The 65,000-nt window shown below is 44.9% G+C and overlaps 3 protein-coding genes across 6 annotated transcripts in view; 2 read left to right on the forward strand and 1 right to left on the reverse strand.

Moving 5' to 3' along the window:
- Window positions 1–6,359: 6,359 nt before the first annotated feature.
- LOC121561454 (endothelin receptor type B) lies at window positions 6,360–42,806 on the forward strand. 3 transcript variants are annotated; one of them, XM_045218419.1, is made up of 9 exons: window positions 6,360–6,606; window positions 15,313–15,892; window positions 26,399–26,511; window positions 26,769–26,973; window positions 32,541–32,690; window positions 37,109–37,242; window positions 37,455–37,563; window positions 37,936–38,095; window positions 41,885–42,806. In XM_045218419.1, exons 2-8 carry the CDS (start codon window positions 15,458–15,460, stop codon window positions 38,071–38,073), a joined length of 1,284 nt encoding a protein of 427 aa, XP_045074354.1. In that variant the 5' UTR covers window positions 6,360–6,606; window positions 15,313–15,457; the 3' UTR covers window positions 38,074–38,095; window positions 41,885–42,806. The 3 variants fall into 3 exon arrangements, with proteins under 3 accessions (XP_045074354.1, XP_045074355.1, XP_045074356.1); XM_045218420.1 differs by having other exon boundaries at window positions 41,972–42,806; XM_045218421.1 differs by lacking the exon at window positions 41,885–42,806 and adding an exon at window positions 39,896–39,934.
- An 8,393-nt stretch (window positions 42,807–51,199) lies between these two features.
- polr1d (RNA polymerase I and III subunit D) lies at window positions 51,200–56,269 on the reverse strand. Its single transcript, XM_041874002.1, has 5 exons — window positions 56,184–56,269; window positions 55,130–55,227; window positions 54,099–54,175; window positions 53,157–53,239; window positions 51,200–51,420 (listed from the first exon to the last, which is right to left on the reverse strand). Exons 1-5 carry the CDS (start codon window positions 56,223–56,225, stop codon window positions 51,373–51,375), a joined length of 348 nt encoding a protein of 115 aa, XP_041729936.1. The 5' UTR covers window positions 56,226–56,269; the 3' UTR covers window positions 51,200–51,372.
- A 115-nt stretch (window positions 56,270–56,384) lies between these two features.
- The window catches only part of sybl1 (synaptobrevin-like 1), an 18,255-nt gene continuing 9,639 nt past the window's right edge, over window positions 56,385–65,000 (forward strand). The window contains exons 1-4 of one of the 2 annotated variants that reach the window (XM_041874005.2): window positions 56,385–56,530; window positions 57,048–57,236; window positions 57,559–57,586; window positions 60,025–60,162. In XM_041874005.2, coding sequence (XP_041729939.1) covers window positions 57,091–57,236; window positions 57,559–57,586; window positions 60,025–60,162 — 312 coding nt within the window. In that variant the 5' untranslated portion in view covers window positions 56,385–56,530; window positions 57,048–57,090. Of the gene's footprint in view, window positions 56,531–57,047; window positions 57,237–57,528; window positions 57,587–60,024; window positions 60,163–65,000 lie in introns of both variants that reach the window. The other variant, XM_041874004.2, reaches the window with a different exon arrangement.

Genomic DNA, 65,000 nt, shown 5'->3' on the forward strand with positions numbered 1-65,000 from the left:
GGAACTCCACCCTCTATGGCCAATCTTCCCACGCAGCTGAAACAAATGAGGAGCTGATGAGCTGAAGGTTTGGGAAGGGAAGAGACACACTGAGGGAGTGTGTGGCGGGTGAAGAGACACAGTCTCCAACCTGGGCTCTCTGGAGGACAAGAGTGCTGCATGTCCACTTCCATGAGGAATATAAGGATTTGGAGATACTTACCTTTGGGAAATACTCACCTTTGGATATATGCACCTGTGGAAATACGTGAGAGACATTTGGAAGGACTTTTTGCTGGGTTGGCCACTAGCTGCAACGTGGACTACAGTAAGGCTGGGGAAAAGTTATCTGAGCGAGTGAGAATTATGATTTTGGATGTGGAAGAGACATCCCTGAACTGTTAACCCTTAAAGAGCCACAAGAGAACAGAATTTTGTTATATTTTCGTTAATTTCCCAAGACCTATAATAAAATCCTTGTTTTGTTTGAACCTTGTCTCCTTGCACTACTTGAGCAATCCCGCTGAAAGCTGTGTAGCCTCTCGTGACGTCACACCGGTTACACAACCCTGCACCTTAGAGGCTGCTGCCCTATATACACTAACAGCCAAAAGTTTGGACACACCATTCAAGGGTTTTCTTTATTTTTGCATTGTAGAATAACAGTGAAGACATCAAAACTATGAAATAACACGTGGAATCATGTATTAACCAAAAAAGTGTTAAACAAATCTAAATATATTTTATATTTGAGATTCTTCAAATAGCCACCCTTTACCTTGATGACAACTTTGCACACTATTGGCATTCTCTCAACCAGCTTCTTGAGGTAGTCACCTGGAATGCATTTAAATTTATACAGAATATAGCCCTATTTGGTAAAAGACCAAATCCATTTTATGGCAAGAACAGCTGAAATCAGCAAAGAGAAACAACAGTCCATCATTACTTTAAGACACTTTAACAAAAATCCAGAAAATCACATTGTATGATTTGCATGACATAAGTATATGATACATCAGAAAAGCATTTTTTTTTTTTTTTTTGAAAAGCAGAACTTAATATTTGGTACAGAAACCTTGGTTTGCAATTACAGAGATCATACGTTTCCTGTAGGTCTTGACCAGGTTTTCACACACTGCAGCAGGGATTTTGGCCCAGTCCTCCATACAGACCTTCTCCAGATCCTTCAGGTTTCGGGGCTGTCGCTGGGCAATACGGACTTTCAGCTCCCTCCAAAGATTTTCTATTGGGTTCAGGTCTGGAGACTGGCTAGGCCACTGGCTAGGCCACTCCAGGACCTTATAAATAAATAAATTGGTCATTTAGCAGACGCTCTTATCCAGAGCGACTTACAGGAGCAATTAGGGTTAAGTGCCTTGCTCAAGGGCACATCGACAGGTTTTTCACCTAGTCGGCTCGGGGATTAGAACCAGCGACCTTTCGGTTACTGGCACAACGCTCTTAACCACTAAGCTACCTGCCGCCCCATGCTTCTTACGGAGCCACTCCTTAGTTGCCCTGGCTGTGAGTTTTGGGTCGTTGTTATGCTGGAAGACCCAGCCACGACCCATCTTCAATGCTCTTACTGAGGGAAGGAGGTTGTTGGCCAAGATCTCGCGATACATGGCCCCATCCATCCTCCCCTCAATACGGTGCAGTCGTCCTGTCCCCTTTGCAGAAAAGCATCCCCAAAGAATGATGTTTCCACCTCCATGCTTCACGGTTGGGATGGTGTTCTTGGGGTTGTACTCATCCTTCTTCTTCCTCCAAACACGGCGAGTGGAGTTTAGACCAAAAAGCTCTATTTTTGACTCATCAGACCACATGACCTTCTCCCATTCCTCCTCTGGATCATCCAGATGGTCATTGGCAAACTTCAGACGGGCCTGGACTTGCGCTGGCTTGAGCAGGGGGTCAATGATCTCAAGGCAGCTGGGACCATAGTCACCAAGAAAACAATTGGTAACACACTACGCCGTGAAGGACTGAAATCCTGCTGCGCCCGCAAGGTCCCCCTGCTCAAGAAAGCACATATACAGGCCCATCTGAAGTTTGCCAATGAACATCTGAATGATTCAGAGGAGAACTGGGTGAAAGTGTTGTGGTCAGATGAGACCAAAATCGAGCTCTTTGGAATCAACTCAACTCGCCGTGTTTGGAGGAGGAGGAATGTTGCCTATGACCCCAAGAACACCATCCCCACCGTCAAACATGGAGGTGGAAACATTATGCTTTGGGGGTGTTTTTCTGCTAAGGGGACAGGACAACTTCACTGCATCAATGGGACGATGGACGGGGCCATGTACCGTCAAATCTTGGATGAGAACCTCCTTCCCTCAGCCAGGGCATTGAAAATGGGTCGTGGATGGGTATTCCAGCATGACAATGACCCAAAACACACGGCCAAGGCAACAAAGGAGTGGCTCAAGAAGAAGCACATTAAGGTCCTGGAGTGGCCTAGCCAGTCTCCAGACCTTCATCCCATAGAAAATCTGTGGAGGGAGCTGAAGGTTCGAGTTGCCAAACGTCAGCCTCGAAACCTTAATGACTTGGAGAAGATCTGCAAAGAGGAGTGGGACAAAATCCCTCCTGAGATGTGTGCAAACCTGGTGGCCAACTACAAGAAACGTCTGACCTCTGTGATTGCCAACAAGGATTTGGCCACCAAGTACTAAGTCATGTTTTGCAGAGGGGTCAAATACTTATTTCCCTCATTAAAATGCAAATCAATTTATAACATTTTCGACATGCGTTTTTCTGGATTTTTGTTGTTGTTATTCTGTCTCTCGCTGTTCAAATAAACCTACCATTAAAATTATAGACTGATCATTTCTTTGTCAGTGGGCAAACATACAAAATCAGCAGGGGATCAAATACTTTTTTCCCTCACTGTAAAGAACTCTCTGGTAAGAAGAAAGGCAGTGGTGTATGTTTCATGATTAACTACTCATGGTGTGATTGTGATAACGTACATAAACTCAAGTCTTTTTGTTCACCCAACCTAGAATACCTCACAATCAAATGTCGACTGTATTACCTCTCAAGTGAATTCTCTTCGGATATAGTCACAGCCATGTATATTCCCCTTCAAGACGAAACCACGACAGCACCAAAAGGAACTACACTGGACTTTGTGCAAACTGGAAACCACATATCCTGAGGCCGCATTTATTGTAGCTGGGGATTTTAACAAAGCAAATTTGAGGAAAACGCTACCGAAGTTCTGTCAACACGCTAGACCACTGTTACTTCCCCTTCAGGGATGCCTACAAGGCATTCCCCCGCCCTTCGGCAAATCAGATCACGACTTTATTTTGCTCCTCCTTTCCTATAGGCAGAAACTCAAACAGGAAGTACCCGTGCTAAGGCCTATTCAACGCTGGTCTGACCAATCGGAATCCATGCTTCAAGATTGTTTTGATCACGCGGACTGGGATATGTTCCGGGTAGCCGTGTCCTCAGAGCATGCGCAGACCAGCTGGCTGGAATGTTTACGGACATATTCAATCTCTCCCTATCCCAGTCTGCTGTCCCCACTTGCTTCAAGATGTCCACCATTGTTCCTCTTATCCAGAGCGACTTACAGTTAGTGAGTGCATACATTATTTTTTTATATTTAAATTTTTTTCATACTGGCCCCACGTGGGAATCGAACCCACAACCCTGGCGTTGCAAACGCCATGCTCTACCAACATCCCTGCCGGCCATTCCCTCCCCTACCCTGGACGACGCTGGGCCAATTATGCACCGCCCCATGGGTCTCCCAGTCGCGGCCGGCTACGAAAGAGCCTGGATTCAAACCAGGATCTCTAGTGGCACAGCTAGCACTGCGATGCAGTGCCTTAGACCACTGTGCCACTCGGGAGGCGTACAGAGCCCATTATCAGCAACCATCAGTCCTGTGTTCCAATGGCATGTTGTGTTTGCTAATCCAAGTTTATAATTTTAAAAGGCTAATTGATAATTAGAAAACCCTTTTGCAATTATGGTAGCACAGCTGAAAACTGTTGTGCTTATTAAAGAACAATAAAACTGGCCTTCTTGAGACTTGTTGAGTATCTGGAGCATCAGCAATTGTGGGTTCGATTACAGGCTCAAAATGGCCAGAAACAAAGAACTTTCTTCTGAAACTCGTCAGTCTATTCTTGTTCTGAGAAATGAAGGCTATTCCATGCAAGAAATTGCCAAGAAACTGAAGATCTCGTACAACGCTGTATACTACTCCCTTCACAGAACAGCGCAAACTGGCTCTAACCAGAATAGAAAGAGGAGTGGGAGGCCCCCGGTGCACAACTGTGCAAGAGGACAAATACATTAGAGTGTCTAGTTTGAGAAACAGATGCCTCACAGGTCCTCAACTGGCAGCTTCATTAAATAGTACCTGCAAAACACCAGTATCAACGACAACAGTGAAGAGGCGACTCCGGGATGCTCCGAGTTGCAAAGAAAAAGCCATATCTCAGACTGCCCATCTTAGTCTTTTCTTTTTATTGGCCAGTCTGAGATATGGCTTTTTCTTTGCAACTCTGCCTAGAAGGTCAGCATCCCAGAGTCGCCTCTTCACTGTTGACGTTGAGACTGGTGTTTTGCGGGTACTATTTATTGTAGGACAAACCGGATCCCTCTGAGCTCCAATGCGGCAATTGGTTGCTTGCCGAGGATTATAGGCTTGAGGTGGCTTCCTTGATCACGCAGGTCACCAGCCTACGTAAGAAACTGGGGAAAACGCAGAGTGGAATGTTTACATTTTCTACGCCGGTGGCTGGATGGCGTTCGCGCTTGTTGGATGCATCTCCGCCTTGTCGTTTGTCGTTATCCGACTGGCCGGTGTTGCCCGGAGCTCCTCCATCTAATAGCGCCATCGAAGGAGCACAGCATGAGGAGAAAGGCAATCAACAATGGTCGCATGTCACGAGCCGTGGAAGCTGTGAATCATGAATAATGACGAATGAGAAAGTTACAGAGGCGTAAATATCATACCCCCTCAGAAATGCTAACCTCCCCTGTTATTGTAATGGTGAGAGGTTAGCACATTTTGGGGGTATGATATTTGTGCGTCTGTAATTTTCTCACTCATTTTGTCTAGTAGCCTAGTCTAGGATGCATCATGGAATATTGTCACTCTACACTTGAGACAGACCAAATGGAACAAAAGTAAACCTTGAATTTGGAGGTTTAAAATATCCCTCTGGTGGCCAAGTTAACATATTTTAAGAAATGCCATTGGCCAAGTTAACCTATTTTAAGAAATGCCATTGGCCAAGTTAACCTATTTTAAGAAATGCCATTGGCCAAGTTAACCTATTTTAAGAAATGCCATTGGCCAAGTTAACCTATTCTAAGAAATGCCATTGGCCAAGTTAACCTATTCTAAGAAATGCCATTGGCCAAGTTAACCTATTCTAAGAAATGCCATTGGCCAAGTTAACCTATTCTAAGAAATGCCATTGGCCAAGTTAACCTATTCTAAGAAATGCCATTGGCCAAGTTAACCTATTCTAAGAAATGCCATTGGTTGGTGGATATAAAGTCTAAGATCTTTGATAGGCTGATGCAGAATTTGATACAGGAAATAAACATAAGCGTTTTATCACGTGCAACTATGTCAATGATTTTAATTGGCTGATGCGCATTTTGAGACAGAGAAAAAGTTTAAACTTAAACTTAAACTTTTTCTAATGTTCGCAAGAATGAATTCTATAGGTTTCGAAATAAACAAAATATAAATTCTTCAGTAGTCCTCTCCAGTGATGCTGTGGGTCTGTATGGTCAACCAGGGCCTATAGGGACAAGGGTGCGGTTTGGGATGTTACGTTACTACTACTACTGGTCGTGGTGCTGAGTCTGAGACAAAGGCTGTTGTCCATCCATCAGAGAGATTTAATTATGAAGACAGATGGCTGGGACCCTGTGGAGAAGCTAACATGTATTTTGTGTACAGTAGGGATAGGGGTAGGGTTGGTTAGGGTTCTACACAGCAGCATTTCTCCATGACTTCCTTGACAACAGGGTCGCTATTTAGAGGAGGTGCTGCAGTCATAATTGCCCAAATAAACGGCCATTAGGGCTGGTTGGTCTCCATGTACATAGACCAACCAGAGGCAATAGCCTGTTTGCCTCTGCCCCTCTCTCCTGATTTTGTTTTAATTCATTTATACTGCATTGTTTAGGCTATTTCACTACCATAAGAAAATAAAGTTGTTCTGAGTAAAATGAAAGTTGGAAGCAGAGATCTGGCGGATCTGTCCTAGCCTCTGATTGGTTGTCCAGGAGCGTCCCCAGTCCGGGAACCCGTCTATAAAACCATGCTCTGTCCCCCCTGTGCGCCAGAGCACATCAGACCGTGGCGAAATAGAAAGAGAGAGAGAGACAGAGAAAGAGAGAGAGAGAGAGAGAGAGAGAGAGAGAGAGAGAGAGAGAGAGAGAGAGAGAGAGAGCACGAGGTCAGTTAATTGAAACCGCTAAACCCAAACCGCTACAGTTTTGGTGATTTGACTGAAGACTGACAGATCTAGCAGACAGATTGAATGGTTATTCTATTCTATCCCGACTGGACTATTGTGTTTTATTGGAACGATAATACTAAAATACTCCACCACAACTCGGTATCATCCCAGCGGCAAGGTGAGATTCTAACGGGACTCTGCATCTTTATAGTGAACCCATCAACTTCTGGAATCAGAGTGATGTGATATGATTAGATTATTTAATTAGATTTAATTAGAAGGGAGCTTCTAGAGGATGGACAGATGACGCACGGCTTTTCTGTTGCGCGCTCTGGAATAAAGGAACATCAGGAATCACATGACATTTATCAACGCAGTCACTCCTTATGAAAAACACATTGTACTTTTCGTTGATTTGATAAATAGGTCAATGCCATTATTGATAAAGAATGGAACAAGTATTTGTTTATCCATCTCTTTTACAGATAAAAACATCTAAAAGTTAGAGAATAACAGAATAGGCAACAGTTATTGATGCACTTTGCAATGTGATCAAATGTTTTTATATGTGGCCTGATTTGTAAAGAAGATTTCCAAAAAGTTAGCTTGGAATTGGAAACACCATAGGACATTTGGACACTTACAGTAAAGTATTTACAGGGCGGGGGGTGGAATTCAAATATAATTGAGTTTTTCCACTTCCAGGAGAAAGGCAATTTATGTTAATGTTGACTGACTGGTCCGATAGAAGTCTTATAACAATGGTTTTGAAGCGTTTCTAACTGCACATGCATCCATGTATGCAAGATAAACCAAATGGAAATGTTTAAAACGTTTTCAAGAACTTTGCCATAATTTTAGCTCATATGGAGCCAAAAAAGCACCATGCAGAAAAATCTGATTAGCACCACTTACTGTCTTTCACACACACTAGTTAATTGCCTAATGCCTGCACCAGAGATTACACACACAGACACATGCCCACAGACACATGCCCACAGACACATGCCCACAGACACATGCCATCTTTTTAAATAGTTAACTGGGATACCTCATGTGGTTAAATTGTGGTCATGTTGAGGGAGTCTGGGTTAAGGTAGGGTTAGGGTTAGTTAGGGTTATGGGTTAGTTATGGTTATGGGTTTGGGTTAGCAAGGGTATTGGTTAATGGTTAGAGTCAGTACAGGTCTTGGGTATGGGTTAGGGTTAGTTAAGGTAATGGTTAGAGTTAGTAATGGTATTGGTGATGCATGAGAGGTAGTTAGGGTCTTGGTTAATGGTTAGAGTTAGTTAGGGTTATGGGATAAAGGTAGTTAGGGTCTTGGTTATGAGTTAGAGGTAGTATGGTATTGGTTATAAATTACAGGTAGTTATGGTCTTGGTTATCGGGTACAGTTAGTAAGGGTCTTGATTAAGGGTTAGATTAAGTTATGGTCTTGGTTATGGGTTAGACTTAGTTAGTGTTATGGGTTAAAGGTAGTTAGGGTCTAGGTTATGGATAAGAGGTAGTTCGGGTATTTTTTATGGTTTAGAGGTAGTTAGGGGTATGGGTTAGATGTAGTTATCGTATTGGTTATGGGTCAGAGTTAGTTAGGCTCTTGGTTATCGGTTACAGTCAGTTAGGGTCTTGGTTATGGGTTAGAGTTAGTTAGGGTCGAGGTTTCAGGTTAGGGTTAGTTATGGTCATGGTTAGAGTTAGTTAGGGTCGAGGTTTCAGGTTAGGGTTAGTTATGGTCATGGTTAGAGTTAGTTAGGGTCTTGGTTATGGGTTACAGTTAGTTAGGGTCGAGGTTTCAGGTTAGGGTTAGTTATGGTCATGGTTAGAGTTAGTTAGGGTCTTGGTTATGGGTTACAGTTAGTTAGGATCGAGGTTTCAGGTTAGGGTTAGTTATGGTCATGGTTAGAGTTAGTTAGGGTCTTGGTTATGGGTTACAGTTAGTTAGGGTTGAGGTTTCAGGTTAGGGTTAGTTATGGTCATGGTTAGAGTTAGTTAGGGTCTTGGTTATGGGTTACAGTTAGTTAGGATCAAGGTTTCAGGTTAGGGTTAGTTATGGTCATGGTTAGAGTTAGTTAGGGTCTTGGTTATGGGTTACAGTTAGTTAGGGTCGAGGTTTCAGGTTAGGGTTAGTTATGGTCATGATTAGAGTTAGTTAGGGTCTTGGTTATGGGTTACAGTTAGTTAGGGTCGAGGTTTCAGGTTAGGGTTAGTTATGGTCATGGTTAGACTTAGTTAGGGTCTTGGTTATGGGTTACAGTTAGTTAGGGTCGAGGTTTCAGGTTAGGGTTAGTTATGGTCATGGTTAGAGTTAGTTAGGGTCTTGGTTATGGGTTACAGTTAGTTAGGATCAAGGTTTCAGGTTAGGGTTAGTTATGGTCATGATTAGAGTTAGTTAGGGTCTTGGTTATGGGTTACAGTTAGTTAGGGTCGAGGTTTCAGGTTAGGGTTAGTTATGGTCATGGTTAGAGTTAGTTAGGGTCTTGGTTATGGGTTACAGTTAGTTAGGGTCAAGGTTTCAGGTTAGGGTTAGCTATGGTCATGGTTGGAGTTAGTTAGGGTCTTGGTTATGGGTTAGAGGTAGATATGGTCTTGGTTATTGGATTAGAGGTAGTTAGGGTCTTGGTTATTAGGGTGGGTTGGTGTGTTGGTGTCCATGTGCATGTGAGTGCATGCATAGAGGGAATACATTACCTAATACTAGGTGGACACAATGGGTTGCTCTTGATTAACACTGCTCTGTCCGACAGAAACTTTGCTAAGATGGAGTCTACTGTTGATGCAACACTAAGGCTACATACCTTGTAAACAGATGAAGATGAACAACAGTGTTTCTCCCAACTGCATCCCCAACACACTCAGCAGAACACTAGACATCAGAACAGGCATTGTGGGTTTTATAGTTTAAAATAGCCTAAGGTCTGTGGGTTAGTGTTAGGGGGCTGTAGGGAGGGTTGGGTTAGGTTAGGGGCTGTAGGGAGGGTTGGGTTAGTGTTAGGGGCTGTAGAGAGGGTTAGGTTAGTGTTAGGGGCTGTAGAGAGGGTTAGGTTAGTGTTAGGGGCTGTAGGGAGGGTTGGGTTAGTGTTAGGGGCTGTAGAGAGGGTTGGGTTAGTGTTAGGGGCTGTAGAGAGGGTTAGGTTAGGGGCTGTAGAGAGGGTTGGGTTAGTGTTAGGGGCTGTAGAGAGGGTTAGGTTAGTGTTAGGGGCTGTAGAGAGGGTTGGGTTAGGGGCTGTAGGGAGGGTTGGGTTAGTGTTAGGGGCTGTAGGGAGGGTTAGGTTAGTGTTAGGGGCTGTAGAGAGGGTTAGGTTAGTGTTAGGGGCTGTAGAGAGGGTTGGGTTAGTGTTAGGGGCTGTAGAGAGGGTTAGAGTTAGTGTTAGGGGCTGTAGAGAGGGTTGGGTTAGTGTTAGGGGCTGTAGGGAGGGTTAGGTTAGTGTTAGGGGCTGTAGAGAGGGTTGGGTTAGTGTTAGGGGCTGTAGAGAGGGTTAGGTTAGTGTTAGGGGCTGTAGAGAGGGTTGGGTTAGTGTTAGGGGCTGTAGGGAGGGTTAGGTTAGTGTTAGGGGCTGTAGGGAGGGTTGGGTTAGGGGCTGTAGGGAGGGTTAGGTTAGTGTTAGGGGCTGTAGAGAGGGTTGGGTTAGTGTTAGGGGCTGTAGAGAGGGTTGGGTTAGGGGCTGTAGGGAGGGTTGGGTTAGTGTTAGGGGCTGTAGAGAGGGTTAGGTTAGTGTTAGGGGCTGTAGGGAGGGTTGGGTTAGTGTTAGGGGCTGTAGAGAGGGTTGGGTTAGTGTTAGGGGCTGTAGAGAGGGTTAGGTTAGTGTTAGGGGCTGTAGGGAGGGTTGGGTTAGTGTTAGGGGCTGTAGAGAGGGTTGGGTTAGTGTTAGGGGCTGTAGAGAGGGTTGGGTTAGTGTTAGGGGCTGTAGGGAGGGTTGGGTTAGTGTTAGGGGCTGTAGGGAGGGTTAGGTTAGTGTTAGGGGCTGTAGGGAGGGTTGGGTTAGTGTTAGGGGCTGTAGAGAGGGTTGGGTTAGTGTTAGGGGCTGTAGGGAGGGTTGGGTTAGTGTTAGGGGCTGTAGGGAGGGTTAGGTTAGTGTTAGGGGCTGTAGAGAGGGTTAGGTTAGGGGCTGTAGAGAGGGTTGGGTTAGTGTTAGGGGCTGTAGGGAGGGTTGGGTTAGTGTTAGGGGCTGTAGAGAGGGTTGGGTTAGTGTTAGGGGCTGTAGAGAGGGTTGGGTTAGTGTTAGGGGCTGTAGAGAGGGTTAGTGTTAGGGGCTGTAGAGAGGGTTGGGTTAGTGTTAGGGGCTGTAGAGAGGGTTGGGTTAGTGTTAGGGGCTGTAGGGAGGGTTGGGTTAGTGTCAGGGGCTGTAGAGAGGGTTGGGTTAGGGTTAGGGGCTGTAGAGAGGGTTAGGTTAGTGTTAGGGGCTGTAGGGAGGGTTGGGTTAGTGTTAGGGGCTGTAGAGAGGGTTGGGTTAGTGTTAGGGGCTGTAGAGAGGGTTAGGTTAGTGTTAGGGGCTGTAGAGAGGGTTAGGTTAGTGTTAGGGGCTGTAGAGAGGGTTAGGTTAGTGTTAGGGGCTGTAGAGAGGGTTGGGTTAGGGGCTGTAGGGAGGGTTGGGTTAGTGTTAGGGGCTGTAGAGAGGGTTAGGTTAGTGTTAGGGGCTGTAGAGAGGGTTGGGTTAGGGGCTGTAGGGAGGGTTAGGTTAGTGTTAGGGGCTGTAGGGAGGGTTGGGTTAGTGTTAGGGGCTGTAGAGAGGGTTGGGTTAGTGTTAGGGGCTGTAGAGAGGGTTGGGTTAGTGTTAGGGGCTGTAGGGGGGGTTGGGTTAGTGTTAGGGGCTGTAGAGAGGGTTGGGTTAGGTTAGGGGCTGTAGGGAGGGTTGGGTTAGTGTTAGGGGCTGTAGAGAGGGTTGGGTTAGTGTTAGGGGCTGTAGAGAGGGTTGGGTTAGTGTTAGGGGCTGTAGAGAGGGTTGGGTTAGTGTTAGGGGCTGTAGAGAGGGTTGGGTTAGTGTTAGGGGCTGTAGGGAGGGTTGGGTTAGTGTTAGGGGCTGTAGAGAGGGTTGGGTTAGTGTTAGGGGCTGTAGGGAGGGTTGGGTTAGTGTTAGGGGCTGTAGAGAGGGTTAGGTTAGGGGCTGTAGGGAGGGTTAGGTTAGTGTTAGGGGCTGTAGGGAGGGTTAGGTTAGTGTTAGGGGCTGTAGGGAGGGTTGGGTTAGTGTTAGGGGCTGTAGGGAGGGTTGGGTTAGTGTTAGGGGCTGTAGGGAGGGTTAGGTTAGTGTTAGGGGCTGTAGGGAGGGTTAGGTTTGTGTTAGGGGCTGTAGAGAGGGTTGGGTTAGTGTTAGGGGCTGTAGAGAGGGTTAGGTTAGTGTTAGGGGCTGTAGGGAGGGTTGGGTTAGTGTTAGGGGCTGTAGAGAGGGTTAGGTTAGGGGCTGTAGAGAGGGTTAGGTTAGTGTTAGGGGCTGTAGGGAGGGTTAGGTTAGGGGCTGTAGGGAGGGTTAGGTTAGTGTTAGGGGCTGTAGAGAGGGTTAGGTTAGTGTTAGGGGCTGTAGAGAGGGTTGGGTTAGGGGCTGTAGAGAGGGTTGGGTTAGTGTTAGGGGCTGTAGGGAGGGTTGGGTTAGTGTTAGGGGCTGTAGGGGAGGGTTGGGTTAGGGGCTGTAGGGAGGGTTGGGTTAGTGTTAGGGGCTGTAGAGAGGGTTGGGTTAGGGGCTGTAGAGAGGGTTAGGTTAGTGTTAGGGGCTGTAGAGAGGGTTGGGTTAGGGGCTGTAGAGAGGGTTGGGTTAGTGTTAGGGGCTGTAGGGAGGGTTGGGTTAGGGGCTGTAGGGAGGGTTGGGTTAGTGTTAGGGGCTGTAGAGAGGGGTTAGGTTAGGGGGCTGTAGGGAGGGTTAGGTTAGTGTTAGGGGGCTGTAGGGAGGGTTGGGTTAGTGTTAGGGGCTGTAGAGAGGTTGGGTTAGTGTTAGGGGCTGTAGGGAGGGTTGGGTTAGTGTTAGGGGCTGTAGGGAGGGTTGGGTTAGTGTTAGGGGCTGTAGGGAGGGTTGGGTTAGTGTTAGGGGCTGTAGGGAGGGTTGGGTTAGTGTTAGGGGCTGTAGGGAGGGTTGGGTTAGTGTTAGGGGGCTGTAGGGAGGGTTGGGTTAGTGTTAGGGGCTGTAGGGAGGGTTGGGTTAGTGTTAGGGGCTGTAGGGAGGGTTGGTTAGTGTTAGGGGGCTGTAGAGAGGGTTGGGTTAGTGTTAGGGGGCTGTAGAGAGGGTTGGGTTAGTGTTAGGGGCTGTAGGGAGGGTTGGGTTAGTGTTAGGGGCTGTAGAGAGGGTTGGGTTAGTGTTAGGGGCTGTAGGGAGGGTTGGGTTGGTGTTAGGGGCTGTAGAGAGGGTTGGGTTAGTGTTGGGGGGCTGTAGGAGGTTAGGTTAGTGTTAGGGGCTGTAGGGAGGGTTGGGTTAGTGTTAGGGGCAAGGGGGTTAAGGTTAGTGTTAGGGGGGCTGGGGGGGGGTTGGGTTAGTGTTAGGGGCTGTAAGAGGGTTTGGGTTAGTGTTAGGGGCTGTAGGGTGGGTGCTTGTTAGGGGCTAGGGGGTGTAGGGCTGTAGGGAGGTTAGTTAGTGTTAGGGGGCGGGGGGAGGGTTGGGTTAGTGTTAGGGGCTGGGGAGTTGGGTTAGTGTTAGGGGGCTGTAGAGAGGTTGGAGTTAGTGTTAGGGGCTGTAGAGAGGTTAGGTTAGGGGCTGTAGGGAGGGTTAGGTTAGTGTTAAGGGGCTGTAGGGAGGGTTGGGTTGTGTTAGGGGCTGTAGATAGGGTTGGGTTAGTGTTAGGGGCTGTAGAGGGTTGGGTTAGTGTTAGGGGCTGTAGAGAGGGTGGGTTAGTGTTAGGGGCTGTAGGGAGGGTTAGGTTAGTGTTAGGGGCTGTAGGGAGGGTTGGGTTAGTGTTAGGGGCTGTAGGGAGGGTTGGGTTAGTGTTAGGGGCTGTAGGGAGGGTTGGGTTAGTGTTAGGGGCTGTAGAGAGGGTTAGGTTAGGGGCTGTAGGGAGGGTTGGGTTAGTGTTAGGGGCTGTAGAGAGGGTTAGGTTAGGCGCTGTAGAGAGGGTTAGGTTAGTGTTAGGGGCTGTAGAGAGGGTTAGGTTAGGGGCTGTAGAGAGGGTTAGGTTAGTGTTAGGGGCTGTAGAGAGGGTTGGGTTAGTGTTAGGGGCTGTAGAGAGGGTTGGGTTAGGGGCTGTAGGGAGGGTTGGGTTAGGGGCTGTAGAGAGGGTTAGGTTAGTGTTAGGGGCTGTAGGGAGGGTTAGGTTAGTGTTAGGGGCTGTAGGGAGGGTTGGGTTAGTGTCAGGGGCTGTAGAGAGGGTTGGGTTAGTGTTAGGGGCTGTAGAGAGGGTTAGGTTAGTGTTAGGGGCTGTAGAGAGGGTTAGGTTAGGGGCTGTAGGGAGGGTTAGGTTAGTGTTAGGGGCTGTAGAGAGGGTTGGGTTAGTGTTAGGGGCTGTAGGGAGGGTTAGGTTAGTGTTAGGGGCTGTAGAGAGGGTTGGGTTAGTGTTAGGGGCTGTAGGGAGGGTTAGGTTAGTGTTAGGGGCTGTAGAGAGGGTTGGGTTAGTGTTAGGGGCTGTAGGGAGGGTTGGGTTAGTGTCAGGGGCTGTAGAGAGGGTTGGGTTAGTGTTAGGGGCTGTAGAGAGGGTTGGGTTAGTGTTAGGGGCTGTAGGGAGGGTTGGGTTAGTGTTAGGGGCTGTAGAGAGGGTTGGGTTAGGGGCTGTAGGGAGGGTTGGGTTAGTGTTAGGGGGCTGTAGAGAGGGTTAGGTTAGTGTTAGGGGCTGTAGGGAGGGTTGGGTTAGTGTTAGGGGCTGTAGAGAGGGTTAGGTTAGTGTTAGGGGCTGTAGGGAGGGTTGGGTTAGTGTCAGGGGCTGTAGAGAGGGTTGGGTTAGTGTTAGGGGCTGTAGAGAGGGTTGGGTTAGTGTTAGGGGCTGTAGAGAGGGTTGGGTTAGTGTTAGGGGCTGTAGAGAGGGTTGGGTTAGTGTTAGGGGCTGTAGGGAGGGTTAGGTTAGTGTTAGGGGCTGTAGGGAGGGTTGGGTTAGGGGCTGTAGAGAGGGTTGGGTTAGGGGCTGTAGAGAGGGTTAGGTTAGGCGCTGTAGAGAGGGTTGGGTTAGTGTTAGGGGCTGTAGAGAGGGTTAGGTTAGTGTTAGGGGCTGTAGGGAGGGTTAGGTTAGTGTTAGGGGCTGTAGAGAGGGTTAGGTTAGTGTTAGGGGCTGTAGAGAGGGTTGGGTTAGGGGCTTTAGAGAGGGTTAGGTTAGTGTTAGGGGCTGTAGGGAGGGTTAGGTTAGTGTTAGGGGCTGTAGAGAGGGTTAGGTTAGGGGCTGTAGGGAGGGTTGGGTTAGGGGCTGTAGAGAGGGTTAGGTTAGGGGGTAGAGGAGGGATAAGAGGGTTGTGTCTGTCCCTCCAGATGTTCTATCAATCATCTCTTTCATCCTGACCATCCTCAACCCCCCGCCTCAACCCCCCGCCTCAACCAAGATGCCCTCGGCATTAAGGGACACATGACTGGCGAACCCTGGGAAACAAAGTCCCTCTGTCTCCTGATACACACACACACACACACATCTCTCTCTCTCACACACACAGGCAGGCATGCCCATACACACACACATCTCTCTCTCACACACACATCTCTCTCTCTCACACACAGGCAGGCAGGCAGGCAGGCAGGCAGGCAGGCAGGCCCAAACACACACCAGAAGTCACACGTGCAACCGCGCACACACACAGACACCCTAAAACGGATGTTCTCAAAGACCAGAACAATAACCACTCAAGAACCTCTCAAGCTCACACACACACACACACACACACACACACACACACACACACACACACACACACACACACACACACACACACACACACACACACACCAGTAGAGACACAGTGTGTAACGTTTGTGTCTCTGTTTTTCCTTCCAGGTTGCTGAGAGGAGAGAACACTGTGATCCAGGATCTGAGTGTGTCTGTTTGTCTGTCTGCCTGAGCGCATGTCCCTGAGTGTGTGTGTGTCTGGCTAAGTGTGCGTCGTGTGTGTCGTTGTCGGTGCGTCTGTGTGTCAGTGAGGATGTGGTCCGCAGGACTACTTCTGTGTGTTCTGGCTGTAGCAGCAACGTCCTCCTCCAAGTTCACTCGTGACACGTCATCTCAGACCCAGAGGGACATTACGGAGGAGACGAACCCCCCCAACCTTCTCCTGGACACCCTGAACCCCAACACCTCCCTCCCTGTCCCACCTCTCCCCCCCGCCTTCCGCCCACGCCCACCAGACCCCTACCCCCCCATGTGTATCAAGCCCACAGAGATTAAACATGCCTTTAAGTATGTGAACACGGTGGTGAGCTGTGTGATCTTGGTGGTGGGGATGATCGGTAACTCCACCTTATTAAGGATCATCTATAAGAACAAGTGTATGAGAAACGGACCCAACGTTCTGATTGGCTCTCTGGCATTGGGGGATCTTCTCTACATACTCATCGCTATCCCCATCAACGTCTTCAAGGTAGGGAGGGGTCACACTAACCCTAATCCTAAACCTAACCCTAACCCTAACCCTAACCCCATCAACGTCTTCAAGGTAGGGAGGGGTCACACTAACCCTAACCCTAACCCTAACCCTAACCCTAACCCTAACCCCATCAACGTCTTCAAGGTAGGGAGGGGTCACACTAACCCTAACCCTAACCCTAACCCTAACCCTAACCCTAACACTAACCCTAACCCCATCAAAAAATAGAGCAAACACATTCATCCCATGGCACACACGTCACACCGTTATAGTAGTCAACCGCTAGAGTAGTCAACCGTTATAGTAGTCAACTGTTATAGTAGTCAACCGTTATAGTAGTCAACTGTTATAGTAGTCAACAGTTTTAGTAGTCAACAGTTACAGTAGTCAACAGTTATAGTAGTCAACAGTTATAGAAGTCAACAGTTATAGTAGTCAACAGTTATAGTAGTCAACAGTTACAGTAGTCAACAGTTATAGTAGTCAACAGTTATAGAAGTCAACAGTTATAGTAGTCAACAGTTATAGAAGTCAACAGTTAAAGCCAGCAACAGTTACAGTATTCAACCGTTATAGTAGTCAACAATTACAGTAGTCAACAGCTATGGTAGTCAACCATTATAGAAGTCAACCGTTATAGTTGTCAACCGTTGTAGTAGTCAACTGTTATAGGCGTCAACCATTATAGCCGTCAACAGTTATAGCCGTCAGCAGTTATAGCCGTCAGAATTTAAAGTAATCAACCGTTATGACCATCAACAGTTAAAGCTGTCAACAGGTTTAGCCGTCAACAGGTATAGCCGTCAACAGTTTAGCCATCAACAGTTATAACCATCAACGGTTACAGCCATCAACCGTTACAGCCATCAACAGTTATAGCCGTAAACACTTATAGCCAGCAACAGTTACAGGATTGAACAGTTATAGTAGTCAACAGTTAAATTAGTCAACCGTTATAGTAGTCAGCAGTTATAGCTGTCAACTGTTATAGCGTCAACAGTCATAGCCAGCAACAGTTACAGTATTCAACAGTTACAGTAGTCAACAGTTACAGTAGTCAACAGTTTTAGCCGTCAACCGTTATAGTAGTCAACAGTTATAGTAGTCAACAGTTATAGTAGTCAACCGTTATAGTAGTCAACAGTTATAGTAGTCAACAGTTATAGTAGTCAACAGTTATAGTAGTCAACAGCTACAGTAGTCAACCGTTACAGTAGTCAACAGTTATAGCCGTCAACAGTTATTTCCATCAATAGTTATGGCCGTCAGCATTTATAGCCAGCAACAGTTACAGTATTTAACTGTTTTAGTAGTCAACTGTTTTAGTAGTCAACCGTTATAGTAGTCAACCGTTATAGTAGTCAACAGTTATAGTAGTCAACAGTTATAGTAGTCAACCGTTATAGTAGTCAACCATTATAGTAGTCAACAGTTATAGTAGTCAAGAAGTTATAGTAGTCAACAGTTATAGTAGTCAACAGTTATAGTAGTCAACCGTTACAGTAGACAACAGTTATAGTAGTCAACAGTTATAGTAGTCAACAGTTACCGTTACAGTAGTCAACAGTTATAGTAGTCAACAGTTATAGTAGTCAACAGTTATAGTAGTCAACAGTTACCGTTACAGTAGTCAACAGTTATAGTTCTCAACAGTTATAGTAGTCAACAGTTATAGTAGTCAACAGTTATAGTAGTCAACCATTACAGTAGTCAACAGTTATAGTAGTCAACAGTTATAGTAGTCAACAGTTATAGTAGTCAACAGTTACCGTTACAGTAGTCAACAGTTATAGCCGTCAACAGTTATTTCCAGCAACAGTTACAGTATTCAACAGTTACATTATTCAACAGTTACCGTAGTCAATGGCTATAGTAGTTAACAGTTATAGCATCAACAATTATAGCTAGCAACAGTTATAATAGTCAACAGTTTAAATAGTCACCCGTTATAGCCGTCAACAGTTATAGCTATCAACAGTTACAGTAGTCAACAGTTATCGTAGTCAACAGTTACAGCCAGGAACAGTAACAGTATTCAACAGTTACAGTAGTCAACACCTATAGTAGTCAACTGCTATAGTAGGCAACAGTTATAGCATCAACAGTTGTAGCCAGCAACAGATGCAGTATTCAACAGTTACAGTAGTCAACAGTTATAGTAGTCAACAGCTATAGTAGTCAACAGCTATAGTAGTTAACCATTATAGTTCTCAACAGTTATAGTAGTCAACAGTTATAGTAGTCAACAACAGTTATAGTAGTCAACAGTTACAGTAGTCAACAACAGTTATAGTCGTCAACATCTATGGTAGTCAACCATTATACAAGTCAACCGTTATAGTTGTCAACCGTTATAGGTGTCAACCGTTATAGCCGTCAGCAGTTGTAGCTGACAGAAGTTAAAGTAATCAACAGTTCTGACCATCAACAGTTAATGCTGTCAACCGGTTTTAGCCGTCAACCGTTACAGCCATCAACCGTTACAGCCGTCAACAGTTATGTCTTTCAACACTTATAGCCAGCAACAGTTACAGTATTCAATAGTTATATAATATATAATATAATATGCCATTTAGCAGACGCTTTTATCCAAAGCGACTTACAGTCATGCATGCATACATTTTTGTGTATGGGTGGTCCCGGGGATCGAACCCACTACCCTGGCGTTACAAGCGCCACGCTCTACCAGCTGAGCTACAGAGTAGTATGGTAGTCAACAGTTAAAGGAGTAAACCGTTACAGTAGTCAGTAAACCGTTACAGTAGTCAACAGTTGTAGCCGTCAACAGTTTTAACCGTCATACACTATAGGCAGGAACAGTTACAGTATTGAACAGTTCTAGTTGTCAACCGTTATAGGCTTCAACAGTTACAGTAGTCAACAATTATAGTAGTCAACAGTTGCAGTTGTCAAAAGCTATAGTAGTCAATAGTTATAGCTGTCAACAGTTATAGCCATCAACAGAAAATACATTCCACAGTTATAGCAGTCAACAGTTTTAGCCAGCAACAGTTATAGCCATCAACAGTTATAGCCGTCAACCGTTATATCCGTCAACAGTGATAGCCAGCAACAGTTGTAGCCAGCAACATTTACAATATTCAACAGTTACATTATTCAACAGTTACAGTAGTCAACCGTTATAGTAGTCAACCCGTTTCAGCTGTCAACAGTGATAGCCAGCAACAGTAATAACAATCCACAGTTATAGCAGTCAACAGTTTTAGCCAGCAACAGTTATAGCCATCAACAGTTATAGCCGTCAACCGTTATATCCATCAACAGTGATAGCCAGCAACAGTTGTAGCCAGCAACAGTTACAATATTCAACAGTTACATTATTCAACAGTTACAGTTGTCAACAGTTATAGTAGTCAACAGTTATAGCCAAAAACAGTTTTAGCCAGCAACAGTTATAGCTATCAACAATTACAGTAGTCAACAGTTATCGTAGTCAACCGTTACAGTAGTCAACCGTTACAGTAGTCAACCGTTATAGTAGTCAGCAGTTATAGCCGTCAACAGTTATAGCGGTCAACAATTATAGTAGTCAACAGTTGCAGTATTCAACCGTTATATTAGTAAACAGTTATAGTAGTCAATAGTTATAGTAGTCAATAGTTATAGCAGTCAACAGTTATAGCCTTCAACAGTTATAGCCAGCAACAGTTATAGCTATCAACAAATACAGTAGTCAACAGTTATCGTAGTCAACCGTTACAGTAGTCAACCGTTACAGTAGTCAACCGTTATAGTAGTCAGCAGTTATAGCCGTCAACAGTTATAGCGGTCAACAATTATAGTAGTCAACAGTTGCAGTATTCAACCGTTATATTAGTAAACAGTTATAGTAGTCAATAGTTATAGCAGTCAACAGTTATAGTAGTCAATAGTTATAGCAGTCAACAGTTATAGCCTTCAACAGTTATAGCCAGAAACAGTTACATTATTCAACAGTTACAGTAGTCAATAGTTATAGTAGTCAACAGCTATAGTAGTCAACTGTTCTAGTAGTCAACAGTTATAGCCGTCACCAGTTATAGCGTCAACAGTTATATCCGTCAACAGTTAAATCCGTCAACAGTTACATTATTCAACAGTTACATTATTCAAAGTTACAGTAGTCAACAGTTATAGAAGTCAACAGATAAACTAGTCAACAGTTATAGCCGTCACCAGTTATATCCGTCAACAGTTATAGCCATCAACAGTATTAACATTCCACAGTTATAGCAGTCAACAGTTATATCCGTCAACAGTTTTAGCCAGCAACAGTTATAGCTATCAACAGTTATAGCAGTCAACAGTTATATCCGTCAACAGTTTTAGCCAGCAACAGTTATAGCTATCAACAGTTATAGCCGTCAATAGTTATAGCCGTCAACAGTTATAGCCGTCAACATTTACAGACAGCAACAGTTAAAGTAGTCAACAGTAATAGCCATCAACAGTTATAACCGTCAACATTTATAGCCAGCAACATTTACAGTATTCAACCGTTACAGTAGTCAACAGCTATAGATTTAAACAGATAAAGTAGTCAACTGTTATAGAGGTCAACAGCTATAGATTTAAACAGATAAAGTAGTCAACTGTTATAGAGGTCAACAGCTATAGATTTAAACAGATAAAGTAGTCAACTGTTATAGAGGTCAACAGCTATAGATTCAAACAGATAAAGTAGTCAACTGTTATAGAGGTCAACAGCTATAGATTTAAACAGATAAAGTAGTCAACTGTTATAGAGGTCAACAGCTATAGATTTAAACAGATAAAGTAGTCAACTGTTATAGAGGTCAACAGCTATAGATTTAAACAGATAAAGTAGTCAACTGTTATAGAGGTCAACAGCTATAGATTTAAACAGATAAAGTAGTCAACTGTTATAGAGGTCAACAGCTATAGATTTAAACAGATAAAGTAGTCAACTGTTATAGAGGTCAACAGCTATAGATTTAAACAGATAAAGTAGTCAACTGTTATAGAGGTCAACAGCTATAGATTTAAACAGATAAAGTAGTCAACTGTTATAGAGGTCAACAGCTATAGATTTAAACAGATAAAGTAGTCAACTGTTATAGAGGTCAACAGCTATAGATTTAAACAGATAAAGTAGTCAACTGTTATAGAGGTCAACAGCTATAGATTTAAACAGATAAAGTAGTCAACTGTTATAGAGGTCAACAGCTATAGCGGTCAATAGTGTTAGGCATCAATAGTTACAGACAGCAACAGTTACAGTAGTCAACCGTTATTGTAGTCAACCGTTATTGTAGTCAACCGTTATTGTAGTCACCCGTTATAGCCGGCAACAGTTAAAGCTGTCAACAGTTATAGCCATTAACAGTTATAGCCATAAAATATTATAGCCGTCAACAGATAAAGTAGTCAACCATTATAGAGGTCAACAGCTATAGCCTTCAACAGTGTTAGGCCAGCAACAGTTACAGTGTTTAATTGTTATAGTAGTCAACAGTTAAAGCCATCAACAGTTACAGGCGTCAACAGTTACAGTAGTCAACAGTTAAAGCCATCAACAGTTATATCTAGCAGCAGTTACAGTAGTCAACAGTTAAAGCCATCAACAGTTACAGTAGTCAACAGTTACAGTATTGAACCGTTACAGTAGTCAACAATTATTTCCGTCAACAGTTATAACAGTCAACAGTTATAGTAGTCAACAACAGATTCCTCCCTCTGTCAGTCTCTGTGCCTGCTAACCTCAGATTCCTCCCTCTGTCAGTCTCTGTGCCTGCTAACCTCAGATTCCTCCCTCTGTCAGTCTCTGTGCCTGCTAACCTCAGATTCCTCCCTCTGTCAGTCGCTGTGCCTGCTAACCTCAGATTCCTCCCTCTGTCAGTCGCTGTGCCTGCTAACCTCAGATTCCTCCCTCTGTCAGTCGCTGTGCCTGCTAACCTCAGATTCCTCCCTCTGTCAGTCTCTGTGCCTGCTAACCTCAGATTCCTCCCTCTGTCAGTCGCTGTGCCTGCTAACCTCAGATTCCTAGAGAGAAATACGAGGCGTGACTGTAATCATCTCCGTGGAGGATGAGTTTAGGACTTTATAACAACACTCTAAAGCCTTTAGGGACACGTTTAGAAAGATGCTCCAACACATAGTGGACTGTAAACTGAGTCAAAACCAGGCCATCTATATTACAGCAAAGACCTGTCTGAGTTCATCAGTCCTGTTAGAGCTACGTCTTAATAACAGCTGACTGCAGTCCAGGGCTGACCCTCATATAGAGACAGGGACAGGGCTGACCCTCATATAGAGACAGGGACAGGGCTGACCCTCATATAGAGACAGAGTCCAGGGCTGACCCTCATATAGAGACAGAGTCCAGGGCTGACCCTCATATAGAGACAGGGACAGGGCTGACCCTCATATAGAGACAGAGTCCAGGGCTGACCCTCATATAGAGACAGGGACAGGGCTGACCCTCATATAGAGACAGGGACAGGGCTGACCCTCATATAGAGACAGAGTCCAGGGCTGACCCTCATATAGAGACAGGGACAGGGCTGACCCTCATATAGAGACAGAGTCCAGGGCTGACCCTCATATAGAGACAGAGTCCAGGGCTGACCCTCATATAGAGACAGAGTCCAGGGCTGACCCTCATATAGAGACAGGGACAGGGCTGACCCTCATATAGAGACAGAGTCCAGGGCTGACCCTCATATAGAGACAGAGTCCAGGGGCTGACCCTCATATAGAGACAGAGTCCAGGGCTGACCCTCATATAGAGACAGGGACAGGGCTGACCCTCATATAGAGACAGAGTCCAGGGCTGACCCTCATATAGAGACAGGGACAGGGCTGACCCTCATATAGAGACAGGGACAGGGCTGACCCTCATATAGAGACAGAGTCCAGGGCTGACCCTCATATAGAGACAGAGTCCAGGGCTGACCCTCATATAGAGACAGAGTCCAGGGCTGACCCTCATATAGAGACAGGGACAGGGCTGACCCTCATATAGAGACAGAGTCCAGGGCTGACCCTCATATAGAGACAGGGACAGGGCTGACCCTCATATAGAGACAGGGACAGGGCTGACCCTCATATAGAGACAGGGACAGGGCTGACCCTCATATAGAGACAGAGTCCAGGGCTGACCCTCATATAGAGACAGGGACAGGGCTGACCCTCATATAGAGACAGAGTCCAGGGCTGACCCTCATATAGAGACAGAGTCCAGGGCTGACCCTCATATAGAGACAGAGTCCAGGGCTGACCCTCATATAGAGACAGGGACAGGGCTGACCCTCATATAGAGACAGAGTCCAGGGCTGACCCTCATATAGAGACAGAGTCCAGGGCTGACCCTCATATAGAGACAGGGACAGGGCTGACCCTCATATAGAGACAGGGACAGGGCTGACCCTCATATAGAGACAGAGTCCAGGGCTGACCCTCATATAGAGACAGGGACAGGGCTGACCCTCATATAGAGACAGAGTCCAGGGCTGACCCTCATATAGAGACAGAGTCCAGGGCTGACCCTCATATAGAGACAGGGACAGGGCTGACCCTCATATAGAGACAGGGACAGGGCTGACCCTCATATAGAGACAGAGTCCAGGGCTGACCCTCATATAGAGACAGAGTCCAGGGCTGACCCTCATATAGAGACAGGGACAGGGCTGACCCTCATATAGAGACAGAGTCCAGGGCTGACCCTCATATAGAGACAGGGACAGGGCTGACCCTCATATAGAGACAGGGACAGGGCTGACCCTCATATAGAGACAGGGGCTGACCCTCATATAGAGACAGGGACAGGGCTGACCCTCATATAGAGACAGAGTCCAGGGCTGACCCTCATATAGAGACAGGGACAGGGCTGACCCTCATATAGAGACAGGGACAGGGCTGACCCTCATATAGAGACAGGGACAGGGCTGACCCTCATATAGAGACAGAGTCCAGGGCTGACCCTCATATAGAGACAGAGTCCAGGGCTGACCCTCATATAGAGACAGGGACAGGGCTGACCCTCATATAGAGACAGAGTCCAGGGCTGACCCTCATATAGAGACAGAGTCCAGGGCTGACCCTCATATAGAGACAGAGTCCAGGGCTGACCCTCATATAGAGACAGAGTCCAGGGCTGACCCTCATATAGAGACAGAGTCCAGGGCTGACCCTCATATAGAGACAGGGACAGGGCTGACCCTCATATAGAGACAGAGTCCAGGGCTGACCCTCATATAGAGACAGGGACAGGGCTGACCCTCATATAGAGACAGGGACAGGGCTGACCCTCATATAGAGACAGAGTCCAGGGCTGACCCTCATATAGAGACAGGGACAGGGCTGACCCTCATATAGAGACAGGGACAGGGCTGACCCTCATATAGAGACAGAGTCCAGGGCTGACCCTCATATAGAGACAGGGACAGGGCTGACCCTCATATAGAGACAGAGTCCAGGGCTGACCCTCATATAGAGACAGGGACAGGGCTGACCCTCATATAGAGACAGAGTCCAGGGCTGACCCTCATATAGAGACAGGGACAGGGCTGACCCTCATATAGAGACAGAGTCCAGGGCTGACCCTCATATAGAGACAGGGACAGGGCTGACCCTCATATAGAGACAGGGACAGGGCTGACCCTCATATAGAGACAGGGACAGGGCTGACCCTCATATAGAGACAGAGTCCAGGGCTGACCCTCATATAGAGACAGGGACAGGGCTGACCCTCATATAGAGACAGAGTCCAGGGCTGACCCTCATATAGAGACAGGGACAGGGCTGACCCTCATATAGAGTCCAGGGCTGACCCTCATATAGAGACAGGGACAGGGCTGACCCTCATATAGAGACAGGGACAGGGCTGACCCTCATATAGAGACAGGGACAGGGCTGACCCTCATATAGAGACAGAGTCCAGGGCTGACCCTCATATAGAGACAGGGACAGGGCTGACCCTCATATAGAGACAGGGACAGGGCTGACCCTCATATAGAGACAGGGACAGGGCTGACCCTCATATAGAGACAGGGACAGGGCTGACCCTCATATAGAGACAGGGACAGGGCTGACCCTCATATAGAGACAGAGTCCAGGGCTGACCCTCATATAGAGACAGGGACAGGGCTGACCCTCATATAGAGACAGAGTCCAGGGCTGACCCTCATATAGAGACAGAGTCCAGGGCTGACCCTCATATAGAGACAGAGTCCAGGGCTGACCCTCATATAGAGACAGAGTCCAGGGCTGACCCTCATATAGAGACAGAGTCCAGGGCTGACCCTCATATAGAGACAGAGTCCAGGGCTGACCCTCATATAGAGACAGGGACAGGGCTGACCCTCATATAGAGACAGAGTCCAGGGCTGACCCTCATATAGAGACAGAGTCCAGGGCTGACCCTCATATAGAGACAGGGACAGGGCTGACCCTCATATAGAGACAGGGACAGGGCTGACCCTCATATAGAGACAGAGTCCAGGGCTGACCCTCATATAGAGACAGGGACAGGGCTGACCCTCATATAGAGACAGGGCTGCTCATAGAGACAGGGACAGGGCTGACCCTCATATAGAGACAGGGACAGGGCTGACCCTCATATAGAGACAGAGTCCAGGGCTGACCCTCATATAGAGACAGAGTCCAGGGCTGACCCTCATATAGAGACAGAGTCCAGGGCTGACCCTCATATAGAGACAGAGTCCAGGGCTGACCCTCATATAGAGACAGGGACAGGGCTGACCCTCATATAGAGACAGAGTCCAGGGCTGACCCTCATATAGAGACAGGGACAGGGCTGACCCTCATATAGAGACAGAGTCCAGGGCTGACCCTCATATAGAGACAGAGTCCAGGGCTGACCCTCATATAGAGACAGGGACAGGGCTGACCCTCATATAGAGACAGAGTCCAGGGCTGACCCTCATATAGAGACAGAGTCCAGGGCTGACCCTCATATAGAGACAGAGTCCAGGGCTGACCCTCATATAGAGACAGAGTCCAGGGCTGACCCTCATATAGAGACAGAGTCCAGGGCTGACCCTCATATAGAGACAGGGACAGGGCTGACCCTCATATAGAGACAGGGACAGGGCTGACCCTCATATAGAGACAGGGACAGCGCTGACCCTCATATAGAGACAGAGTCCAGGGCTGACCCTCATATAGAGACAGGGACAGGGCTGACCCTCATATAGAGACAGAGTCCAGGGCTGACCCTCATATAGAGACAGGGACAGGGCTGACCCTCATATAGAGACAGAGTCCAGGGCTGACCCTCATATAGAGACAGGGACAGGGCTGACCCTCATATAGAGACAGAGTCCAGGGCTGACCCTCATATAGAGACAGAGTCCAGGGCTGACCCTCATATAGAGACAGAGTCCAGGGCTGACCCTCATATAGAGACAGGGACAGGGCTGACCCTCATATAGAGACAGAGTCCAGGGCTCTCCTCCTCTCATCTGCTCTCTGCTCCTCTTCTCTTTCTCTCTCCTCCCTCTCTCCTCTCCTCTCTAGCTGATAGCAGAAGACTGGCCGTTTGGGGTTCATGTGTGTAAGTTGATGCCATTCATCCAGAAGGCCTCCGTAGGAATCACTGTCCTCAGCCTGTGTGCCCTGAGCATCGACAGGTCAGTAACACGCACACGGATGATTGCACATTCACACACACACACGGATGATTGCACATTCACACACACACACACGGATGATTGCACATTCACACACACACACACGGATGATTGCACATTCACACACACACACACGGATGATTGCACATTCACACACACACACACGGATGATTGCACATTCACACACACACACACACGGATGATTGCACATTCACACACACACGGATACTAAGTGGAGAACATGTCTGTGTGTCTAGGTACCATGCTGTGACCTCGTGGAGTAGGGTGAAAGGGATAGGGATACCTCTCTGGAAAGCTCTACAGGTCACATTCATCTGGCTGGTTGCTGTCCTGCTGGCTGTTCCTGAGGCTGTGGCCTTCGACATGATGGAGATGCCTTACAGAGGCAGCAAGCTACGCGTCTGTCTGTTGCACCCCCAGCAGAACAATGCCTTTATGAAGGTAGACACACATCACACGCTGTATCTTCACAGACCCCCATTATATATACATGTTGGACAATGACATTACCCCAATATACCACCCTCTATTCTACCATGACATTACCCCAATATACCACCCTCTATTCTACCATGACATTACCCCAATATACCACCCTCTATTTTACCATGACATTACCCCAATATACCACCCTCTATTCTACCATGACAGTAACCCAATATACCACCCTCTATTCTACCATGACATTACCCCAATATACCACCCTCTATTCTACCATGACATTACCCCAATATACCACCCTCTATTCTACCATGACATTACCCCAATATACCACCCTCTATTCTACCATGACATTACCCCAATATACCACCCTCTATTCTACCATGACATTACCCCAATATACCACCCTCTATTCTACCATGACATTACCCCAATATACCACCCTCTATTCTACCATGACATTACCCCAATATACCACCCTCTATTCTACCATGACATTACCCCAATATACCACCCTCTATTTTACCATGACATTACCCCAATATACCACCCTCTATTCTACCATGACATTACCCCAATATACCACCCTCTATTCTACCATGACATTACCCCAATATACCACCCTCTATTCTACCATGACATTAACCCAATATACCACCCTCTATTCTACCATGACATTACCCCAATATACCACCCTCTGTTTTACCATGACATTACCCCAATATACCACCCTCTATTCTACCATGACATTACCCCAATATACCACCCTCTATTCTACCATGACATTACCCCAATATACCACCCTCTGTTCTACCATGTCAGTAACCCAATATACCTCCCTCTATTCTACCATGACATTACTTCAATATACCACCCTCTGTTCTACCATGACATTACCCCAATATACCACCCTCTATTCTACCATTACATTACCCCAATATACCACCCTCTATTCTACCATGACATTTGGTATTTGGTATTTCATTAGGATCCCCATTGCAAAATGCAGCAGCTACTGTTCCTGGGGTCCACATGAAACATGGATTAATACAGAACATTAATAGACAAGAACAGCTCAAGGACAGAACTACATACATTTAAAAAATGGCACACGTAGCCTACACATCAATACATACACACAAAATATCTAGGTCAAATAGGGGAGAGGTGTTGTGTCGTGAGGTGTTGCTTTATCTGTTTGTTTAAACCAGGTTTGCTGTTCATTTGAGCAATATGAGATGGAACGGAGTTCCATGCAATAATGGCTCTATATAATACTGTACGCTTTCTTGAATTTGTTCTGGATTTGGGGACTGTGAAAAGACCCCTGCTGGCATGTCTAGGGGGGTAAATGTGTGTGTCAGAGCTGTGTGTAAGTTGACAATGCAAACAATTTGGGATTTTCAACACATTCATGTTTCTTATAAAAATAAGAAGTGATGCAGTCAGTCTCTCCTCAACTCTTAGCCAAGAGAGACTGGCATGCATAGTATTTATATCAGCCCTCTGATTACAATGAAGAGCAAGACGTGTTGCTCTGTTCTGGGCCAGCTGCAGCTTAACTAGGTCTTTCCTTGCAGCACTGGATCACACGACTGGACAATAATCAAGATTAGACAAAACGAGAGCCTGCAGTGTGGTGTCAAAAAAGCAGAGCATATCTTTATTACGGACAGACCTCTCCCCATCTTTATAACCATTGAATCTATATGTTTTGACCATGATAGTTTTCAATCTAAGGTAATGCCAAGTAATTTAGTCTCCTCAACTTGTTCAACAGCCACACCATTCATTACCAGATTCAGCTGAGGTCTAGGACTTATGGAATGATTTGTACCAAATACAATGCTCTTAGTTTTAGAGATGTTCAGGACCAGTTTATTACTGGCCACCCATTCCAAAACAGACTGCAACTCTTTGTTAAGGGTTTCAGTGACTTCATTAGCTGTGTTTGCTGATGCGTATATGGTTGAGTCATCAGCATACATGGACACACATGCTTTGTTCAATGCCAGTGGCAGGTCATTGGTAAAAATAGAAAATAGTATAGGGCCTAGAGAGCTGCCCTGTGGTACACCACACTTTACATGTTTGACATTAGAGAAGCTTCCATTAAAGAAAACTCTTTGAGTTCTATTAAATAGATAACTCTGAATCCACGATATGGCAGAGGTTGAAAAACCATAACACATACGTTTTTTCAACAACAGGTTATGGTCAATAATATCAAAGGCTGCACTGAAATCTAACAGTACAGCTCCCACAATCTTCTTATTATCAATTTATTTTAACTAATCATCAGTCATTTGTGTCAGTGCAGTACATGTTGAGTGCCCTTCTCTATAAGCATGCTGAAAGTCTGTTGTTAATTTGTTTAAAGAGAAATAGCATTGTATTTGGTCAAACACTATTTTTTCCAACAGTTTGCTAAGAGCTGGCAGCAAGCTGATAGGTCTGCTGTTAGAACCAGTAAAGGCTGCTTTACTATTCTTGGGTAGCGGAATGACTTTGGCTTCCCTCCAGGCCTGAGGACAAAGACTTTCCTCTAGGCTCAATATATCACCCTGTTGTACCATGACATTAACCCAATATACAGTGCATTTGGAAAGTATTCAGACCCCTTGACCTTTTCCACATTTTCTTACATTACAGCCTTATTCTAAAATTGATGAAATTGTTATTTTTCTCTCATCAATCTACACACAATACCCCATAATGACAAAGCAAAATCAGGTTTTTAGAAAGCTTGGCACAACTGTATTTGGGGAGTTTCTCCCATTCTTCTATGCAGATCCTCTTAAGCTCTGTCAGGTTGGATGGGGAGCGTCGCTGCACAGCTATTTTCAGGTCTCTCCAGAGATGTTCGATCAGGTTCAAGTCCGGGCTCTGGAGCAGGTTTTCATCAAGGATCTCTCTGTACTTTGCTCCGTTCATCTTTTCCTCGACCCTGACTAGTCTCCCAGCCCCTGGAGAGATGGTTGTCCTTCTGGAAGGTTCTCCCATCTCCACAAAGGAAGTCTGGAGCTCTGTCAGAGTGACCATCAGGTTCTTGGTCATCTCCCTGACCAAGGCCCTTCTCCCCCGATTGGTCAGTTTGGCCGGGCGGCCAGCTCTAGGAAGAGTCTTGGTGGTTCCAAACTTCTTCCATTTAAGAATGATGGAGGCCACTGTGTTCTTGGGGACCTTCAATGCTGCAGACATTTTTTGGTACCCTTACCCAGATCTGAGCCTCAACACAATCCTGTCTCGGAGCTCTACGGACAATTCCTTCGGCCTCATGGCTTGGTTTTTGCTCTGATATGCACTGTCAACTGTGGGACCTTATATAGACAGGTGTGTGCCTTTCCAAATCATGTCCAATAATTTGAATTTACCACAGGTGGACTCCAATCAAGTTGTAGAAACATCTCAAGGATGATAATTGGAAACAGGGTGCACCTGAGCTTAATTTCGAGTCTCATAGCAAAGGGTCTGAATACTTATAGTACCAGTCAAAAGTTTGGACACACCTACTCATTCAAGGGTTTTTATTTTTAATATTTTATACATTGTAGAATAATAGCGAAGACATAACAACTATGAAATAACACATATGGAATCATGTAGTAACCAAAAAAGTGTTAAACAAATCAAAATATATTTTATATTTGAGATTCTTCAAATAGCCACCCTTTGCCTTGATGACAGCTTTGCACACTCTTGGCATTCTCTTAACCAGCTTCACCTGGAATGCTTTTCCAACTGTCTTGAAAGAGTTCCCACATATGCTTAGCACTTCTTGGCTGCTTTTCCTTCACTCTGTCATCCGACTCATCCAAAACCATCTCAATTGGGTTGAGGTCGGGAGATTGTGGAGGCAAGGTCATCTGATGTAGCACTCCATCACTCTCCTTCTTGGTAAAATAGCCCTTACACAGCCTGGAGGTGTGATGGGTCATTGTCCTGTTGAAAAACAAATGATAGTCCCACTAAGCCCAAACCAGATGGGATGGCGTATCGCTGCAGAATGCTGTGGTAGCCATGCTGGTTAATAATATAATATAATATGCCATTTAGCAGACGCTTTTATCCAAAGCGACTTACAGTCATGCGTGCATACATTTTTTTTGTGTATGGGTGGTCCCGGGGATCGAACCCACTACCTTGGCGTTATAAGCGCCGTGCTCTACCAGCTGAGCTACAGAGGACCACAAGTGTGCCTTGAATTCTAAATAAATCACAGACAGTGTCACCAGCAAAGCACCCCCACACCATAACACCTCCTCCTCCATGCTTTACTGTGGGAAATACACATGCAGAGATCATCCGTTCACCCACACTGCGTCTCACAAAGACACAGTGGTTGAAACCAAAAATCTCCAATTTGGACTCCAGACCAAAGGACATATTTCCACCGGTCTAATGTCTATTGCTCGTGTTTCTTGGCCCAAGCAGGTCTCTTCTTCTTATTGGTGTCCTTTAGTAGTGGTTTCTTTGCAGCAATTCGACCATGAAGGCCAGATTCACACAGTCCCCTCTGAACAGTTGATGTTGAGATGTGTCTGTGACTTGAACTCTGTGAAGCAGTTATTTGGGCTGCAATTTCTGAGGCTGGTAACTCTCATGAACTTATCCTCTGCAGCAGAGGTAACTCTGGGTCTTCCATTCCTGTGGCAGTCCTCATGAGAGCCAGTTTCATCATAGCGCTTGATGGTTTTTGTGACTGCACTTGAAGAAACTTTAAAAGTTCTTGAAATGTTCCGTTTTGACTGACCTTCAGGTCTTAAAGTAGTGATGGACTTTCATTTCTCTTTGCTTATTTGAGCTGTTCTTGCCATAACATGGACTTGGGCTATCTTCTGCAAAAAAATCTAAAAACCTGATTTCGCTTTGTCATTATAGGGTATTGTGTGTAGATTGATGAGGAAAAAAAATATTTAATCAATTTTAGAATAAGGCTGTAACGTAACAAAATGTGGAAAAAGTCAAGGGGTGTGAATACTTTCCAAATGCACTGTACCACCCTCTGTTCTACCATGACATTACCCCAATATATTACCCTGTTCTACTATGACATTACCCCAATATATTACCCTGTTCTACCATGACATTACCCCAATATATTACCCTGTTCTACCATGACATTACCCCAATATATTACCCTGTTCTACCATGACATTACCCCAATATATTACCCTGTTCTACCATGACATTACCCCAATATATTACCCTGTTCTACCATGACATTACCCCAATATATTACCCTGTTCTACCATGACATTACCCCAATATATTACCCTGTTCTACCATGACATTACCCCAATATATTACCCTGTTCTACCATGACATTACCCCAATATATTACCCTGTTCTACCATGACATTACCCCAATATATTACCCTGTTCTACCATGACATTACCCCAATATATTACCCTGTTCTACCATGACATTACCCCAATATATTACCCTGTTCTACCATGACATTACCCCAATATATTACCCTGTTCTACCATGACATTAACCGAATATATGATTGCTGAAAGCTGCAGACTTGTGACTGTGTTGTAACCATGACGTGTGTTCTCAGTTCTACCAGGATGTGAAGGACTGGTGGTTGCTAGGGTTTTATTTCTTTCTTCCTCTGGCCTGCACCGGGGTCTTCTACACCCTGATGTCCTGGGAGATGTTGAGCAGGAAGAAAGGCATGAGGATCGCTCTCAACGATCACATGAAACAGGTCGGTCTGTCTGGCTGTCTGTCCTTCTGTCTGGCTGTATAACCTGTCTGCCTGTCTGTCTAACCTGTCTGTCTAACCTGTCTGTCTAACCTGTCTGTCTGTCTGTCTGTCTGTCTAACCTGTCTGTCTGTCTGTCTGTCTGTCTGTCTGGCTGGCTGGCTGGCTGTTTGGCTGTATAACCTGTCTGTTTGGCTGTCTGTCTGTCTAACGTGTCTGTCCTTCTGTCTGTATTCCAACAAGCATCAGATTCCTTAACACAGATGGACTATTAAACATAACCCCACCCCTACGGTATTCATCTATATGTCAGTTTGAAGGATAAATATACAAAAGTATGTGGACACACCTTCAAATTAGTGGATTTGGCTTTTTCAGCCACACTGGTTGCTGACAGGTGTATAAAATTGAGCAGACAGTCATGCAATCTCCGTAGAGAAACATTGGCAATAGAACGGCCTTACTGAAGAGCTCAGTGACTGTCAACGTTTTGCAACAAGTCAGTTCGTCAAATTTCTGCCCTGCTAGAGCTGCCCCGGTCAACTGTAAGTGCTGTTATTGTGAAGTGGAAACGTCTAGGAGCAACAACGGCTCAGCAGGGAAGACTAGTCACTTTAATAATGTTTACATACTGCTTTACTGTATCTTAGTCTATGCCACTCCTACATTGCTCGTCCTAATATTTATATATTTCTTAATTCCATTATTTTACTTTTAGATTTGTGTGTATTGTTGTGAGTTGTTAGATACTACTGCACTGTTGGAGCTAGGAACACAATCATTTTGCGATACCCACAATAACATCTGCTAAATATGTGTATGTGACCAATACAATTTGATTTGATTTGAAGTGGGGCGGCAGGTAGCTTAGTGGTTAAGAGCGTTGTGCCAGTAACCGAAAGGTCGCTGGTTCTAATCCCCGAGCCGACTAGGTGAAAAATCTGTCGATGTGCCCTTGAGCAAGGCACTTAACCCTAATTGCTCCTGTAAGTCGCTCTGGATAAGAGCGTCTGCTAAATGACAAAACAAAACAAAACAAAAGTGGTAGGCCACACAAGCACACAGAATGGGACCGCTGAGTGCTGAAGCGTGTAAAAATTGTCTGTCCTCGGTTACAACACTACCTACCGAGTTCCAAACTGCCTCTGGAAGCAACGTCAGCACAAGAACTGTTCGTCTGGAGATTCATGAAATGGGTTTCCATGGCCGAGCAGCCGCACACAAGCCTAAGATCACCATGTGCAATGCCTGGCAGTCCGAAGGATGAATCTGGGTTTGACGGATGCCAGGAGAACGCTACCTGCCCCAATACATAGTGCCAACTGTAAAGTTTGGTGGAGGAAGAATAATGGTCTGGGGCTGTTGAAACGCAGACTGCGAGCCAGGCCTAATCGCCCAACATCAGTGCCCGACCTCACTAATGCTTTTGTGGCTGAATTGAAGCAAGTCCTCGCAGCAATGTTCCAACATCTAGTGGAAAGCTGTCCCAGAAGAGTGGAGGCTGTTATAGCAGCAAAGGGGGACGAACTCCATATTAATGCCCATGATGTTGGAATGAGATGTTCGACGAGCAGGTGTCCACATACTTTTGGTCATGTAGTGTATGTGTTGTCCATAAGTCAAGTGTTGTATATCCTCTGATATGTGTTGTATGTCCGTGATATGTGTTGTCTATAAGTGTTGTATGTCCTCTGATATGTGGTCTATAAGTGTTGTATGTCCTGTGATATGTGTTGTCTATAAGTGTTGTATGTCCTCTGATAGGTGTTGTATGTCCTGTGATATGTGTTGTCTATAAGTGTTGTATGTCCTCTGATATGTGGTCTATAAGTGTTGTATGTCCTGTGATATGTGTTGTCTATAAGTGTTGTATGTCCGTGATATGTGTTGTCTATAAGTGTTGTATGTCCGTGATATGTGTTGTCTATAAGTGTTGTATGTCCGTGATATGTGTTGTATGTCCTCTGATATGTGTTGTATGTCCTCTGATATGTGTTGTCTATAAGTGTTGTATGTCCTCTGATATGTGTTGTCTATAAGTGTTGTATGTCCTCTGATATGCGTTGTATGTCCTGTGATATGTGTTGTCTATAAGTGTTGTATGTCCTCTGATATATGGTCTATAAGTGTTGTATGTCCTGTGATATGTGTTGTCTATAAGTGTTGTATGTCCGTGATATGTGTTGTCTATAAGTGTTGTATGTCCGTGATATGTGTTGTCTATAAGTGTTGTATGTCCGTGATATGTGTTGTATGTCCTCTGATATGTGTTGTATGTCCTCTGATATGTGTTGTCTATAAGTGTTGTATGTCCTCTGATATGTGTTGTCTATAAGTGTTGTATGTCCGTGATATGTGTTGTCTATAAGTGTTGTATGTCCGTGATATGTGTTGTATGTCCTCTGATATGTGTTGTATGTCCTCTGATATGTGTTGTCTATAAGTGTTGTATGTCCTCTGATATGTGTTGTCTATAAGTGTTGTATGTCCGTGATATGTGTTGTCTATAAGTGTTGTATGTCCGTGATATGTGTTGTATGTCCTCTGATATGTGTTGTCTATAAGTGTTGTATGTCCTCTGATAAGTGTTGTATGTCCTCTGATAAGTGTTGTATGTCCGTGATATGTGTTGTATGTCCTCTGATATGTGTTGTATGTCCTCTGATATGTGTTGTCTATAAGTGTTGTATGTCCTTTGATATGTGTTGTCTATAAGTGTTGTATGTCCGTGATATGTGTTGTCTATAAGTGTTGTATGTCCGTGATATGTGTTGTATGTCCTCTGATATGTGTTGTATGTCCTCTGATATGTGTTGTCTATAAGTGTTGTATGTCCTCTGATATGTGTTGTCTATAAGTGTTGTATGTCCGTGATATGTGTTGTCTATAAGTGTTGTATGTCCGTGATATGTGTTGTATGTCCTCTGATATGTGTTGTCTATAAGTGTTGTATGTCCTCTGATAAGTGTTGTATGTCCTCTGATAAGTGTTGTATGTCCGTGATATGTGTTGTATGTCCTCTGATATGTGTTGTCTATAAGTGTTGTATGTCCTCTGATATGTGTTGTATGTCCTCTGATATGTGTTGTCTATAAGTGTTGTATGTCCTCTGATATGTGTTGTCTATAAGTGTTGTATGTCCTCTGATATGTGTTGTATGTCCTCTGATATGTGTTGTCTATAAGTAGCAATGTTTCCACCGGTGGAATTAGGGTGACCACATCTAAAAGGGAACGGTTTTGCAGGACATTTGTGGAACAGTGGACAGAATAATTTTCTGGGGGCAGGTTAATGGATCACGTTCAAATGGCGACATAGTTCTGCAGTATGAAAGTTTACTGCAATTCTTAGTTGCTACATTCATTTTTGGACTTTATTGATATGAACCCATTGATTCTTGAAGAATATAACTTATAAATGCCTTATTGAGCTTAGTTCAACTGTCGTACCTCATCAGAACCCAAAATAAAAGCTTGTTTTACTCCAATGTTTGTAAACAAAGTCAATGTAAACAACCCCTGCATGACCTCAACACATGGTTCAACCTGGTTATAGTGTCGATGTCATGGAGGGTCAGTCCTTGCATCCATAGCTCTGTCTCAGCCCCCACCCTCAGCTGTTTCCTGAAACTGTGGTGGGGAAAACACTTTGTTAATGTTTCAATTAAGGATTGCCGCTCTAAACACCTTTAATATAGCAATAGTGTTATTATATGCAATTAAATGTGCCATAATATCAAGCAACACTTCTGAAGTCGAGAACAAAATTATTAGCAAACAAAAAGAATAATATTGAAAGCAAAACAAAATAAATAATTTTGAAATGCGACAACAAATTAAATGTAAATGGAGCAAAAAAAAAAGTTATGTGATTTCATAAAATGATAAAATGATTCAATAAAACGCCAGTTTTCCCTTTCTTTAGTTCTGTTACTCTGGCCTTTGCTTTGGCTGCCTTTTCTCCTGTTGTAAGTCTTGGCACATTCATTCCTGCAACATAGCACCCTGCATCCCACTGCTAAAGCAGGGTCGGTCCTGGTTGGTCCCTGGATGGGAGACCAGATATAGCTGGAAGTGGTGAAAAATAAACATGTGGGGGAAAAAATCACGTGGGGACTCATGTAAAAGAACAAAAAATATAAATTATTCACATGAAATTTCACTGGATTTTATCATGTTTTTATTTTGTAATGGCGGGGCCTCTGAGATTGGATCCTATGTAACAGCATGTGGTGTGTGTGTGTGTGTGTGTGTGTGTATAGTATATAACAGCATATAGTAGCTTGTTTCAAATCAGAGAGAGCCTTCTTCACATGAAAAAAGCTCTCAGCAATCTCTGCTGTCATCAACTATATGAACTATGATATCCTATGTGATATACATGATATGTAAAAGGCTATCCCTATATATCTGTCTGTGTAGCGTCGGGAGGTGGCTAAGACAGTGTTCTGCCTGGTGGTGATCTTTGCTCTGTGTTGGCTTCCGCTCCACCTCAGCCGCATCCTGAAGAAAACTATCTATGATCAGAACGACCCCAACCGCTGTGAACTACTCAGGTACACACATGGAATTCACACAAACGGAAAGCGCACACACACACACACACACACACACACACACACACACACACACACACACACACACACACACACACACACACACACACACCACGCCACACCATGCCTGCCCGGTGGTCCATTGTTCTGTGGTTCCTGACTTCCTGTTGATGTGATGCTGACCCCTGACCCCTGACCTCTAACCCCTGCAGTTTCCTGCTGGTGATGGATTACATCGGTATCAACATGGCATCTCTCAACTCCTGCATCAACCCTGTCGCTCTCTACTTCGTCAGCCAGAAGTTCAAAAACTGTTTCAAGGTGAGAGTGCGTGAGAGACAGGGAGAGAGAGAGAAGGGGTGAGAGAGAGAGAGAGAGAAACAGAGAGAGAGAGTGAGAGTGTGAGAGAGAGCAAGAGATAGAGAGAGAGAGAGGGTGAGAAACAGAGAGAGAGAGAGAGGGCGTGAGAGAGAACAAGAGAGAGAGAGAGAGAGAGGGTGAGAGACACAGCTATTTTATCATACAGCTGTCTGCTCTAAGCAGAAACGGAAAACGAAAACCTCTACCTATATTTCATGAAATAGATAATACCTCAGCCTTAGTTTCTATCTAACTCGTATGTGTCTGTGTCTGTGTCTGTCTGTGTCTGTGTCTATCTAACTCGTCTGTGTCTGTGTCTGTGTCTGTCTGTAGTCGTGTCTGTGCTGCTGGTGTACGAGGAGCAGCAATGTGATTCCAGAGAGAGGCGGTGTCCGCTGGAAGGGAAGCTGTCATGGCAACGAACTCGACAGAACCAGCTCTCGTTCCAGTCAGAAATACACCTCCACCTAAACAAACACTCATGCACACACAGGTACATTCATGCATGAACACACACTAACCTTTCCCTCCTGTCCAGTCCAGTCCAGTCCAGCTGAACCCAACCTAACCCCAGCATGTTTAACTTTACCCAGCCCCATTCCCTTTAAACCCAACCTAACCCCAGCCCTTACCATGGGACTAAGCAAGTCTCAGGCCGGGATTCAATCCGATCAGCAGTAGATCCATGTTATAGCACACTTGACATTTAAAGGTCATTTCCGATTGAGCCGACATATGCAGCGTTTACTGCATATTGCGTCTCCGACAAAGCGCGATCAGATTGAATACCGGCCTCAGTCTTTACCATGGACCGGTATGGACTGGTATGGACCAGTATGGACCGGTTAGGACCGGTATGGACTGGTATGGACCAGTATGGACCAGTATGGACCAGTATGGACCGGTTAGGACCGGTATGGACCAGTAGGGACCGGTTAGGACCGGTATGGACTGGTATGGACTGGTATGGACCAGTATGGACCGGTTAGGACCGGTATGGACCAGTATGGACCGGTTAGGACCGATATGGACTGATATGGACCGGTTAGGACCGGTATGGACTGATATGGACCGGTATGGACCGGTATGGACCGGTTTGGACCAGTATGGACCGGTTAGGACTGGTATGGACCGGTATGGACTGATATGGACCATAACACAGACAGAGCTGACAGTGTTATATTGAAGGAGTAAATTCCTGACTGTGTATATAATTAATAAATCCAGTCCAGTCTTATTGTTGATGAAGAATGCTGTGATAACTCCTAATGAAGCCTTAACTAGCCATGGGGGACAGGGTTTAGGTGTTAGGGTCAGGGTTTAGATGTTAGGGTCAGGGTTTAGGTGTTAGGGTCAGGGTTTAGATGTTAGGGTCAGGCTTTAGGTATTAGGGTCAGGGTTTAGATGTTAGGGTCAGGGTTTAGATGTTAGGGTCAGGGTTTAGATGTTAGGGTCAGGGTTTAGGTGTTAGGGTCAGGGTTTAGATGTTAGGGTCAGGGTTTAGGTGTTAGGGTCAGGGTTTAGGTGTTAGGGTCAGGGTTTAGGTGTTAGGGTCAGGGTTTAGGTGTTAGGGTCAGGGTTTAGGTGTTAGGGTCAGGGTTTAGGTGTTAGGGTCAGGGTTTAGATGTTAGGGTCAGGGTTTAGGTGTTAGGGTCAGGGTTTAGGTGTTAGGGTCAGGGTTTAGGTGTTAGGGTCAGGGTTTAGGTGTTAGGGTCAGGGTTTAGATGTTAGGGTCAGGGTTTAGATGATAGGGTCAGGGTTTAGATGTTAGGGTCAGGGTTTAGGTGTTAGGGTCAGGGTTTAGATGTTAGGGTCAGGGTTTAGATGTTAGGGTCAGGGTTTAGGTGTTAGGGTCAGGGTTTAGATGTTAGGGTCAGGGTTTAGATGTTAGGGTCAGGGTTTAGAGTCACTCAGGTCCTGACCACGAGCACAACCACAGAAACATATACAATCACTAAACACACACACACATACACTGAGTTTACAAAACATTAAGAACATCTGCTCTTTCCATGAGAGACTGATCAGGTGAATCCAGGTGAAAGCTATGATCCCTTATTGATGTCACTTGTTAAATCCACTTCAACCAGTGTAGATGAAGGGGAGGAGACAGGTTAAGGAAGGATTTTTAAGCCTTGAGGCAATTGAGACATGGATTGTGTATGTGTGCCATTCAAAGGGTGACTGGGCAAGCCAAAAGATTGAAGTGCCTTTGAACGGGGTATGGTAGTAGGTGCCAGGCGCACCGGTTTGTGTCAAGAACTGCAACGCTGCTGTGTTTTTCACACAACAGTTTCCCGTGTGTATCAAGAATGGTCCACCACCCAAAGGACACCCAGCCAACTTGACACAACTGTGGGAAGCATTGGAGTCAACATGGGCCAGCATCGCTGTGGAATGCTTCCGACACCTTGTAGAGTCCGTACCCCGATGAATTGAGGCTGTTCTGAGGGCAAAAGGGGGGGTGGGGGGTGGGGTGCAACGCAATATTAGGAAGGTATTCCTAATGTTTTATCCACTCAGTATACAGTGAGGGAAAAAGTATTTGATCCCCTGCTGATTTTGTAAGTTTGCCCACTGACAAAGAAATGATCAGTCTATAATTTTAATGGTAGGTTTATTTGAACAGTGAGAGACAGAATAACAACAAAAAAATCCAGAAGAACGCATGTCAAAAATGTTATAAATTGATTTTCATTTTAATGAGGGAAATAAGTATTTGACCCCCTCTCAATCAGAAAGATTTCTGGCTCCCAGGTGTCTTTTATACAGGTAACGAGCTGAGATTAGGAGCACACTCTTAAAGGGAGTGCTCCTAATCTCAGTTTGTTACCTTTATAGAAGACACCTGTCCACAGAAGCAATCAATCAATCAGATTCCAAACTCTCCACCATGGCCAAGACCAAAGAGCTCTCCAAGGATGTCAGGGACAAGATTGTAGACCTACACAAGGCTGGAATGGGCTACAAGACCATCGCCAAGCAGCTTGGTGAGAAGGTGACAACAGTTGGTGTGATTATTCGCAAATGGAAGAAACACAAAAGAACTGTCAATATCCCTCGGCCTGGGGCTCCATGCAATATCTCATCTCGTGGAGCTGCAATGATCATAAGAACGGTGAGGAATCAGCCCAGAACTACACGGGAGGATCTTGTCAATGATCTCAAGGCAGCTGGGACCATAGTCACCAAGAAAACAATTGGTAACACACTACGCCGTGAAGGACTGAAATCCTGCTGCGCCCGCAAGGTCCCCCTGCTCAAGAAAGCACATATACAGGCCGGTCTGAAGTTTGCCAATGAACATCTGAATGATTCAGAGGAGAACTGGGTGAAAGTGTTGTGGTCAGATGAGACCAAAATGGAGCTCTTTGGCTTCAACTCAACTCGCCGTGTTTGGAGGAGGAGGAATGCTGCCTATGACCCCAAGAACACCATCCCCACCGTCAAACATGGAGGTGGAAACATTATGCTTTGGGGGGTTTTTTCTGCTAAGGGGACAGGACAACTTCACCGCATCAAAGGGACGATGGACAGGGCCATGTACCGTCAAATCTTGGGTGAGAACCTCCTTCCCTCAGCCAGGGCATTGAAAATGGGTCGTGGATGGGTATTCCAGCATGACAATGACCCAAAACACACGGCCAAGGCAACAAAGGAGTGGCTCAGGAAGAAGCACATTAAGGTCCTGGAGTGGCCTAACCAGTCTCCAGACCTTAATCCCACAGAAAATCTGTGGAGGGAGCTGAAGGTTTGAGTTGCCAAACGTCAACCTCGAAACCTTAATGACTTGGAGAAGATCTGCAAAGAGGAGTGGGACAAAATCCCTCCTGAGATGTGTGCAAACCTGGTGGCCAACTACAAGAAACGTCTGACCTCTGTGATTGCCAACAAGGGTTTTGCCACCAAGTACTAAGTCATGTTTTGCAGAGGGGTCAAATACTTATTTCCCTCATTAAAATGCAAATCAATTTATAACATTTTTGACATGCGTGTTTCTGGATTTTGTTGTTGTTATTCTGTCTCTCACTGTTCAAATAAACCTACCATTAAAATTATAGACTGATGATTTCTTTGTCAGTGGGTAAACGTACAAAAATCAGCAGGGGATCAAATACTTTTTTCCCCCCTCACTGTATATCCAATCAATAATCACATGCACACATACAAACTGTGCTAATAAATCAAGGAGAATGATGGGAGCAAATGTCACTACTGACATCTGAATGAGATGTGGAGTTACACATGACCAGGGCCAGACAACAGCTACTGTTTCTCCCAGACAAGGTTGATCTCCAGTACTGGCATCATGTTATCAGAGAGAGGACAGCTTGATGTCTGCAGGGCTACATCATCTTGTGATCCACAGCACAGAGCAGAGCCAGGAGAGGACAGCTTGATGTCTGCAGGGCTACATCATCTTGTGATCCACAGCACAGAGCAGAGCCAGGAGAGGACAGCTTGATGTTGTTGGAGATGAAATGCCATGGCGCATCACAGTCATGCGGTCGGATCGACTTCACAAACACAGCTAACAACCGGCAGCTGGTTCCTTGTAATACTGTTATGATGCTGTTAAGACCTGTTAAGACCTGTTCAGACCTGTTATGATGCTGTTAAGACCTGTTAAGACCTGTTCAGACCTGTTATGATGCTGTTAAGACCTGTTCATGTTGTCATTTCATCTTCTTACCACTACTAGTACTCTGTAGAAACCAGTATGTAGAATACCTAAGGTGGCAAAGTTCTGGGAACTTTCTCAAAATTCCCAGGTTTTTTCCGAACTCTTTTTTGGTGGATTCTGGATTTCCTGTGTAGGCCTATTCTCTCCTGATTCTAGGAATCTTCCAACCGGAATTTCTGGAAAACCTGGGAATTTTGGGAAAGTTAGCAACCCTAATATAGCCTTCCCACCATTATGTATACAGCTTTCAACTTTGTCTATATATTGTCTCAGTGCCTTCAGATGTATTTTTATAAGAAAATATCTTCTTGCAAGACATTTATTCAAACTGTCCAAATTATTACCCTTTATCTTTACAAATACTGTAATATATATTGTGACTATCTTCAAATATATCCACTTTATCGATGTGTTTTCCTATTATGTAAAATATAACTATTGCTGGAGTTTTTCATATTAACAAAGCTTTTATATTGTACCTAGTTTACCGATATGCAGCAATAAATACTATTTTATCACAGTGTGGTTTCAAACTCTCTGGATCCCAATATGATTATAGTTAACCCTCAGAATAATCACTCTCTGGATCCCAATATGATTATAGTTAACCCTCAGAATAATCACTCTCTGGATCCCAATATGATTATAGTTAACCCTCAGAATAATCACTCTCTGGATCCCAATATGATTATAGTTAACCCTCAGAATAATCACTCTCTGGATCCCAATATGATTATAGTTAACCCTCAGAATAATCACACTCTCTGGATCCCAATATGATTATAGTTAACCCTCAGAATAATCACTCTCTGGATCCCAATATGATTATAGTTCACCCTCAGAATAATCACTCTCTGGATCCCAATATGATTATAGTTAACCCTCAGAATAATCAAACTCTCTGGATCCAATAAGATTATAGTTAACCCTCAGAATAATCACTCTCTGGATCCCAATATGATTATAGTTAACCCTCAGAATAATCAAACTCTCTGGATCCAATAAGATTATAGTTAACCCTCAGAATAATCACTCTCTGGATCCCAATATGATTATAGTTCACCCTCAGAATAATCACTCTCTGGATCCCAATATGATTATTGTTAACCCTCAGAATAATCAAACTCTCTGGATCCCAATATGATTATAGTTAACCCAAGTCAGAATAATATAACTCTGGATCCAATAAGATTATAGTTAACCCAAGTCAGAATAATATAACTCTGGATCCAATAAGATTATAGTTAACCCAAGTCAGAATAATATAACTCTCTGGATCCAATAAGATTATAGTTAACCCAAGTCAGAATAATATAACTCTCTGGATCCAATAAGATTATAATTAACCCAAGTCGTTTTTACATGACTGGTCAGGGGTGGAGCCATGGGTGGAGCCAGGGGTGGAGCCATGGGTGGAGCCATGGGTGGGCCTTGGAGGGCATAGGCCCACCCACTTGGCAGCCAGGCCCAGCCAATCAGAATGAATTTCTCCCCACAAAAGGGCATTATTACAGACTGAAATACTCCTCAGCACCCCCTCCACCCCACCTCAGACGATCCCGCAGGTGAAGAAGCCGGATGTGGAGGTCCTGGGCTGGCGTGGTTACATGTGGTCTGCGGTTGTGAGGCCGGTTGGACGTACTGCCAAATTCTGTAAATCGACATTGGAGGCAGCTTATGGTAGAGAAATTAGCATGACATTTTCTAGCAACAGCTCTGGTGGACATTCCTGCAGTCAGCATGTCAATTGAACGCTCCCTCAAAACTTGAGACATGTGTCATGACAAAACAGCACATTGTAGAGTGGCCTTTTATTTTCCCCAGCACAAGGTGCACCTGTGTAATGATCACGCCATTTAATCAGCTTCTTGATATGCCACACCTGTCAGGTGGAGATTATCTTGGCAAAGGAGAAATGCCCTCTAACAGGGTTGTAAACACATTTCTGACAAAAATGTTAGGAAAAAAGCTTTTTGTGAGTATGAAACATTTCGGGGATCTTTTATTTCAGCTCATGAAACATGGGACCAACACTTTACATGTTGCGTTTATATTTTTGTTCAGTGTAGAATCCCTTGAACATTCTGTAACCTTTGGCTTCATCACAGGACTACAGTTCTATAAAACTGTACTTCCTGACGGTCCGACTACCCGTTAATAAATAATAATTGATAACTAATCCCAGGTAGTTCAAGATGGCAACAACACCTCCACTACGCTGATCCACAATACAGGGGTGTGTCCTCAGCCCCCTCCTGTACTCCCGGTTTACCCATGACAACGTGGCCAAGCACGTCTCCAACTCTATCAAGTTTGCAGACAATACAACAGTAGCTATCACCCGGTACCTTAGAGACTGCTGTCCTATGTACATAGAGTCATTGGGTTAGGGTTAGGGTTAGGGTTAGGGTTCACCCGGTACCTTAGAGACTGCTGTCCTATGTACATAGAGTCATTGAACACTGGTCACTTTAATAAGTGTTTACTTACTGTTTTCCCATTTTATATGTAAATACTGTATTCTAGTCAAGGCTTATTCTATATAACTACTGCTGTACACACCTTTTCTATTCATACCGTTTTATCAACTTCATATGTACACTGCTCAAAAAAATAAAGGGAACACTTAAACAACACAATGTAACTCCAAGACAATCACACTTCTGTGAAATCAAACTGTCCACTTAGGAAGCAACACTGATTGACAATAAATGTCACATGCTGTTGTGCAAATGGAATAGACAACAGGTGGAAATTATAGGCAATTAGCAAGACACCCCCAATAAAGAAGTGGTTCTGCAGGTGGTGACCACATGCCACTTCTCAGTTCCTATGCTTCCTGGCTGATGTTTTGGTCACTTTTGAATGCTGGCGGTGCTTTCACTCTAGTGGTAGCATGAGACGGAGTCTACAACCCACACAAGTGGCTCAGGTAGTGCAGCTCATCCAGGATGGCACATCAATGCGAGCTGTGGCAAGAAGGTTTGCTGTGTCTGTCAGCGTAGTGTCCAGAGCATGGAGGCGCTACCAGGAGACAGGCCAGTACATCAGGAGACGTGGAGGAGGCCGTAGGAGGGCAACAACCCAGCAGCAGGACCGCTACCTCCGCCTTTGTGCAAGGAGGAGCAGGAGGAGCACTGCCAGAGCCCTGCAAAATGACCTACAGCAGGCCACAAATGTGCATGTGTCAGCTCAAACGGTCAGAAACAGACTCCATGAGGGTGGTATGAGGGCCCGACGTCCACAGGTGGGGGTTGTGCTTACAGTCTATATATAGGCTATATACAGGGAGTAGCAGTACTGAGTGGATGTGCTGGGGTACGAGGTAATAACATGGCTATATACACATCACTGTATTTTCTATTTATTTTTATTTATTTCACCTTTATTTAACCAGGTAAGCCAGTTGAGAACAAGTTCTCATTTACAACTGTGACCTGGCCAAGATAAAGCAAAGCAGTGCGATAAAAACAACACAGAGTTACATATGGGGTAAAACAAAACAAAGTCAAAAATACAACAGAAAATATATATACAGTGTGTGCGAATGTAGTAAGTTATGGAGGTAAGGCAATAAATAGGCTAAAGTGCAAAATAGTTACAATTTCGTATTAACACTGGAATGATAGATGTGCAAAAGATGATGTACAAATAGAGATCCTGGGGTGCAAATGAGCAAAATAAATAACAATATGGGGATGAGGTAGTTGGGTGGGCTAATTTCAGATGGGCTGTGTACAGGTGCAGTGATGCAGTATATCAGGACAGCGATTACTCACCTCGTATTGGACGAATCATTTTTTATTCAACGAGTCGGACGCAAAGGATATTCTACAGACACCCGACAAGGCCCAAATCCCCGTCATTCGCATGAGAAAGAGACGGAGATATCGTGGACGTAGGTCGGGGTGCCTTGTAAGGATCCGACGGCGAGCAAGTAATCTGCCTCTTCCATCAATCCTATTAGCCAATGTTCAATCATTGGAAAACAAAATGGGCGACCTACGATCAAGAATATCCTACCAACGGGACATTAAAAACTGTAATATCTTATGTTTCACCGAGTCGTGGCTGAACGACGACATGGACAACATACAGCTAGCGGGCTATACGCTACATCGGCAGGATAGAACGGCTGACTCTGGTAAGACAAGGGGTGGCGGTCTGTGTATATTTGTAAACAACAGCTGGTGCACGAAATCTAATATTAAGGAAGTCTCGAGGTTTTGCTCGCCTGAGGTAGAGTATCTCATGATAAGCTGTAGACCCACTATCTACCAAGAGAGTTTTCATCTATATTTTTCATAGCTGTCTATTTACCACCACAAACCGATGCTGGCATTAAGATTGCACTGAATGAGCTGTATAAGACCATAAGAAAACAGGAAAACACTCATCCAGAGGCAGCGCTCCTAGTGGCCGGGGACTTTAATGCAGGGAAACTGAATGAGCTGTTTAAGACCATAAGCAAACAGACTCCTGAACAGCTATTTGCATTGCCCCTCCCCCCCCACCCCCTCTTTTACTCTGTTTATTATCTATGCATAGTCACTTTAACTCTACCCACATGTACACTACTGTTCAAAAGTTTGGGGTCACTTAGAAATGTCCTTGTTTTTGAAAGGAAAGCCATTTTTTCGTCCATTAAAATAACATAAAATTGATCAGAAATACAGTGTAGACATTGTTAATGTTGTAAATGGTTATTGTAGCTGGAAACGGCTGATTCTTAATGGAATATCTACAGAGGTCCATTATCAGCAACCATCAGTCCTGTGTTCCAATGGCACGTTGTGTTTGCTAATCCAAGTTTATCATTTTAAAAGGCTAGTTGATCATTAGAAAATCATTTTGCAATTATGTTAGCACAGCTGAAAACTGTTGTGCTGATTAAAGAAGCAATAAAACTGGCCTTCTTGAGACTAGTTGAGTATCTGGAGCATCAGCAATTGTGGGTTCGATTACAGAATCATCAGTCTATTCTTGTTCTGAGAAATGAAGGCTATTCCATGCGAGAATTGCCAAAAAACTGAAGATCTCGTACAATGCTGTGTACTACTCCCTTCACAGAACAGCGCAAACTGGCTCTAACCAGAATAGAAAGAGGAGTGGGAGGCCCCGGTGCACAACTGAGCAAGAGGACAAATACATTAGTGTCTAGTTTGAGAAACAGACGCCTCACAGGTCCTCAACTGGCAGCTTCATTAAATAGTACCCGCAAAACACCAGTCTCAACGTCAACAGTGACTCTGGGATGCTGACCTTCTAGGCAGAGTTGCAAAGAAGAAGCCATATCTCAGACTGGCCAATAAAAAGAAAAGATTAAGATGGGCAGTCTGAGATATGGCTTTTTCTTTGCAACTCTGCCTAGAAGGTCAGCATCCCGGAGTCGCCTCTCTGTTTATTATTTATGCATAGTCACTTTAACTCTACCCACATGTACATATTACCTCAACTACCTCAACTAACCGGTGCCCCTGCACATTGACTCTGTACCGGTACCCTCCTGTATATAGCCTCCCTACTGTTATTTTTATTTTACTGCTGCTCTTTCATTATTTTTAATGTTTAACTTATCTATTTTTTACTTAGCACTTATTTTTCTTAAAACTGCATTCTTGGTTAAGGGCTTGTAAGTAAGCATTTCACTGTAAGGTCTACACCTGTTCGGTGCATGTGGCAAATAACATTTGATTTGAAGACAACGCAGGAGTGGATGTGCAGCGACACTCCCCATCCAACCTGACAGAGCTTGAGAGGATCTGCAGAGAAGAAGTCCCCTGTAGCTCAGTTGGTAGAGCATGGCGCTTGCAACGCCAGGGTTGTGGGTTCGTTTCCCACGGGGGGCCAGTATGAAAAATGTATGCACTCACTAACTGTAAGTCGCTCTGGATAAGAGCGTCTGCTAAATGACTAAAAAATGTTTAAAAATATATATTTGGGGAGTTTCTCCCATTCTTCTCTGCAGATCCTCTCAAGCTCTGTCAGGTTGGATGGGGAGCGTCACTGCACAGCTATTTACAGGTCTCTCCAGAGATGTTCAATCAGGTTAAAGTCTGGGCTCCGAAGCCACTCCTGCGTTGTCTTGGCTGTGGGCTTAGGGTTGTTGTCCTGTTGGAAGGTGAACCTTCGCCCCAGTCTGAGGTGCTGAGCGCTCTGGAGCAGGTTTTCATCAAGGATCTCTCTGTACTTTGCTCCGTTCATGTTTCCCCTCGATCCTGACTAGCCTCCCAGACCGTGCTGCTGAAAAACATGCCCACAACATGATGCTGCCACCACCATGCTTCACCGTAGGGATTGTGCCAGGTTTCCTGCAGACGTGACTCTTGGTATTCAAGCCAAAGAGTTCAATCTTGGTTTCATCAGATCAGAGAATCTTGTTTCTCATGGTCTGAGAGTCCTTTAGGTCCCTTTTGTGCTGCAGAGATGGTTGTCCTTCTGGAAGGTTCTCACATCTCCACAGAGGAACTCTGGAGCTCTGTCAGTGACCATCGGGTTCTTGGTCACCTCCCTGACCAAGGCCCTACTCCCCCGAATGCGTAGTTTGGCAGGGCAGCCAGCTCTAGGAAGAGTCTTGGTGGTTCCAAACTTCTTCCATTTAAGAATGATGGAGGCCACTGTGTTCTTGGGGACCTTCAATGCTGCAGACATTTTTTGGTACCCTTCCCCAGATCTGAGCCTCGACACAATCCTGTCTCGGAACTCTACAGACAATTTATTTAACCTCATTGCTTGGTTTTTGCTCTGACATGCACTGCCAACGGTGGGACCTTATATAGACAGGTGTGTGCCTTTCCAAATCATGTCCAATTAATTGAATTTAACACTGGTGGTCTCCAATCAAGTTGCAGAAACATCTCAAGGATGATCAATGGAAACAGGATGCACCAGAGCTCAATTTCGAGTCTCATAGCAAAGGGACTGAATACTTACGTAAATAAGGTATCTGACTTGGCACGTTCTGATATTTCTTAATTCCTTTCATTTTATTTTGGGGATTTGTGTGTATTGTTTTGTATTGTTAGGTATTACTGCACTGTTGGAGCTAGAAACATAAGCATCTCGCTGCACCTGCGATAACGTCTGCAAAATATGTGTAGGCGACCAATAAACTTTGGTATCAGTTACAGTCTGGAGATCAACAGAATAAAGTTATGTGAGTTAAACTGCACCAAAAGACTCCAGGTGGACTGAGTCCAGACAGATCCTGCAGAATGTTTTCACAAAGACTTTAAGTTGTGTTGATGTCTGTTCCTCTGTAGGGAGACCAAGTCCCAAATGGCACCCTATGGACCCTGGTCAAAAGAAGTGCACTTGCAATAGTATTCATCCCCCTTGGCGTTTTTCCTATTTTGTTGCATAATAACCTGTCATTTAATTGGCTGTTATTTGGATTTCATCTAAAGGACATAAACAAAAGAGTCCAAATTGGTGAAGTGGAATGAAAAAAATAACTTATTTCAAATAATTCTAAAAAATAAATAACGGAAAAGTGGTGAGTATGTATTAACCCGCTTTGCTATGAAACCCCTAAATAAGATCTGGTGCAACCAATTACCTTCAGAAGTCACATTATTAGTTAAATAAAGCAACCGGCACCATGAAGACCAAGGAGCTCTCCAAACAGATCAGGGACAAAGTTGTGGAGAAGTACAGATCAGGGTTGGGTTATAAAAAAATATCAAAAACTTTGAACATCCCACGGAGCACCATTAAATCCATTATTAAAAAATGGAAAGAATATGGCACCACAACAAACCTGCCAAGAGAGGGCCGCCCACCAAACTCACAGACCAGGCAAGGAGGGCATTAATCAGAGAGGCAACAAAGAGACCAAAGATAACCCTGAAGGAGCTGCAAAGCTCCACAGCGGAGATTGGAGTCTCTGTCCATAGGACCACTTTAAGCCGTACACTCCACAGAGCTGGGCTTTATGGAAGAGTGGCCAGAAAAAAGCCATTGCTTAAAGAAACAAATAAGTAAACACGTTTGGTGTTCACCAAAAGGCATGTGGGAGACTCCCCAAACATATGGAAGAAGGTACTCTGGTCAGATGAGAGTAAAATTGAGCTTTTTGGCCATCAAGAAAACGCTATGTCTGGCGCAAACCCAACACCTCTCATCACCCCGAGAACACCATCCCCACAGTGAAGCATGGTGGTGGCAGCATCATGCTGTGGGGATGTTTTTCCATCGGCAGGGACTGGGAAACTGGTCAGAATTGAAGGAATGATGGATGGCGCTAAATACAGGGAAATTCTTGAGGGAAACCTGTTTCAGTCTTCCAGAGATTTGAGACTGGGACGGAGGTTCACCTTCCAGCAGGACAATGACCCTAAGCATACTGCTAAAGCAACACTCGATTGGTTTAAGGGGAAACATTTAAATATCTTGGAATGGCCTAGTCAAAGCCCAGACCTCAATCCAATTTAGAATCTGTGGTATGACTTAAAGATTGCTGTACACCAGCGGAACCCATCCAACTTGAAGGAGCTGGAGCAGTTTTGCCTTGAAGAATGGGCAAAAATCCCAGTGGCTAGATGTGCCAAGCTTATAGAGACATACCCCAAGAGACTTGCAGCTGTAATTGCTGCAAAAGGTGCCTCTACAAAGTATTGACTTTGGGGGGGGTGAATAGTTATGCACGCTCAAGTTCTGTTTTTTTTCTTATTTCTTGTTTGTTTCACCCAAAAAATATTTTGCATCTTCAAAGTGGTAGACATGTTGTGGAAATCAAATGATACAAACCCCCAAAAAAATCAATTTAAATTCCAGGTTGAAAGGCAACAAAATAGAAAAAATGCCAAGGGGGGTGAATACTTTGGCAAGCCACCGTATAAGGAATAGGGTGCTCTTGGCGACGCATCAGATTAATGCAATTATTCATCACACCAGTCACGACAAACAAGTCAATTCTCTTATAAAACACTTTACTAAAGTTTAGACCAACAAACACTCTTCCAATAATAATACAACATGATATTGGTTCATTGGGGGGGAAAAATCATATTTCTGGCTTAACTATCAACAATGTACAGCATTAGGATCAAAAGACAGAGACGTGTGTTTCATGTCCTGTTGGCTCCTCACTCCATGGCGTCCTCCTGCTGTGATCTGAACTCACTCACCCGCCTCTAACACACACACACACACACACACACACACACACACACACACACACACACACGCGTTAACCCAATAACACAGCAGATACTGGGGTACATCTATCAGTTTACCAGCAGAGATCTAATAAAAAACAACTGTAAATAGCATCTAACAGTTCCCACTGCACTAGTGTTATTACAGACATGGTTCCCACTGCACTAGTGTTATTACAGACATGGTTCCCACTGCACTAGTGTTATTCCAGACATGGTTCCCACTGCACTAGTGTTATTACAGACATGGTTCCCACTGCACTAGTGTTATTACAGACATGGTTCCCACTAGTGTTATTACAGACATGGTTCCCACTGCACTAGTGTTATTACAGACATGGTTCCCACTGCACTAGTGTTATTACAGACATGGTTCCCACTAGTGTTATTACAGACATGGTTCCCACTGCACTAGTGTTATTCCAGACATGGTTCCCACTGCACTAGTGTTATTACAGACATGGTTCCCACTGCACTAGTGTTATTACAGACATGGTTCCCACTGCACTAGTGTCATTACAGACATGGTTCCCACTGCACTAGTGTTATTACAGACATGGTTCCCACTGCACTAGTGTTATTACAGACATGGTTCCCACTGCACTAGTGTTATTCCAGACATGGTTCCCACTGCACTAGTGTTATTCCAGACATGGTTCCCACTGCACTAGTGTTATTCCAGACATGGTTCCCACTGCACTAGTGTCATTACAGACATGGTTCCCGCTGCACTAGTGTTATTCCAGACATGGTTCCCACTGCACTAGTGTTATTCCAGACATGGTTCCCACTGCACTAGTGTTATTACAGACATGGTTCCCACTGCACTGGTGTTATTACAGACATGGTTCCCACTGCACTAATGTTATTACAGACATGGTTCCCACTGCACTAGTGCTATTACAGACATGGTTCCCACTAGTGTTATTACAGACATGGCTCCCACTGCACTAGTGTTATTACAGACATGGTTCCCACTGCACTAGTGTTATTACAGACATGGTTCCCACTGCACTAATGTTATTACAGACATGGTTCCCACTGCACTAGTGTTATTCCAGACATGGTTCCTACTGCACTAGTGTTATTCCAGACATGGTTCCCACTGCACTGGTGTTATTACAGACATGGTTCCCACTGCACTAGTGTTATTACAGACATGGTTCCCACTGCACTAGTGTTATTCCAGACATGGTTCCCACTGCACTAGTGTCAAATATACAAACATTGTTTTGGTGAACTTCAACGAGAGACAGAAAAGAGAGAAAACTTTACAGTTGTGGAAAGAAAAAAGATCCCCTGCTTCCATCTTGCTTTCGTAGTATGTAGAGTACCTGGAAGGTGTTGAGGACGTGTTGACAGACTAAGTAGTGTATAGTGTGTAGTATGTAGGGTACCTGGAAGGTGTTGAGGACGTGTTGACAGACTAAGTAGTGTATAGTGTGTAGTATGTAGGGTACCTGGAAGGTGTTGAGGACGTGTTGACAGACTAAGTAGTGTATAGTGTGTAGTATGTAGGGTACCTGGAAGGTGTTGAGGACGTGTTGACAGACTAAGTAGTGTATAGTGTGTAGTATGTAGGGTACCTGGAAGGTGTTGAGGACGTGTTGACAGACTAAGTAGTGTATAGTGTGTAGTATGTAGGGTACCTGGAAGGTGTTGAGGACGTGTTGACAGACTAAGTAGTGTATAGTGTGTAGTATGTAGGGTACCTGGAAGGTGTTGAGGACGTGTTGACAGACGTCAGTGAGCTCATTCAGTCCTCTTCTCAAAGGCTCCACTGCTGGAACTCCACCTGGACCAGACACAGACACAGACACAGACACAGACACAGACAAACGTTTTAGGCAAGAAAAACATTATCCGGGGCTTGTCAGCCGACACACACCACCTCTTAACATAGAGGCTAGTCAGTGGCTACGGAGCCATAAGGAAGGATGACCACTTCACAGGACATCCCACTGAGGTAAAACAACTGACCACTTCACAGGACATCCCACTGAGGTAAAACAACTGACCACTTCACAGGACATCCCACTGAGGTAAAACAACTGACCACTTCACAGGACATCCCACTGAGGTAAAACAACTGACCACTTCACAGGACATCCCACTGAGGTAAAACAACTGACCACTTCACAGGACATCCCACTGAGGTAAAACAACTGACCACTTCACAGGACATCCCACTGAGGTAAAACAACTGACCACTTCACAGGACATCCCACTGAGGTAAAACAACTGACCACTTCACAGGACATCCCACTGAGGTAAAACAACTGACCACTTCACAGGACATCCCACTGAGGTAAAACAACTGACCACTTCACAGGACATCCCACTGAGGTAAAACAACTGACCACTTCACAGGACATCCCACTGAGGTAAAACAACTGACCACTTCACAGGACATCCCACTGAGGTAAAACAACTGACCACTTCACAGGACATCCCACTGAGGTAAAACAACTAACCAATAGAATGACATGCTTTGTTTACTCCAGTGTGTAGACCGAGAGTAAACATGCTGATTGGAGTCTGGTGATTTCTATTCAGGAATGTCAGTGAGTAGCTGCTGTCAACATTACAAACACACACACACACACACAGGGTAGAGTGAGTGGAGGAGAAGAGAAGAGGTGTGTCCTACGTACCTCGTGTCTGGATGCGGAAGTTGATCTTGCTCTCAGAGGGGTGGGTGATGCTGTAGCCACAGAAGTCCACATCCAGGCTAAACACACATCAGAAATGATACTGATGATTACACATCGTACATTAAGACATATCACAATGGTGAGTAATTAGATAGGAGTCAGCAATATAATGAAAGTTCAACCAAGCCCACCTAAAGGCAAGGTGGAGCTACAGACGTATTGACAACAGCTATCACATCCTCTCAGATCTCAGTAGTGCCTGTGGAGTAGGGGCTAGGGGTGGATTATGGCCCTGTATCAAAGGATGATCAGGAACTAACCTGACCATGTAGCGGAGGGAGTTGGGGCTAGGGGTGGATTATGGCCCTGTATCAGGAACTAACCTGACCATGTAGCGGAGGGAGTAGGGGCTAGGGGTGGATTATGGCCCTGTATCAAAGGATGATCAGGAACTAACCTGACCATGTAGCGGAGGGAGTAGGGGCTAGGGGTGGATTATGGCCCTGTATCAAAGGATGATCAGGAACTAACCTGACCATGTAGCGGAGGGAGTAGGGGCTAGGGGTGGATTATGGCCCTGTATCAGGAACTAACCTGACCATGTAGCGGAGGGAGTTGGGGCTAGGGGTGGATTATGGCCCTGTATCAGGAACTAACCTGACCATGTAGCGGAGGGAGTTGGGGCTAGGGGTGGATTATGGCCCTGTATCAGGAACTAACCTGACCATGTAGCGGAGGGAGTTGGGGTTAGGAGTCAGAGGTTAGGGTAAGGGTTAGAAGTTAGGGTTAGAGGTCAGGTACTAACCTCTTCATGACCTTGGTCGTGTTCCCCTGCTCAGACATTGCCTGCATCAACCAATGGTTGATTGCCACGTCATCGACTGTGCCGTCTGGTACCAGACTGCTATAACATATGATGTTGTTAACTGCCTGAGCAGAGGAACACTCTCCATATAGCATAGAAGGTTGGGGTTAGGGGTCAGAGGTTGGGGTTAGGGGTCAGAGGTTAAGGTTAGAGGTCAGGGACTAACCTCTTCATGACCATGTAGCGTAGAGAGTTCCCCAGAGTGTGATCCTCCTCATGTAGAACAAACGTCACACAGCCCTCGTCTGCGCCATCAGCCTGCACCTGGAGACACAGACACACAACCTCAACACAACTTCAATACAACCACACAGCCCTCATCCGCTCCATCAGCCTGCACCTGGAGACACAGACACACAACCTCAACACAACCACACAGCCCTCATCCGCTCCATCAGCCTGCACCTGGAGACACACAGCCTTCATTAGCCTGCATGGACGGTGTCCGGACCGAACACACACACACACACACACACGTTATGGAATACCTGGAATAGTATAAAGTCATCCTTCAACCCCCCCCTTCCCCAACCCCCCCATAAAAAAAACAAGAAAAAAAGTGGTTGTCCCACTTGCTATCATAAGTTGAATGCACCAATTTGTAAGTCGCTCTGGATAAGAGCGTCTGCTAAATGATGTAAATGTAAATGTTATGGCCTTTGATTAAACGAAATATAATGCAACACTGCCCCCAGTGGACTGCTATCTAAATTACAGGTTGTTGTACAGTCAACCTCGGTGCCGGTTAAATTGAGTTGTCAAAACAATCCCTAGATAACTGGCGACACAGCTTGGATTAGGCTGCATTAAAATCATTATGCACATTGTGTATTTGAGTTAACAGTGCCTGGTCTGACATAACGCTACTTTAGTCAAATCACGACCAGTGACTCGGTACCTGTACCCCCTGTATATAGCCTCGCTATAGTTATTTTTACTGCTGCTCTTAAATTATTTGTTACTTATATATATATATATAAATAAATGTGTGGTATTCTTTCTTAAAACTGCATTGTTGGTTAGGTCTTGTAAGTAAGCATTTCACTGTAAGGTTTACATCTGTTGTACTCTTCTTCCACACGAGGGGTGGAAAGCTCAGCCTGCCATTATACGATGAGGCTGCCTTTGCCGAACTATGGCACCACATGAGAACAATTTCAGACAAATATTCAGAAGCACATTTCCGTGCCCTGTTAGCTAAAGTCGTTAGGAAAACTTACCATCTCCAATACCGGTTTCTTTTCTCCATCTACCCCCGCCATGCTTTAAAAAACACTCTCGACTGCAACGTTTCCTGTTTCGTCGCGTAAATGTGACATACATGAAAATCATGTGACGTTTGTTAAACACAACAAGGAAGTAGTTGAACACCAAGAGGTGTAGTTCAAATATTTCGCATGCATATTCATCATAAACAGTAGTTCCTAGTCAAAGAACCACATTTCCCAGATGGAACCAGAGAAATCTTCTGAAGAAGGGTCTGGAAAGCAGAAGTCAGTCGAGGATTATCGAAACAGTTGTTTTAATGTTGAAAACACATCATTTTGAAGACTGCCGAGCATCGCAGGTATGCATAATTATGTTTTATTGTTTATTACTGCTAACAAAAACCATTTATATGGTCGTATTATTGCTAACGATGATGTGCCATGATGATCGGAACCTTAGGTACCCAGGATGCATACGACAGTCTCTGTTAACGTCATTGTTGTAAATTATCTTAACCATCCATCAACCTACTTAGCTAGCTACTTTCGTTTTATTCGAAACGAAAGTGATAATGGTAAAGTTAGCTACGGTGGTGAATCTCTTACTCATGTTACCCGATGTTCGCCAGGCAGGCAAACGGCTAGCTAGTGCATTGGATTGGGTTAGTTAGTTAGCTAACGTTAGCTAGTAACGTTAATGTTAGCTACATGTCAATGTTGTTGATCTCAACAGTGTTGTTGTTGACATGGCTACTATTCGTTGCCTACCTTGCCACTAGCTTAGTGGTGAAAATATGTTAACCCACCATCTCTCTCTATCGCTCTCCCTCCTCATAACCTTTCTCCTCCCTCCACCCATCCCTCCATCTCTCTCAGTGAATCCCTGACCAGCTGACCGCCGCTGACCCTGTCCACAACCATGGTGATCCTGTTTGCAGTGGTTGCCCGCGGCAGCACCATCCTGGCAAAGCATGCATGGTGTGGCGGTAATTTCCTGGAGGTGACAGAACAGATCCTGGCTAAGATACCATCCGAGAACAACAAGCTCACCTACAGCCATGGCAGGTAGGTAGGGCGGCAGGAAGCTTAGTGGTTAAGAGCATTGTGCCAGTAACCGAAAGGTCGCTGGTTCTAATCCCCGAGCCGACTAGGTAAAAAACCTGTCGATGTGTCCTTGAGCAAGGCACTTAACCCTAATTGCTCCTGTAAGTCGCTCTGGATAAGAGCGTCTGCTATTCGTTGATAAATGAACAAATAATGTAGAGTTAACACACACACACATATCTGCCTGGAGTTGGACATTCCTGTTCTATTTGTACTGTATGTATGTTGGTGAAGTATCTGTCTTATCCTTCAGCTATCTCTTCCACTACATCTGCCATGACAGAATCATATACCTCTGTATCACCGATGATGTGAGTATACAGGCTGTAGTTTTAATGTGTGTGTGTGAGAGAGAGTATGTAGTGTTCTTTGGTGTACAAAGGTAAATGTATCTGAGTAACTTTCCATTCTATATTGGTGGCATTTATTTGACAACTGTGTTAACCCCCTAGAGTCGATGTCCGAGCACCCGCAAAAATATAATTAGCATGATAGGGTTGAGTTGAGTCCTTTACAGAGGGTTAGGGTCAGGATTGAGTCCTTTTTTTTTGGGGGGGGGGTAGATCAGCTTTAATATTGCAGATAGATTGTAGCTTCCATCAATGTAATTGTCTGCATCATTTCCAATCCCCCATATTTTTTTGTATATATATACAGTACCAGTCAAAAGTTTGGACACACCTACTCATTCAAGGGTTTGTTCTTTATTTTTACTATTTTCTACATTGTAGAATAATAGTGAAGACATCAAAACTATGAAATAACACATATGGAATCATGTAGTAACCAAAAAAGTGTTAAACAAATCAAAATATATTTTAGATTTGAGATTCTTCAAAGTAGCCACCCTTTGCCTTGATGACAGCTTTGCACACTCTTGGCATTCTCTCAACTCGCTTTTTTTTATAACTTTTTTTTCCATGTATGAATGTGTTATTCAATATATTTCTATGGGCTAATAGCAGTAAGGCCAAATTCAATGTTTTATTTTAAAAAAAATATATATATATATACAGTGGGGAAAAAAAGTATTTAGTCAGCCACCAATTGTGCAAGTTCTCCCACTTAAAAAGATGAGAGAGGCCTGTAATTTTCATCATATGTACACGTCAACTATGACAGACAAATTGAGAATTTTTTTTCCAGAAAATCACATTGTAGGATTTCTTATGAATTTATTTGCAAATTATGGTGGAAAATAAGTATTTGGTCACCTACAAACAAGCACGATTTCTGGCTCTCACAGACCTGTAACTTCTTCTTTAAGAGGCTCCTCTGTCCTCCACTCGCTACCTGTATTAATGGCACCTGTTTTAACTTGTTATCAGTATAAAAGACACCTGTCCACAACCTCAAACAGTCACACTCCAAACTCCACTATGGCCAAGACCAAAGAGCTGCAAAGGACACCAGAAACAAAATTGTAGACCTGCACCAGGCTGGGAAGACTGAATCTGCAATAGGTAAGCAGCTTGGTTTGATGAAATCAACTGTGGGAGCAATTATTAGGAAATGGAAGACATACAAGACCACTGATAATCTCCCTCGATCTGGGGCTCCACGCAAGATCTCACCCTGTGGGGTCAAAATGATCACAAGAACGGTGAGCAAAAATCCCAGAACCACACGGGGGGACCTAGTGAATGACCTGCAGAGAGCTGGGACCAAAGTAACAAAGCCTACCATCAGTAACACACTACGCCGCCAGGGACTTAAATCCTGCAATGCCAGACGTGTCCCTCTGCTTAAGCCAGTACATGTCCAGGCCCGTCTGAAGTTCGCTAGAGTGCATTTGGATGATCCAGAAGAGGATTGGGAGAATGTCATATGGTCAGATGAAACCAAAATAGAACTTTTTGGTAAAAACTCAACTGGTCGTGTTTGGAGGACAAAGAATGCTGAGTTGCATCCAAAGAACACCATACCTACTGTGAAGCATGGGGGTGGAAACATCATGCTTTGGGGCTGTTTTTCTGCAAAGGGACCAGGACGACTGATCCGTGTAAAGGAAAGAATGAATGGGGCCATGTATCGTGAGATTTTGAGTGAAAACCTCCTTCCATCAGCAAGGGCATTGAAGATGAAACGTGGCTGGGTCTTTCAGCATGACAATGATCCCAAACACACCGCCCGGGCAACGAAGGAGTGGCTTCGTAAGAAGCATTTCAAGGTCCTGGAGTGGCCTAGCCAGTCTCCAGATCTCAACCCCATAGAAAATCTTTGGAGGGAGTTGAAAGTCTGTGTTGCCCAGCGACAGCCCCAAAACATCACTGCTCTAGAGGAGATCTGCATGGAGGAATGGGCCAAAATACCAGCAACAGTGTGTGAAAACCTTGTGAAGACTTACAGAAAACATTTGACCTGTGTCATTGCCAACAAAGGGTATATAACAAAGTTTTGAGAAACTTTTGTTATTGACCAAATACTTATTTTCCACCATAATCTGCAAATAAATTCATTAAAAATCCTACAATGTGATTTTCTGGAATTTTCTTTCTCATTTTGTCTGTCATAGTTGACGTGTACCTATGATGAAAATTACAGGCCTCTCTCATCTTTTTAAGTGGGAGAACTTGCACAATTGGTGGCTGACTAAATACTTTTTTTCCCCACTGTATACCTAAAGGGGTCCTAAAATTCCAAATCAAATAGCTAAGTAATGCATGGTTTGACCATCTTAAAACAATTCCATATGTTATCTTATTAGATCCTTATTAGACTGTTAATTGTCTGTCTGTCTGTCTGTTAGGACTTTGAGCGGTCGCGTGCGTTCAGCTTCCTGGGAGAGGTGAAGAAGCGTTTCCAGACGACGTATGGTTCCAGAGCTCAGACAGCCCTGCCCTACGCTATGAACTCAGAGTTCTCCTCCACTCTGATGGCCCAGATGGTGAGAGACACCCTGATCAGATGTTGAGTTAGTTCTCCTCCACTCTGGCTACTCAGATGATGAAAACCAACCCTGTAATATCTTAGTATGGTAGTGAGTGGTCAGAACAGGTCTGTGTGACAGGGTTGCCAGGTCTAGTTGAAATTTCCAGTCCAATGATCACTCAAAACCCGCCCACAAGGCCCTTTTTCTCTCTCTCACATTTATCCAATAGGTGTCTCCATAATGAACAATCTAAATACAACTGACTTCACCTTGTTCTCTGCATTTCTGTCTTTATTGGTTCATCACATGATTTCATCTGAACTATAGAAGTGATTCGTAGTGAATGGTTAAGACGTATATCTTTTTTTTCTTCAGAAAACATTATTGTGAAATGTGTTTAACACAAGTCAATGCTGCGTTCCTCTCACTCAGGTGACTCAGCTGTCTGCTGCAGAGCCCTCCCTCCCTCCCTCCCTCCCTCCCTCCCTCCCTCCCTCCCACCCCTCCCTCCCTCCCTCCCTCCCTCCCACCCCACCACACACCCCTCCCTCCCTCCCTCCCTCCCTCCCTCCCTCCCTCCCTCCCTCCCTCCCTCCCTCCCTCCCTCCCTCCCTCCCACCCCACCACACACCCCTCCCTCCCTCCCTCCCTCCCTCCCTCCCTCCCTCCCACCCCACCACACACCCCTCCCTCCCTCCCTCCCTCCCACCCCACCACACACCCCTCCCTCCCTCCCTCCCCACCACACACCCCTCTCTCCCACCACACACCCCCTCCAACACCCCTCCCTCCTCATAACACCCCTCCTTTTTGCAGGCCATCTATGAAAAAAATACAAATGTTTTTTTTCTTCCTTTATTTAAACAGGGAGTCAGCATGGAGACCAGGGTCTCTTTCCCAAGAGAACCCTGCATATACAGTTCATATGAGACCAGGGTCTTTCCCAAGAGAACCCTGCATATACAGTTCATATGAGACCAGGGTCTTTCCCAAGAGAACCCTGCATATACAGTTCATATGAGACCAGGGTCTTTCCCAAGAGAACCCTGCATATACAGTTCATATGAGACCAGGGTCTTTCCCAAGAGAACCCTGCATATACAGTTCATATGAGACCAGGGTCTTCAGTTCAGAAGACAAAATCAAACCAAAATCAGCTACAATGTAAAACAAACTAAAATACAACACAAATATTCCAGGAAAACAGTTACATTCCTCAGTAAGAAGGTCCCCATTCAATGTTTTCAATTGCCCGAGCGGCACCAGAACATCCAATTCTAATGTATTGTGTAGGTAGGTTGGTTCATTAAAATTACAGTGGTGGAGACCCGAGGAACCTCAAGAGTTAACCAACCCTGTGAACGGTTTTGATATCTCATGTTTTTATATATTAACAGCGAAGTTAGGTAAGTTGGAAGCTTGTATAGCAGAGATTTGTAAATAAAAAGGGAGTAATGAAGTGATCTATGGGACTTTAGAGAGGTCCAGCCAACCTTCTGATGCAGTGATGAGGATTAAAACTGTCACCTGTGACAAAGCAAAGGGCGCTACGGTAGACGCCCCCCAAAAGTTCAGGGATTCTAAAACTTTGGAAAGGCTAATTAGTTTGTTGTTAGTTAATTGTTTACGCGCCTACTCTGGTCTTGGCACCTGCGCATGTTTAGAGGCTAATTAGATAATTTGGAATATGGACGGTAGTTGTGTAAGTCAGAAGGACCTTCTCCTTTATGAAGGGGGAGGACTTTTCGCTTTCCAGATTTTAGGGATAACACCAGAAACAACTGTCAAGTTAAATATATAGGTCAGTGGTTCTGCAACAGGTGGGGCAGAGAGCTGCAGTAAGAAGAGATCAAGTGAATCAGCCCCTTGTGGTTTTATTAACATCAATCTGTACTTCAGTAAGAAGGGATCAAGTGAATCAGCCCCTTGTGGTTTTATTTTCATCAGTCTTTAGCTAAGCACTTAGTACATCAGACATCAAATGGTTGAAATGAAAATAAAGTGTGAGTCTGTAAGTGCATCATTCTGTACAATCTGTTGTGACTAAATCAAATCACATGTTATTGGTCACATTCACGTGTTTAGCAGATGTTATTGCGGGTGTAGCGAAATGCTTGTGCTTCCAGCTCCGACAGTGCAGTAATATCTAGCAAGTAATATCTAACAATTTCACAACATATACCCAATACACACAAATCTAAGTAAGGAATGGAATTAAGAATATATACATATATGGACGAGCAATGACAGAGCAGCATGGACTAAGATACAGTAGAATATTATAGAATACAGTAAATACATATGAGATGAGTAGTGCAAGATATGTAAACATTATTAAAGTGACTAGTGTTCCATTTCTTAAAGTGGCCAGTGATTTCAATAGGCAGCAGCAGCCTCTAATGTGCTAGTGATGGCTATTTAACAGTCTGATGGCCTTGAGAAAGAAGCGGTTTTTCAGTCTCTGTCCCAGCTTTGATGCACCTGTACAGACCTCGCCTTCTGGATGATAGCGGGGTGAACAGGCCGTGGCTCGGGTGGTTGATGTCCTTGATGATCTTTTTGGCCTTCCTGTGACATCGGGTGCTGTAGGTGTCCTGGAGGGTGGGTAGTTTGCCCCCCGTAATGCGTTGGGCAGACCGCACCACCCTCTGGAGAGCCTTGCGGTTGCGGGCGGTGCAGTTGCCATACCAGGCGGTGATACAGCGCGACAGGATGCTCTCAATTGTGCATCTGTAAAAGTTGTTGAGGGTTTTAGGTGCCAAGCCAAATTTCTTCAGCCTCCTGAGGTTGAAGAGGCGCTGTTGTGCCTTCTTCACCACACTGTCTGTGTGGGTGGATCATTTCAGTTTGTCGGTGATGTGTACGCCAAGGAACTTGAAGCTTTCCACCTTCTCCACTGTGGTCCCGTTGGTGTGGATAGGGGGGTGCACCCTCTGCTGTTTCCTGAAGTCCACGATCATCTCCTTTGTTTTGTTGACATTGAGTGAGAGGTTATTTTCCTGGCACCACACTCCCAGAGACCTCACCTCCCTGTAGGCTGTCTCGTCATTGTTGGTAATCAAGCCTACTACTGTTGTGTCATCTGCAAACTTGATGATTGAGTTGGAGGCGTGCTTGGCCACGCAGTCCTGGGTGAACAGGGAGTACAGGAGTGGGCTGAGCACGCACCCTTGTGGGGCCCCAGTGTTGAGGATCAGCGAAGTGGAGATGTTGTTTCCTACCTTCACCACCTGGGGGCGACCCGTCAGGAAGTCCAGGACCCAGTTGCACAGGGCGGGGTTCAGACCCAGGGCCTCGATCTTAATGATGAGCTTGGAGGGTACTATGGTGTTGAATGCTGAGCTATAGTCAATGAATAGCATTCTTACATAGGTATTCCTCTTGTCCAGATGGGATAGGGCAGTGTGCAGTGTGATGGCGATTGCGTCGTCTGTGGATCTATTGGGGCGGTAAGCAAATTGAAGTGGGTCTAGGGTGACAGGTAAGGTAGAGGTGAGATGATCCTTGACTAGCCTCTCAAAGCACTTCATGATGACAGAGGTGAGTGCTACTTCGTGATAGTCATTAAGTTCAGTTACCTTTGCTTTCTTGGGTACATGAACAATGGTGGACATCTTGAAGCAAGTGAGGACAGCAGACTGGGATAGGGAGAGATTGAATATGTCCGTAAACACTCCAGCCAGCTGGTCTGTGCATTCTCTGAGGATGCGGCTAGGGATGCCGTGCAGCCTTGCGAGGGTTAACATGCTTAAATGTCTTAATCACGTCGGCCACGGAGAAGGAGAGGCCACAGTCCTTGGTAGCGGGCCGCGTCGGTGGCACTGTGTTATCCTCAAAGCAGGCGAAGAAGGTGTTTAGCTTGTCCGGAAGCAAGACGTCAGTGTCGGCGACCTGACTGGTTTTCCTTTTGTAGTCCGTGATTGTCTGTAGACCCTGCCACATACGTCTCGTGTCTGAGCCGTTGAATTGCGACTCCACTTTGTCCCTATACTGATGTTTTGCCTGTTTGATTGCCTTGCGGAGGGAATAACTACACTGTTTGTATTCTGCCATATTCCCAGTCACCTTGCCATGGTTAAATGTGGTGGTTCGCGCTTTCAGTTTTGTGCGAATGCTGCCATCTAACCCACGGTTTCTGGTTAGGGTAGGTTTTAATAGTCAGTGGGCACAACATCTCCTATACACTTCCTGATAAACTCAGTCACCGTTTCAGTGTATTTGTCTAAATTATTTTCGCAAGCTACCCGGAACATATCCCAGTCCACGTGATCAATACAATTTTGAAGCGTGGATTCCGATTGGTCAGACCAGTGTTGAATAGTCCTTAGCACAGGTAATTCCTGCTTGAGTTTCTGCCTATAGGAAGGGAGGAGCAAAATGGAGTCGTGGTCAGATTTGCCGAAAGGAGGGCGGAGGAGGGCCTTATAAGCATCACGGAAGTTCGAATAGCGATGGTCAAGTATTTTAGCCCGAGTACAACAGTCGATATGTTGATAGAACTTCGGCAGCCTAGTCCTCAAATTTGCCTTGTTAACATCCCCAGCTACAATAAATGCAGCCTCAGGATATGTGGTTTCCAGTTTGCATAAAGTCCAGTGAAGTTCTTTGAGGGCCGTCGTGGTATCGGCTTGAGGGCGGATATACACGGCCGTGACTATAACCAAAGACAATTATCTTGGGAGATAATACGGTCGGCATTTGATTGTGAGATATTCTAGGTCGGGTGAACAGAAGGACTCGAGTTCCTCTATGTTACTACAATTACACCATGAGTCGTTAATCATGAAACACACCTCCGCCCTTCTGCTTCCCGGAGAGAGATTTATTTCTGTCTGTGCGATGAACTGAGAACC

Source organism: Coregonus clupeaformis, unplaced genomic scaffold (genome assembly GCF_020615455.1).
Source record: "Coregonus clupeaformis isolate EN_2021a unplaced genomic scaffold, ASM2061545v1 scaf1562, whole genome shotgun sequence".
NCBI classification, from domain to species: domain Eukaryota; kingdom Metazoa; phylum Chordata; class Actinopteri; order Salmoniformes; family Salmonidae; genus Coregonus; species Coregonus clupeaformis.

Bases quoted from the DNA above. Each gene is read 5' to 3' on its own strand.
- LOC121561454 (XM_045218419.1), top strand. From the start codon at position 15,458: ATGTGGTCCGCAGGACTACTTCTGTGTGTTCTGGCTGTAGCAGCAACG. The intron at 26,512-26,768 runs GTCAGTAACACG...CTGTGTGTCTAG, and splicing joins TGTGCCCTGAGCATCGACAG to GTACCATGCTGTGACCTCGT. The intron at 26,974-32,540 runs GTAGACACACAT...GTGTGTTCTCAG, and splicing joins AGAACAATGCCTTTATGAAG to TTCTACCAGGATGTGAAGGA.
- polr1d (XM_041874002.1), bottom strand. From the start codon at position 56,225: ATGGCGGGGGTAGATGGAGAAAAGAAACCGGTATTGGAGATG. The intron at 54,176-55,129 runs GTTAGTCCCTGA...ATGTGTGTTTAG, and splicing joins CGCTACATGGTCATGAAGAG to CCTGGATGTGGACTTCTGTG. The intron at 53,240-54,098 runs GTACGTAGGACA...TGTCTGGTCCAG, and splicing joins CTTCCGCATCCAGACACGAG to GTGGAGTTCCAGCAGTGGAG.